Source organism: Micropterus salmoides, unplaced genomic scaffold (genome assembly GCF_014851395.1).
Source record: "Micropterus salmoides isolate LMB-PRFRI ecotype aquatic unplaced genomic scaffold, ASM1485139v1 Ms_hic_scaffold_13, whole genome shotgun sequence".
Lineage (NCBI taxonomy): Eukaryota > Metazoa > Chordata > Actinopteri > Centrarchiformes > Centrarchidae > Micropterus > Micropterus salmoides.
In genome coordinates, this window is record NW_024040374.1 from 5,339,394 (window position 1) to 5,401,613 (window position 62,220).

General features: G+C 42.1%; 2 protein-coding genes and 1 long non-coding RNA gene across 4 annotated transcripts; 2 read left to right on the top strand and 1 right to left on the bottom strand.

The window, feature by feature from the left end:
- Positions 1-10,653: 10,653 nt before the first annotated feature.
- On the bottom strand, positions 10,654-27,741 carry LOC119901338 (mucin-2-like). The gene is made up of 7 exons (XM_038716968.1): positions 27,634-27,741; positions 19,003-26,698; positions 15,665-15,886; positions 14,688-14,848; positions 13,136-13,345; positions 10,884-10,969; positions 10,654-10,767 (listed from the first exon to the last, which is right to left on the bottom strand). Exons 1-7 carry the CDS (start codon positions 27,695-27,697, stop codon positions 10,654-10,656), a joined length of 8,553 nt encoding a protein of 2,850 aa, XP_038572896.1. The 5' UTR covers positions 27,698-27,741.
- Positions 27,742-39,400: 11,659 nt separating this feature from the next.
- LOC119901405 lies at positions 39,401-39,942 on the top strand. Its single transcript, XR_005444189.1, has 2 exons — positions 39,401-39,617; positions 39,689-39,942. It is a non-coding gene; the product is annotated as an uncharacterized LOC119901405 (long non-coding RNA).
- Positions 39,943-40,333: 391 nt separating this feature from the next.
- ttc14 (tetratricopeptide repeat domain 14) lies at positions 40,334-53,716 on the top strand. 2 transcript variants are annotated; one of them, XM_038715169.1, is made up of 12 exons: positions 40,334-40,965; positions 41,402-41,532; positions 44,806-45,005; positions 46,137-46,221; positions 47,210-47,339; positions 47,486-47,641; positions 48,328-48,399; positions 48,708-48,827; positions 49,113-49,235; positions 49,744-49,861; positions 51,629-51,732; positions 51,866-53,716. In XM_038715169.1, the coding sequence occupies exons 1-12, from the start codon at positions 40,832-40,834 to the stop codon at positions 52,836-52,838; spliced, it is 2,346 nt and encodes a 781-aa protein (XP_038571097.1). In that variant the 5' UTR covers positions 40,334-40,831; the 3' UTR covers positions 52,839-53,716. The 2 variants fall into 2 exon arrangements, with proteins under 2 accessions (XP_038571097.1, XP_038571098.1); XM_038715170.1 differs by having other exon boundaries at positions 41,405-41,532.
- Positions 53,717-62,220: the final 8,504 nt, after the last annotated feature.

Genomic DNA, 62,220 nt, shown 5'->3' on the forward strand with positions numbered 1-62,220 from the left:
CCAAAAATGCCAAGATTTGCAACGATATGCAAATCTGTTTCAGGGAGAACCTCTGCAAGAAGGACTGAGAAGCCCGTGCTTGTCTCGGGCCAAATGTGGAGCAAGCCAGGAAGAGTGTCCTTAAAGCCTACCTTCAGGACAGCTAGAACACCCCTTTTTGCTTTAAGCCTCGGAAACGTTTGACTTGGCTAAAGCTTCTGTAATGTTATTAAAATGCTCTAACAACAGTAGAATATCTCTCAGCCACAGCTTTCCAATGAGATTCCCTCTTAAAAAGGGGTATTCGGCAGGTATGTCCAATTAATCCTCTTTTACATATATTAGCTGCAGAATTGATGGCGATACTATAAAAACTCTTCAGACATTCAGGGTATCAATTTGCTGACAATACAGCACTTAAAAAAGATTTCAAAAGCTATTGATAAAATTTGTCTTTTATCTAAAGCATCTGGTCTGACTTTAACCAACATCAAGGTCAAAGTTGAAGTAACCACTAAAAACAATTACACGCAGTAGGCCTACTGCCCTCACTAGTCCAGTTTACTACAACTTAGCCCAGAACTCAGGACACTGTTTTAAACGGAAATGTTTCGTTTTAAGGAAACAAAGAAAGAAAATACATTTTGTAAGCAAGTGAATAAGACATTTATCAGTACTCTACCCTTAATGATGAATTTAATTATCTCTGAATTTATAGCACCCTTGCATTTTAATGAAAACCAGATTTAATCAGATTTCTTGCGGTTAGAATTTCTGTCTTTTCCAGAAGTTAATTTTAGGTTATGCAATTTCAAGGAGTCTTGTGCTCGGTTTGTGACACATACAGGAAAGTGAACTTGAAATGTGTAAAGGTCATGGAGAAATTTTTCAAGATGACAATGTCATGTAATGGTTTGGTTGAAACCATTGCATGACATGCAGAAAGAGTCATAAAGCCTTAATCAAAAGTGACAGTGGCTGCAAACAAAATGCCACACTAAACTGTTGTTTTAAGTCCATTATACAACAGAACTATAAATACACGTTTTTAGTAGTAAGAAGAAATACGTACATTGCACGTGAAACAATAAAAAAGCATAGCTTTGCAGCTGAGAGAGGCAAGTTTACCAAATGTATAAGAGACTTAAAAATAAGGTAAGAACTTTATCCCAAGGGAAACTGTATAAAGGCGCTGAAATTTCTGTGTGCCTGCAGCTTTAAGACTCTTCTTCTGTGGTTTCAGTAGAGGAAGTGTGTAGCTAGTGTTGGCTATAATGGGAATGAAAATGTTTTTCAAGTCTTTTTATATACAGTCTATGGTTCAGGTTCAACAAGCATAGTGTAACCCACGTGTCTTTGATGATTAGCATCTTTAGTTCCTCCTGAATGATCTAGCTGTCGCCATTGCTCCTTATGTAAACCCCTTTTACTGCAGTCTGTGATGTAAAGTGGTTAGTTAGATATGTGAGGCTCCTTATATCTTTCCAAAGAGTAATATCCTCATCTATGGAATTGTAGATTTATGTTTAAAGGGGCATAGTAATGTTTTTATTGATATTTATATTTGATGATTTAATTGTATTATATGTGGATTTATCATTCACTTTGCATAGTTATTTAAGTACCTAATGGTGACTTATTTGTTTTTATCAGACTATAATGACTATTAAGAGACGTGAGAAGCACCCACTGACAAACAACCACTCACACTCACATTCACACCTAAGGACAATTTAGAGCCACCAATCAACCCAGTCCGTATATCTTTGGATGGTGGGAGGAAGCCGGAGCACCTGGAGAGAACCCACGCAGACACGGGGAGAACATGCAAACCCCACACCGAAAGGCCTGGGACGACCGAGGTTCGAACCCACGACCTTCTTGCTGTGAGGCAACAGTGCTAACCATCCCACCCATACCCAAAATCCAAAATCCAAAATCCAAAATATACAAATGATCAAATATCAACATGGTTATGGTAAGGACTATAAAATGCTCATATCTCAGTTGCTTATGGACATGGATGCAAAGTGGCATATAGTTATAGTATGTTTGTACAATATAAAATCTCAAGTGCAGGTGCAGCCTATAGTATATGGTAAATTCAAAATGTTCAATGATTATGATATTAGACGTATTGTCCCATTTTTGCACATTCTGCTCCATAATCCCTTGTAAACCTGAAAGTTATGGTAATGATTCTAACCTGTATTGTATTGTGTACAATGAAGCAGCTAAAAAAAAGTGCATTGACGCAAGTCGACTTGGGGTCTCGGATCATGACTTCTAGTGGGCAGCCCTATGAAAGCCACTGCCAAAGTGGCAAATATAAGTGGCTGCAAGAGACAATAATCCAGAGAGAAAGAGACTAAACAAAGTAGAACAGAGATGAAGTATCCTCCTCTCTCATACCATAACAAAGAATCAAGCGCCACCTGCTGGACAGAGCAAGCCTTTCTGGTGAGCTTGTTGATTCTATGACTACCCTCATCCTGCATGGAATCAGATTTGTGCCAATTAAGTCAAACAAAACTTCTTAAAAATCAAACAAAAAATTTTTAATTTGGAAGAGAATAAAGCTTCATCTCCTTTGACAAAAAACAAATTATTGGTCTGTGCTTTTTGGACAATAAGTCCTTTAGTTTACAGCTCCCTCTGCTGCTCTCTCACTGGTCAGACTTTTGCTCTCACTGTAAGCTTTGCGGTTAGGCTGCCAGCTCTCTCGATCAGGCTGTTTGACTTTTTGTTTGCAGTCTGACACAAAGGTCTCTCATGGGTGGAATTTTCAGGGGTGTGTCCCCATTAGCTAATGAGTGTTTGAGTGACAGCTCAGTGCCCTCACACGTTGTTCAGTACAGCGAGGTGTTTTGACCCTCCAAGCTCTGGAATCTTCACTGGAAACGGGATTGCTACAAGATGAATAAAGTGTAATTATTGATCATATATGTTACTTTTACCTAATTTATAACGTTAGCTAACTGGTTATCTGATTGTCAGCTAAGTAATGCCTGTATTCTGTGTGTTTGTGTGTGATAGCTTTTATTAAAAAACACTATAATTTGCCTTTTCTTTGTAGAACAAGGTAACACACTCAGATACTCAATGTTTTTGAAAAATATAATCAATAATCTACAATGCAGTCCCATAGAATAGAGCTGTGTGTGTGAGCATAAAAATCAAAGCACCCCCCCCCCACCAAATTAGTCATTTACATTTTTGAAAGTGAATGAAATGGGTTAGTATGTGCTTTACCAGTTTTACATGCTTAGCCCATTATTATTGGCACTGCCATGCTAGAAAGGGCTTTGCCCGGAGCACAGCGAACCCTTACCCTAAAATCATTATTACTGGGTCGGACTGTGACTTTACAATCACAGGTCCATGAGTAAACTGTCTTATCTGTTTGATTCATTATTTCGCCTTTAGTTACTGCTGCTGGAATTTTGTCTTCAGGACTAACCACAGCACTGAAACAGCTTTGAAGAACTCTTGTGATCTAAAGATCAACAGTGCTACATAAAACCTATCCTGGTATTTCATTTCTAGAGCTGACTGCAGCCTTTGACACCACCAACCACAGCATTTTAATCAGTAAACTAGAAAATTCAGTTGGCCTATGTGGCTATGTCTTTAACTCTGGCTCTCTTCCTATCTAACCTGAAGGACATTCTGGCTCTTTACAGCTTTAAAACTGGCAATTATAACATTTGCTGTGGGGTCCCACAAGGCTGCACTGGACAATTACTTCCTGGGTGTGAATGTGTATGTATATTTTTATAACTGTATAGGCCTAAAAACAATGTGTTACCCTTTCTTCTAACCTTTTATTGTACAATGGTAAATAAATTACCTTGATACCTTGTTGTAGGCGCTTCAGGGCATTCAAAATGCTGCAGCCAGAGTACGCACTGTGACAACAAAAACTGAACATGTTACTCCTATATTTAGGTCAGTTCACTGGCTTCTTGTCATGAGTTGTAGTTTTTGCCATTTGTTTCTGGTGTCCTTCTGTTTTCCTGTTCTTTTTGTTTCCTTGTCCTTAGTGTTTATGTCTTGTCTGGTGTTCTAGCTCGTAGTCCTGTGTTGTTTTGATATTGGTTTGGTAGTCTACTTGTTATATTGTTTCTTTGTCACTGCCTTACTCTTGTTCCTGCGTTTTAGTTCTTTGTCCTTGTTCCCAGTCCTGTACCTTAGTTCATGTTAAGTGTTCACTCTGGTCTGTTTTGTGTTCAGTAACCTGTGTTCCGTCTGTTCCCCCAGTTGTCACTCTGCCTGCATGTCAGTCTCTCTATTCACTGTCTCTCTCTGCCTACCTCGTTAATCTCATGTCCTTCACCTGTGTTGCTCCCGCCCTGCTCGTTAGTCCCTGTGTGTGTATATATACCTGGTGTTTCTGTCTTGTCTTTGTCGGGTCATTGCATGCTGTCTCCTGTTGTTTGTCGTGTCTCCCGGTTGTGTTACCCTGCTTCCTTTGGATATCTGTTTGGACTACCTTTGTTTTGGGACTCAGTCATCAGCTACTCTAAGTGTGCTCGCCTTTTGTTTGCTTATTAAAACCACTGAACCATACCTGCTCCGCTCTGTGTCCTGCGTTTGGGTCCTCCAACCTGCCTCACCCATTCCAAACCGTGACAGAATGACCTGACCAAATATGGACCCAGCAGACGCAAAAATGGAGAGGGAGAGGTTTTTGGACGTTTTGGCCAAACTATGGACAATCTGGCAGTTCGCGTCAAGCCGCAAATCCCAGCAAGCTGCCCTTGTTAAGGCTCACTGGGAGGTAGCCGCAAGGCCATGGCTGTTTCCTGGCCCGCTAGCGCTGCTAGCCCCCGGCCTGTTTCCTGGCCCGCTAGCGCTGCTAGCCCCCGGCCTGTTTCCTGGCCCGCTAGCGCTGCTAGCCCCCGGCCTGTTTCCTGGCCCGCTAGCGCTGCTAGCCCCCGGCCTGTTTCCTGGCCCGCTAGCGCTGCTAGCCCCCGGCCTGTTTCCTGGCCCGCTAGCGCTGCTAGCCCCCGGCCTGTTTCCTGGCCCGCTAGCGCTGCTAGCCCCCGGCCTGTTTCCTGGCCCGCTAGCGCTGCTAGCCCCCGGCCTGTTTCCTGGCCCGCTAGCGCTGCTAGCCCCCGGCCTGTTTCCTGGCCCGCTAGCGCTGCTAGCCCCCGGCCTGTTTTCTGGCCTGCAAGTGCTGCTAGCTGCCTGCCCGACCCCTGGCCTACCCCTGCTTCCAGGTTCCACTCGGTGGTCCCACCGACACCTGTTGCTGGTCCCTCATCAGAGGTCCGACCGACACCAGCTCCGTTGGTGGCCCAGCCGACTTCTGTTCCCTCGTCGGTGGTCCGACCAACACCAGCTTCGTTGGTGGCCCAGCCGACTCCAGCTCCTCGTGCTCTGCCGGTGGCCCAGCCGACTCCAGCTCCTCGTGCTCTGCCGGTGGCCCAGCCGACTCCAGCTCCTCGTGCTCTGCCGGTGGCCCAGCCGACTCCAGCTCCTCGTGCTCTGCCGGTGGCCCAGCCGACTCCAGCTCCTCGTGCTCTGCCGGTGGCCCAGCCGACTCCAGCTCCTCGTGCTCTGCCGGTGGCCCAGCCGACTCCAGCTCCTCGTGTCCGTTCCATGGTCCTCAGCCCAGCTGCTCAGTTCTCGGACCTCAGCCCAGCTGCAGCTCCAGAGCACCAGAGCTTTGGGTGCCAACCTCTGGAGAGGTCTTGCCGTCGGCCTCCCGCTTGGCCTCCAGTGGGTTTCCAGCCTCTTTGTTGGCCTTCCTGCCGTCCCCCTGAACAGTCCGGCCTCCAGGGCCGTACTCCGTGATGGCCACCTGAACTCTGTGGACCCTCTGGTCCTCCCGCCCAGTTGGGTCGTCCTCCCAGACGACCTCCTGAACGTTGTTGCCTCCCTGTTCTGCCCGGCCTGTTGGGTCGTCCTCCGGGACGGCCCCCTGAGCTGTTCTCCCCCTGATTTGCCCGGCCTCATGGGTCACCCTCCGGGACGACCCCCTGAACTCTGTTGCCCACCTGGTCCATTGGGTTATCCTCCAGGACGACCCCCTGAACTTTTGTTCCCCACTGGATGCCTCGGTCAGCCTCCTGAACTGCCTTGCCCTGCCTGTTTGACCTCCCCCCTGTTCTCTGGTCCCCTTCTGTCTGCTCCTTGGACTGTGGGTTTTTTCTTGCCCTCCTCCAGTCCTCCCTCCGCCCACCCGGGGGCTGCATGGACACTTTGTTTTGGGACTGTTTGGTTTGTACTTTGAAGGGACGTCTGGGATCTGTTCCTTGAGAGGGGGGGTACTGTCATGAGTTGTAGTTTTTGCCATTTGTTTCTGGTGTCCTTCTGTTTTCCTGTTCTTTTTGTTTCCTTGTCCTTAGTGTTTATGTCTTGTCTGGTGTTCTAGCTTGTAGTCCTGTGTTTTGATATTTGTTTGGTAGTCTACTTGTTATATTGTTTCTTAGTCACTGCCTTACTCTTGTTCCTGCGTTTTAGTTCTTTGTCCTTGTTCCTAGTTCATGTTAAGTGTTCACTCTAGTCTGTTTTGTGTTCAGTAACCAGTTGTCACTCTGCCTGCATGTCAGTCTCTGCCTGCCTCGTTAATCATGTCCTTCGCCTGTGTTGCTCCCACCCTGTGTGTGTGTGTGTGTGTGTGTGTGGGGTTTTTTTTTTTTTTGTTGTTTTTATAGCTATAGCACACGCGCGGTGTTTCTGTCTTTGTCGGGTCATTGCATGCTGTCTCCTGTTGTTTGTCGTGTCTCCCGGTTGTGTTACCCTGCTTCCTTTTGGATATCTGTTTGGACTACCTTTGTTTTGGGACTCAGTCATCAGCTACTCTAAGTGTGCTCGCCTTTGTTTGCTTATTAAAACCACTGAACCATACCTGCTCCGCTCTGTGTCCTGCGTTTGGGTCCTCCAACCTGCCTCACCCATACCAAACTGTGACACTTCTGGTAAAAAAACACAATTGATTTTAAAGTTTTGCTCACTGTTTACAAATCTCTTAGTGGTCTAGATCCCAAATGCATTTCCGACCTGCTCAAAAATCCTCCAGAAACCTTAGGGCATCAGACACTGTACTCGTGATTATTTATATATATATATTAATTAAAGGTGCACTCAGCTAGTTTACAAGGTAAATATAGATCATAAAGAAATTGTGCAAGATAAAATATAATACAAGTCAAAGTGTCAATATGTCTAAATTAGATCAAAGGTACTGAGTCTCGTGGATCCAGTGGTTACTGAATCAGGTCTAATTTCTAGCTTGTGGTGTGACCCAGTGGACTGGGACACTGCTGCGACATCGAGTTCATGTCCAGTTGAACATCTCTTTTTGCAGGGAGGAAGACAAGACAGTGGGGAAAAACAGTGGAGCTTGTGTTACTGCACTGACAGTCTAACCCTATATTATGTCCTTTTTAAACTAGACTGTATTGAGTAATGTCTGCGTCTTATACAAATTCAGTGTTGTGGAGCAAACATCCAAGACTTTCACTTGCCTTTAACTTGTGTATGCAGTGAAGTAAGTAGACTATAAAGTGACAATAAACGTGATTTGATTTTGTCATTCCCTGTGGACACACTGGGATACAACATTCAAAATGCAATGTTTCTTCAGATTTCAGTCATCCAATCCACCAAACAAGAGTCAACAGCAAAGAAAAGCTGTTTGTCATTGTCAGAGAAGATTTGGCAAATGCATGTTCTTTACAAATGTGGCACCATTTCCAAGGAACATAAACAGGCTTTCCCTTGGTCTAAAATTTATTGCCAAGAAGCATTGTTACAACAAAGAAATACTCTTACTTTTTTGTGTGTAGTTTGTGATGATCAGCATGAATATCAGATAAATGAATTTTCTGCCACCACAGCCTTCGCTTTGTATCATTACAGATGGCTAGTTTGTAGTAGTTTTAATATAAAACTATGAACAATAGTCTAAAAAGCACAACTTTAAACAATCAAATAACATTACCTCCACACAATACAATTCTGTCAACACATGATTCAGTTCCAAATTTTTAAGAAATACATGCAACATCAATATGGACAACACAATATTTGTAACATTATTAAATTTTTGTTGATTCACAGGAGTTTTGCTATAGAGCGTATGCACATGACGTCACAGAACGCAGTTATGCTCACTGAGGGGCAGAAAGACAAGCAATCCCAATTAATAGAGTTTAAATCCTGTATGAAATAATCAGCATTAGTATTTTTACAATTAAGTATTCTGATATATTTAGGAGGGAAATGTGGCATTTTGATTTTCCAGACACAATAAAGACAGAGTGATCACTAAAACAATCAGATAAAACATCAGATTTTAATATCCTTTCCGGATTAGAGACCAGTATCCAGTCAAGCAAAGATGAGGATCGGCTATCCACTCTAGTGGGTTCCTTAATAAGCTGTGTGAGATTGACACTACTAAAGTTTTTATCACCAGGGGAGGAACGATCAAGCCAGTTGAAATCGACAAGAAGAATCAATTCTTTATGCTTGGCTAATGAGTTAATTGTAGACAAAATGCACTTTGTGGAATCTGATGGGGCAGATGGAGGCCTATAAATCTTGCCAATAATAAAACGTTTATTTACATGAAAGATAATATTTATAAAAAGACTTTCAAAGTTAACTGGATCTACTTCAGGAATAATACATTCAAAGATAAGATTTGCGTCAACATATGTGAACACCCCACTTCCTCTCTATCGGCTCTGTGCAGTACATAATCATTGATTTCAATATCATAATCGGAAATTGTATTATTTAGCCAGGTGTCTGAGATAGTAATAATGTTAGGTTTGTACTGAGCAACCCAGGCTCTAAGACGATTGCTGAATTTTTGAAGCAAGACTCCTGATGTTAAAGTGAATGATCTTTTGACCTTTAACGGATTCCATTAAAAATGAGACAAAAAGAAGAACTTGTGCCATACTGAAATAAAATGGCTAATCTTTTTATTTTATTTTAATCATTAATCAATTCATAATAGTTTCACAGTGAAGGCATCAGATAAATTAATAACTAGACAAATTATGAGTGATGCATGTGACAGAGACTATTCTATTCTGGAGTCTCAAACTAAAGACTCACACTAGCTACTCATAAGGAACAAACCAGATCAGGCCTCAGACTAAGACAACCAACCAGCAGAACAGAGATGAAATTGGGGCTCCACAGTTTGCTCCACTTGCAGGACAGAGCCTGACTGCCTTGTGAGCTTGTTGATTCTATTGCTGTTGATGCCTTCATCCTGCTGCCCAGCACATGACAGCAAAGAAAATCGCAGCACTGGCTATGACAGATTGGTAGGATGTCCTCAGGATGGAACTGCAGACACTACATGATTAAAACCTGAGCAGAAAGTGAAGTTGGCTCTGGCCCTTTTGTTCTTTGTGTTCTGTGTTCTGTGTCTGTCTATGTCCAATGAATTGCTTGATAAATGATAAGCTTGATAAATCTTGATAATCTCTAATCTAAATAGATCAATAGACATTTCTGTACATTTTTTAAGTAATGCTCAACCTATTATATCAATGCCCTGATTCAGGGTACAACTGTCATAAACTTGTTATGAAGCACACTCTAAGGTTACTGTTGCCAGTGTTTTGTGTGAAGAGGGAACACTTTATTTGTTTCCTGGTTACCAGGCTTGCCAGTATGACAGCTGCTACTCCAGTTACAAAGCATGGGAATTATTGACTCCTCTTAAAAGTCTCTTTGACAGGTCGGATTGCTTTGTTTGATCTTCTCATTGTACTGCATAAACAATTTATCATTTGAGCCAAACGCACATCTCCACTCTTTGCATTCCTGGGAAATACAGCCAACAGTGTAGTAATGGAAATATTGTTTGGGGATTTAAGACCGTGGTCCTAATGTTGACTTGTAAAGAGTTTATTTTATTGTATTTGGCAAAATGATGACAAAGAGACATAAGAGGAGACTGAACCTAAAATCCTTTGAGTTTAATTAATGCGGCTTTTCTCACAGCTGGAGTTTGAAGATGTGGCTGAACAATTAATCAAAAGTTCATCAAATGGCCTACTGCAATTTTCAAGGCATATTTGTTGGAGGTGAATTGTTATGTCAAAATACCATTTTAAGATAAAAAATATTGTCATGCTGCAGAGATGTTCTGTCCTATACATCATATTCTAGAGAAAACATCTTTGATTGGTACAGATCCCTGCAAAATCACACCATAATACATTCTAATATGTTTTTCAATGAAAATAAATATAATGATGTATAAATGAGCATTCCCTCTAGTAAAGCAAATCACATCACAATTGCAATATCAGTCAACATAATCACAATTAGATATTCTAATAAAACTTCTGATGAGACTTGTGCTGAAATCGTTGAGGTGAACTGTGCCTTCACATTGTGTTAAAACTAGCACAACCTCAAAGTGCTCTCTTTATACATTCACTTTTGACTACTCTTGTCCACTTCAAGCTTCTATGGTGCAACCCTTTGAATGTTTGTCATGGTGACTGTGACAGCTGTTCCATTCAGGAGTTCTCTCAAAAACTGAACGGAGAGAAAACACAGACAATAAACATCTAAAGATCCATCTTATTCTCTTCGCCCACCCTTTATGTTTTGTATATGCATTATCATTGATAATATTAGCTGAAGATCATTAAACAGTTGTTTTACACATTCTGTTTTACATACCTGTTCTCAGCGAGTCATGTGGGCTTTGGTGGTTGGAACTGGAGTTGTGGGAGTTTCGGCTCTAATGTTTCTCACAGTGACATTGAAGGCTGTTCCATTCGGAAGTAATTCTCGAAAGAACTAAATTCAGAGAAAACACAGATATTTATATTGGGGTTTTTTTTGCATTATTATTTGATAATGTTAGCTGTACAGCTTTAACATATCTGTTGTTTTATACATTCTGTTTTACAAACCTGTTCAATAAGTTTAGTGGTGGTTCCATTGCTGACCTCTCCATAGGAAGCTATCTTCATCTGTAGAAATGTCAGTAATTCCAAGCCTGTAGGGATTAAAAGAAAACATTACATGTGGAAATAAATAAAAGACTATCATGTTTTTAAAATCCTGATAAATGCTACATGTCCTTGACAATACAATTATTGCAGTTCCACCACTAATGTTAAAGGTAACATAAGGACATTAACACTAATTAAAAGAGAAGAAATGGCTTTGAAAGAAGTCTTTACTGATCATGTATTTTCGTTAAAAGTCACAGTTTCCTGCAGCCACACACTCTCATCCACAGCCCTCTGCATTGTTCTCTCTATCTGTCCACGTCTCTAGCCCTGACTCCCCAGACCTGCCATCCTCAAGCATCCTCATAGACTATGTCTGTTTGTCTTACATTGAAGTTTGCTCTTGGTCTGTAAAATATGCCGCTCTGCTGCCAGTGGACTTGCATGCTCATGGCTGGGTTGGGAGACCTTGGGTTGACTTACTGAGTTGATAACCAGCTTTGTGTGACTGCTTATTGCGATTGTGATTGTTAGGGTTAGTTAGGCCAGATAACCAAAAGATATCCTGGGTATGCTGAAATTGCTTGATGGTACAGGGCCCTGGCCTACTCTGCCCACTCCTCATCTGCAGCTCATTCCCTCATCAGCTACTCAAAATATATACCAGTTCACTTGCCAGGTATTTTAGTTTCTCTGTGTTTCATGTCTTGGCCTCCAGTCTCTACTCCTGTATTGTGTTTATCTGTTTACCTGAGACCTGTATCTAGAATCTGTTCCTTCCTGCCTGACCTGTGCTTTTGACCTTTTGCCTTTTATTGGATTTCTTTGCCTGTGATTGGCTGATTCTGGTTTTAAATCATGCCTGCCTCACCATCCCATAAGCCTCCATAAGACATTAACCTAATTGCCCCACCCATCATCACACCTGTTCTCACTTCTCATCAGCCCTGCAGAAATGTGGCCCTGGCCTACTCTGCCCACTCCTCCCCTGATACACATTCCCTTGTTGTTTGATTGTTAGTTATGTTATGTTGTTTTTCATGCCTTGGCTCGCTAATCTCTGCACCTGTACTGTGTTTATCTGTTTACGTAAGACGTGTATCTGGAACCTGTTTTTGCCTCTCCTCACTTGCATCTCATTTCCTCATCAGCTCCTCACCATATTTACAGGTTAATTTATTTTGTTCCTTGCCAGATTGTAGTTATGTTACCAATCATGTCTTGGTTCTCTAGCCTCTGCACCAAAACGTCACGGGATTGTGTTTATCTGTGTATCTGAGACCTGTATTTGGAACCCGTTTTTGCCTGCCTGATCTATGTGTTTGACATTTGCCCTGTTATTGGACTTTGGATTCCAGCCTGTTCCTTATTGGATTACTTTGTCTGTGTTAGACTGCCTTCTGGCCCTTGCCTGCTTCCCCATCCCATAAGCCTTTGAAGCTGCCTTTTGTGTAGTTCAATAATTGAACTGCATCAAGTATTCCTGTTAGACTGTTAGATAGTTGCCAACTAATAAAATATATATTTTTTTTACTGTCCAATAGAATTCATCAAGATTTGCTTTTCTGTGACACTACAGCAGAATCACAATGTCATAGATAAATGTTTAAAATAAATTTTATAACATCTCCTACCTAGATAGATATGCATATGTAACCAGAATTGTATGCTTTTTAGTTTTTGTCTATTTCATGGGAATTACAGCTCTGATAATTGTGATATGTCAAGAATAGCTATCCTATTCATATAACAAAAACAACACCCTATTCAAAATGAAAAATTACACTTACACAATTCTATACAGACACATACAGCAAATTTCCATTAGTCAAGGTAATTAGTATGTGTAATTTGTTCATTCACTTTCTTTTTCTGTGGGGGTGGGGTGAAATGGACTCCCAGACAGGCTGCAAATGTTTACTTAAAGAGCCGACTCATACAGCCGACTCGTTCACGACCACCATATCATTAATTTCATAAACATGGAGGAAAATGTTTCACTTAAAAGTGTTGATTCAAATTATACCAATGACCAATGAAATGGGTAGAGCTATGCTGGGGGTCTTTACAGTTTATTTGTCAGGGTGAGATACACCCTTTTCCTAATGCTATTTAACTACGTATAGTTTATATATGTAGTTGACCAAACAAAATTCCTACATTATAGCCTAGAAAGTGGATGAGAAATGGAAAATCAGGTTGTCACATACCTGTTTGTATGGTTTGGGCTGGAGTTGCAGTGGTTGGAGCTGGAGTGGTGGCTGTAATTGTGGTCGTAGGAGCTGGAGTTGTGGTTGCTGCAGTGGTGGTTGTTGGAGCTGCAGTGGTGGTTGTTGGAGCTGCAGTGGTGGCTTCAGTTGTGGTGGTAGGGGCTGGAGTTGTGGTCGCTGCAGTTGTGGTGGTTGGAACTGCAGTGGTGGCTGCAGGTGTGGGGGTTAGAGCTGGAGTTGAGATGGCGGCAGTTGTGGTGGTTAGAGCCGGAGTTGTGGTGGCTGCAGTTGTAGTGGTTGGAGCTGGATTTGTGGTGGTTGTTGTAGGGAGAGTTGTTGTGGTAGGTGGGGTTGTTGTTGTAGGGGGAGTTGTTGCCGTAGGGAGGGTTGTTGTGGTAGGTGGAGAGGTTGTTGTAGAGGGAGTTGTGGTTGGTGGAGTTGTTGTGGTAGGTGGAGTTGTTGTAGAGGAAGTTGTTGTGGTAGGTGGAGTTGTTGTTACAGGTGGAGTTGTAGTGGGCGTTGTTGTGGTAGGTGGAGTTGTTGTTGTAGGAGATATTGTAGAGGGAGTTGTGGTTGGTGGAGTTGTTGTGGTAGGTGGAGTTGTTGTAGAGGAAGTTGTTGTGGTAGGTGAAGTTGTTGTTATAGATGGAGCTGTTGCTGTAGGGAGAGTTGTTGTGGTAGGTGGAGGACTTGTGGTAGTTGGAGTTGTTGCTGTTGTAGGTGGGGAGGTTGTTGTAGAGGGTGTTGTGGTAGGTGGAGTTGTTGTGGTAGGTGGAGTTGTTGTAGAGGAAGTTGTTGTGGTAGGTGGAGTTGTTGTTGTAGGGAGAGTTGTTGTGGTAGATGGAGTTGTTGTTACAGGTGGAGTTGTAGTGGGAGTTGTTGTGGTAGGTGGAGTTGTTGTTGTAGGAGATGTTGTAGAGGGAGTTGTGGTTGGTGAAGTTGTTGTGGTAGGTGGAGTTGTTGTAGAGGAAGTTGTTGTGGTAGGTGAAGTTGTTGTTATAGATGGAGCTGTTGCTGTAGGGAGAGCTGATGTGGTAGGTGGAGTTGTTGTTACAGGTGGAGTTGTAGGGAGGGTTGTTGTTGTAGGTGGAGATGTTGTAGAGGGAGATGTGGTGGTAGGTGGAGTTGTTGTGGTGGGTGGAGTTGTTGTTGTAGGTGGAGAGGTTGTTGTAGAGGGAATTGTGGTTGTTGGAGTTGTTGTGGTAGGTGGAGTTGTTGTAGAGGAAGTTGTTGTGGTAGGTGGAGTTGTTGTAGTGACCGTTGTAATAGGTGGAGATGTTGTAGGGAGAGTTGTTGTGGTAGGTGGAGTAGTTGTTGTTGTAGGTGGAGATGTTGTAGGGAGAGTTGTTGTGGTAGGTGGAGTAGTTGTTGTTGTAGGTGGAGATGTTGTAGAGGGAGATGTGGTGGTAGGTGGAGTTGTTGTGGTGGGTGGAGTTGTTGTTGTTGTAGGTGGAGAGGTTGTTGTAGAGGGAATTGTGGTTGGTGGAGTTGTTGTGGTAGGTGGAGTTGTTGTAGAGGAAGTTGTTGTGGTAGGTGGAGTTGTTGTAGTGACCGTTGTAATAAGTGGAGATGTTGCAGGGAGAGTTGTTGTGGTAGGTGGAGTTGTTGTTGTGATAGGTGGAGGACTTGTGGTAGTTGGAGTTGTTGTTGTAGGTGGAGAGGTTGTTGTAGAGGGAGTTGTGGTTGGTGGAGTTGTTGTGGTAGGTGGCGTTGCTGAAGAGGACATTGTTGTGGTAGGTGGAGTTGTTGTAGTGATCGTTGTAATAGGTGGAGATGTTGTAGGGAGAGTTGTTGTTGTAGGTGGAGATGTTGTAGAGGGAGTTGTGGTGGTAGTTGGAGTTGTTGTGGTAGGTGGAGTTGTTGTAGAGGAAGTTGTTGTGGTAGGTAGAGTTGTTGTGGTAGGTGGAGTTGTGGTAGAGGAAGTTGTTGTGGTAGGTGGAGTTGTTATAGTGACTGTTGTAATAGGTGGAGATGTTGTAGGGAGAGTCGTTGTGGTAGGTGGAGTGGTTGTTGTTGTAGGTGGAGAGGTTGTTGTAGAGGGAGTTGTGGTTGGTGGAGTTGTTGTTGTAGGTGGAGTTGTTGCAGAGGAAGTTGTTGTGGTAGGTGGAGTTGTTGTAGTGACCGTTGTAATAGGTGGAGATGTAGTAGGGAGAGTTGTTGTGGTAGGTGGAGTTGTTGTTGTTGTAGGTGGAGATGTTGTAGAGGGAGTTGTGGTGGTAGGTGGAGTTGTTGTGGTAGGTGGAGTTGTAGAGGAAGTTGTTGTGGTAGGTGGAGTTGTTGTAGGGAGAGATGTAGTAGGGGGAGTTGTGGTAAGTGGAGTTGTTGTTGTAGGAGATATTGTAGAGGGAGTTGTGGTTGGTGGAGTTGTTGTGGTAGGTGGAGTTGTTGTAGAAGAAGTTGTCGTGGTAGGTGAAGTTGTTGTTATAGATGGAGCTGTTGCTGTAGGGAGAGTTGTTGTGGTAGGGGGAGTTGTTGTAGGGAGAGTTGTTGTGGTAGGTGGAGTTGTGGTTGTTACAGGTGGAGTTGTACTGGGAGTTGTTGTGGTAGTTGGAGTTGTTGTTGTTGTAGGTGGAGATGTTATAGAGGGAGTTGTGGTGGTAGGTGGAGTGGTTGTAGAGGGAATTGTGGTGGTAGGTGGAGATGTTGTAGGGGGAGTTGTTGTGGTAGGTGGAGTTGTTGTTGTGATAGGTGGAGATGTTGTAGGGAGAGTTGTTGTGGTAGGTGGAGGACTTGTGGTAGTTGGAGTTGTTGCTGTTGTAGGTGGGGAGGTTGTTGTAGAGGGTGTTGTGGTAGGTAGAGTTGTTGTGGTAGGTGGAGTTGTTGTAGAGGAAGTTGTTGTGGTAGGTGGAGTTGTTGTTGTAGGGAGAGTTGTTGTGGTAGATGGAGTTGTTGTTGTAGGAGATGTTGTAGAGGGAGTTGTGGTTGGTGAAGTTGTTGTGGTAGGTGGAGTTGTTATTGTTATAGATGGAGCTGTTGCTGTAGGGAGAGTTGTTGTGGTAGGGGGAGTTGTTGTAGGGAGAGTTGTTGTGGTAGGTGGAGTTGTTGTTACAGGTGGAGATGTTGTAGAGAGAGTTGTGGTTGGTGGAGTTGTTGTGGTAGGTGGAGTTGTTGTTGTTATAGATGGAGCTGTTGCTGTAGGGAGAGTTGTTGTGGTAGGAGGAGTTGTTGCTGTAGGGAGAGTTGTTGTGGTAGGAGGAGTTGTTGTAGGGAGAGTTGTTGTGGTAGGTGGAGTTGTTGTTGTAGGAGATGTTGTAGAGGGAGTTGTGGTTGGTGGAGTTGTTGTGATAGGTGAAGTTGTGGTTATAGATGGAGCTGTTGCTGTAGGCAGAGTTGTTGTTGTTACAGGTGGAGTTGTAGTGGGAGTTGTTGTGGTAGGTGGAGTTGTTGTTGTAGGAGATGTTGTAGAGGGGGTTGTGGTTGGTGGAGTTGTTGTGGTAGGTGGAGTTGTAGAGGGAGTTGTGGTTGGTGGAGTTGTGGTTATAGATGGAGCTGTTGCTGTAGGGAGAGTTGTTGTGGTAGGGGAAGTTGTTGTTGTTACAGGTGGAGTTGTAGTGGGAGTTGTTGTGGTAGGTAGAGTTGTTGTTGTAGGAGATGTTGTAGAGGGAGTTGTGGTTGGTGGAGTTGTTGTGGTAGGTGGAGTTGTTGTAGAGGAAGTTGTTGTGGTAGGTGAAGTTGTTGTTATAGATGGAGCTGTTGCTGTAGGGAGAGTTGTTGTGGTAGGGAGAGTTGTTGTGGCAGGTGAAGTTGTTATAGTGACCGTTGTAATAGGTGGAGATGTTGTAGGGAGAGTTGTTGTGGTAGGTGGAGTTGTTGTTGTTGTAGGTGGAGAGGTTGTTGTAGAGGGAGTTGTGGTTGGTGAAATTGTTGTTGTAGAGGAAGTTGTTGTGGTAGGTGGAGTTGTTGTAGTGACCGTTGTAATAGGTGGAGAGGTTGTTGTAGAGGGAGTTGTGGTTGGTGGAGTTGTTGTGGTAGGTGGAGTTGTTGTAGAGGACGTTGTTGTGGTAGGGTGAGTTGTTATTACAGGTGGTGATGTTGTCGAGGGAGTTGTGGTTGGTGGAGTTGTTGTGGTAGGTGGAGTTGTTGTTGTTACAGGTGGAGTTGTAGTGGGAGTTGTTGTGGTAGGTGGAGTTGTTGTTGTTGTTACAGGTGGAGTTGTAGTGGGAGTTGTTGTGGTAGGTGGAGTTGTTGTTGTAGGAGATGTTGTAGAGGGAGTTGTGGTTGGTGGAGTTGTTGTGGTAGGTGGAGTTGTTGTAGTGACCGTTGTAATAGGTGGAGATGTTGTAGGGAGAGTTGTTGTAGAGGGAGTTGTGGATGGTGGAGTTGTTGTGGTAGGTGGAGTTGTTGTAGAGGAAGTTGTTGTGGTAGGGGGAGTTGTTGTAGGGAGAGTTGTTGTGGTAGGTGGAGTTGTTGTTGTTACAGGTGGAGTTGTAGTGGGAGCTGGAGTGGTGAATGTAGTTGTGGTGGTTGGAGCTTCAGTTGTGGCTGCAGTTGTGGTGGTTACATCTGCAATTCTGGTGGTTGGATCTGGAGTGGTGGCTTCAGTTGTGGTGGTTGGATCTGAAATTGTGGTGGTTGAATCTGGAGTGGTGGCTTCGGATGTGGTGGTTGGATCTGCAATTGTGGTGGTTGGAGCTGGAGTTGTGGCTGCAGTTGTTGTAGTTGGATCTGCAATTGTGGCGGTTGGAGCTGGAGTTGTGGCTGCAGTTGGGGTGGTTGGAGCTGGAGTTGTGGCTGCAGTTGTGGTGGTTACATCTGCAGTTGTGGTGGTTGGAGCTGGAGTTGTGGCTGCAGTTGTGGTGGTTACATCTGCAATTGTGGTCGTTGGATCTGGAGTGGTGAATGCAGTTGTGGTGGTTAGACCTTCAGTTGTTGTGGTTGGAGCTGCAGTTGTGGTGGTTGGAGCTGGAGTTGTGGCTGTAGTTGTGGTGGTTACATCTGCAATTGTGGTCGTTGGATCTGGAGTGGTGAATGCAGTTGTGGTGGTTGGACCTTCAGTTGTGGTGGTTGGAGCAGGAGTGGTGAATGTAGTTGTGGTGGTTGAAGCTGGAGTTGTGGCTGCAGTTGTGGTGGTTACATCTGCAATTGTGGTGGTTGGATCTGGAGTGGTGGCTGCAGTTGTGGTGGTTGGATCTGCTATTGTGGTGGTTGGAGCTGGAGTTGTGGCTGCAGTTGTGGTGGTTACATCTGCAGTTGTGGTGGTTGGAGCTGGAGTTGTGAATGCAGTTGTGGTGGTTGGACCTTCAGTTGTTGTGGTTGGAGCTGCAGTTGTGGTGGTTGGAGCTGGAGTTGTGGCTGCAGTTGTGGTGGTTACATCTGCAATTGTGGTGGTTGGAGCTGGAGTTGTGAATGCAGTTGTGGTGGTTGGACCTTCAGTTGTTGTGGTTGGAGCTGCAGTTGTGGTGGTTGGAGCTGGAGTTGTGGCTGCAGTTGTGGGGGTTACATCTGCAATTGTGGTCGTTGGATCTGGAGTGGTGAATGCAGTTGTGGTGGTTGGACCTTCAGTTGTGGTGGTTGGAGCAGGAGTGGTGAATGTAGTTGTGGTGGTTAAAGCTGGAGTTGTGGCTGCAGTTGTGGTGGTTACATCTGCAATTGTGGTGGTTGGATCTGGAGTGGTGGCTGCAGTTGTGGTGGTTGGATCTGCTATTGTGGTAGTTGGAGCTGGAGTTGTGGCTGCAGTTGTGGTGGTTACATCTGCAGTTGTGGTGGTTGGAGCTGGAGTTGTGAATGCAGTTGTGGTGGTTGGACCTTCAGTTGTTGTGGTTGGAGCTGCAGTTGTGGTGGTTGGAGCTGGAGTTGTGAATGCAGTTGTGGTGGTTGGACCTTCAGTTGTTGTGGTTGGAGCTGCAGTTGTGGTGGTTGGAGCTGGAGTTGTGGCTGCAGTTGTGGTGGTTACATCTGCAATTGTGGTGGTTGGAGCTGGAGTTGTGAATGCAGTTGTGGTGGTTGGACCTTCAGTTGTTGTGGTTGGAGCTGCAGTTGTGGTGGTTGGAGCTGGAGTTGTGGCTGCAGTTGTGGGGGTTACATCTGCAATTGTGGTGGTTGGATCTGGAGTGGTGAATGCAGTTGTGGTGGTTGGACCTTCAGTTGTGGTGGTTGGAGCAGGAGTGGTGAATGTAGTTGTGGTGGTTGAAGCTGGAGTTGTGGCTGCAGTTGTGGTGGTTACATCTGCAATTGTGTTGGTTGGATCTGGAGTGGTGGCTGCAGTTGTGGTGGTTGGATCTGCTATTGTGGTAGTTGGAGCTGGAGTTGTGGCTGCAGTTGTGGTGGTTACATCTGCAGTTGTGGTGGTTGGAGCTGGAGTTGTGAATGCAGTTGTGGTGGTTGGACCTTCAGTTGTTGTGGTTGGAGCTGCAGTTGTGGTGGTTGAAGCTGTAGTTGTGGCTGCAGTTGTGGTGGTTACATCTGCAGTTGTGGTGGTTGGAGCTGGAGTTGTGAATGCAGTTGTGGTGGTTGGACCTTCAGCTGTTGTGGTTGGAGCTGCAGTTGTGGTGGTTGGAGCTGGAATTGTGGCTGCAGTTGTGGTGGTTACATCTGCAATTGTGGTGGTTGGATCTGGAGTGGTGGCTGCAGTTGTGGTGGTTGGATCTGCTATTGTGTTGGTTGGAGCTGGAGTTGTGGCTGCAGTTGTGGTGGTTACATCTGCAGTTGTTGTGGTAGGGGGAGTTGTTGTAGGGAGAGTTGTTGTGGTAGGTGGAGTTGTTGTTGTTACAGGTGGAGTTGTAGTGGGAGCTGGAGTGGTGAATGTAGTTGTGGTGGTTGGAGCTGGAGTTGTGGCTGCAGTTGTGGTGGTTGGATCTGGAGTGGTGGCTTCAGTTGTGGTGGTTGGATCTGAAATTGTGTTGGTTGAATCTGGAGTGGTGGCTTCGGATGTGGTGGTTGGATCTGCAATTGTGGTGGTTGGAGCTGGAGTTGTGGCTGCAGTTGTTGTAGTTGGATCTGCAATTGTGGTGGTTGGAGCTGGAGTTGTGGCTGCAGTTGTGGTGGTTGGATCTGCTATTGTGGTGGTTGGAGCTGGAGTCGTGGCTGCAGTTGTGGTGGTTACATCTGCAATTGTGGTGGTTGGATCTGGAGTGGTGAATGCAGTTGTGGTGGTTGGACCTTCAGTTGTGGTGGTTGGAGCTGGAGTTGTGGTGGTTGGAGCTGGAGTTGTGGCTGCAGTTGTGGTGGTTACATCTGCAATTGTGGTGGTTGGATCTGGAGTGGTGAATGCAGTTGTGGTGGTTACATCTGCAATTGTGGTGGTTGGATCTGGAGTAGTGAATGCAGTTGTGGTGGTTGGACTCTCAGTTGTTGTGGTTGGAGCTGCCGTTGTGGTGGTTGGAGCTGGAGTTGTGGCTGCAGTTGTGGGGGTTAAATCTGCAATTGTGGTCATTGGAGCTGGAGTGGTGAATGCAGTTGTGGTGGTTGGACCTTCAGTTGTGGTGGTTGGAGCTGGAGTGGTGAATGTAGTTGTTGTGGTTGAAGCTGGAGTTGTGGCTGCAGTTGTGGTGGTTACATCTGCAATTGTGGTGGTTGGATCTGGAGTGGTGGCTGCAGTTGTGGTGGTTGGATCTGCTATTGTGGTGGTTGGAGCTGGAGTTGTGGCTGCAGTTGTGGTGGTTACATCTGCAGTTGTGGTGGTTGGAGCTGGAGTTGTGAATGCAGTTGTGGTGGTTGGACCTTCAGTTGTTGTGGTTGGAGCTGCAGTTGTGGCTGCAGTTGTGGTGGTTACATCTGCAATTGTGGTGGTTGGATCTGGAGTGGTGAATGCGTTTGTGGTGGTTGGACCTTCAGTTGTGGTGGTTGGAGCTGGAGTGGTGAATGTAGTTGTGGTGGTTGGAGCTGGAGTTGTGGCTGCAGTTGTGGTGGTTACATCTGCAATTGTGGTCGTTGGATCTGGAGTGGTGAATGCAGTTGTGGTGGTTACATCTGCAATTGTGGTGGTTGGATCTGGAGTGGTGAATGCAGTTGTGGTCGTTAGACCTTCAGTTGTTGTGGTTGGAGCTGCAGTTGTGGTGGTTGGAGCTGGAGTTGTGGCTGTAGTTGTGGTGGTTACATCTGCAATTGTGGTTGTTGGATCTGGAGTGGTGAATGCAGTTGTGGTGGTTGGACCTTCAGTTGTGGTGGTTGGAGCAGGAGTGGTGAATGTAGTTGTGGTGGTTGAAGCTGGAGTTGTGGCTGCAGTTGTGGTGGTTACATCTGCAATTGTGGTGGTTGGAGCTGGAGTGGTGAATGCAGTTGTGGTGGTTGGACCTTCAGTTGTGGTGGTTGGAGCAGGAGTGGTGAATGTAGTTGTGGTGGTTGAAGCTGGAGTTGTGGCTGCAGTTGTGGTGGTTACATCTGCAATTCTGGTGGTTGGAGCTGGAGTGGTGGCTGCAGTTGTGGTGGTTGGATCTGCTATTGTGGTGGTTGGAGCTGGAGTTGTGAATGCAGTTGTGGTGGTTGAACCTTCAGTTGTTGTGGTTGGAGCTGGAGTTGTGGCTGCAGTTGTGGTGGTTACATCTGCAATTGTGGTGGTTGGATCTGGAGTGGTGGCTGCAGTTGTGGTGGTTGGATCTGCTATTGTGGTGGTTGGAGCTGGAGTTGTGGCTGCAGTTGTGGTGGTTACATCTGCAGTTGTGGTGGTTGGAGCTGGAGTTGTGAATGCAGTTGTGGTGGTTGGACCTTCAGTTGTTGTGGTTGGAGCTGCAGTTGTGGCTGCAGTTGTGGTGGTTACATCTGCAATTGTGGTGGTTGGATCTGGAGTAGTGAATGCGTTTGTGGTGGTTGGACCTTCAGTTGTGGTGGTTGGAGCTGGAGTGGTGAATGTAGTTGTGGTGGTTGGAGCTGGAGTTGTGGCTGCAGTTGTGGTGGTTACATCTGCAATTGTGGTCGTTGGATCTGGAGTGGTGAATGCAGTTGTGGTGGTTACATCTGCAATTGTGGTGGTTGGATCTGGAGTGGTGAATGCAGTTGTGGTCGTTAGACCTTCAGTTGTTGTGGTTGGAGCTGCAGTTGTGGTGGTTGGAGCTGGAGTTGTGGCTGTAGTTGTGGTGGTTACATCTGCAATTGTGGTCGTTGGATCTGGAGTGGTGAATGCAGTTGTGGTGGTTGGACCTTCAGTTGTGGTGGTTGGAGCAGGAGTGGTGAATGTAGTTGTGGTGGTTGAAGCTGGAGTTGTGGCTGCAGTTGTGGTGGTTACATCTGCAATTGTGGTGGTTGGAGCTGGAGTGGTGAATGCGGTTGTGGTGGTTGGACCTTCAGTTGTGGTGGTTGGAGCAGGAGTGGTGAATGTAGTTGTGGTGGTTGGAGCTGGAGTTGTGGCTGCAGTTGTGGTGGTTACATCTGCAATTGTGGTGGTTGGATCTGGAGTGGTGGCTGCAGTTGTGGTGGTTGGATCTGCTATTGTGGTGGTTGGATCTGGAGTGGTGGCTGTAGTTGTGGTGGTTGGATCTGCTATTGTGGTGGTTGGAGCTGGAGTTGTGGCTGCAGTTGTGGTGGTTACATCTGCAGTTGTGGTGTTTGGAGCTGGAGTTGTGGCTGCAGTTGTGGTGGTTACATCTGCAATTGTGGTGGTTGGATCTGGAGTGGTGAATGCGGTTGTGGTGGTTGGACCTTCAGTTGTGGTGGTTGGAGCAGGAGTGGTGAATGTAGTTGTGGTGGTTGGATCTGGAGTGGTGGCTGCAGTTGTGGTGGTTACATCTGCAATTGTGGTGGTTGGATCTGGAGTGGTGGCTTCAGTTGTGGTGGTTGGATCTGCTATTGTGGTGGTTGGATCTGGAGTGGTGGCTGCAGTTGTGGTGGTTGGATCTGCTATTGTGGTGGTTGGAGCTGGAGTTGTGGCTGCAGTTGTGGTGGTTACATCTGTAGTTGTGGTGGTTGGATCTGTAGTTGTGGCTGCAGTTGTGGTGGTTACATCTGCAATTGTGGTCGTTGGATCTGGAGTGGTGAATGCAGTTGTGGTGGTTACATCTGCAATTGTGGTGGTTGGATCTGGAGTGGTGAATGCAGTTGTGGTCGTTAGACCTTCAGTTGTTGTGGTTGGAGCTGCAGTTGTGGTGGTTGGAGCTGGAGTTGTGGCTGTAGTTGTGGTGGTTACATCTGCAATTGTGGTCGTTGGATCTGGAGTGGTGAATGCAGTTGTGGTGGTTGGACCTTCAGTTGTGGTGGTTGGAGCAGGAGTGGTGAATGTAGTTGTGGTGGTTGAAGCTGGAGTTGTGGCTGCAGTTGTGGTGGTTACATCTGCAATTGTGGTGGTTGGAGCTGGAGTGGTGAATGCAGTTGTGGTGGTTGGACCTTCAGTTGTGGTGGTTGGAGCAGGAGTGGTGAATGTAGTTGTGGTGGTTGAAGCTGGAGTTGTGGCTGCAGTTGTGGTGGTTACATCTGCAATTGTGGTGGTTGGAGCTGGAGTGGTGGCTGCAGTTGTGGTGGTTGGATCTGCTATTGTGGTGGTTGGATCTGGAATGGTGGCTGCAGTTGTGGTGGTTGGATCTGCTATTGTGGTGGTTGGAGCTGGAGTCGTGGCTGCAGTTGTGGTGGTTACATCTTCAGTTGTGGTGGTTGGATCTGGAGTGGTGGCTGCAGTTGTGGTGGTTGGGTCTGGAGTTGTGGCTGCAGTTGTGGTGGTTACATCTGCAATTATGGTGGTTGGATGTGGAGTGGTGGCTTCAGTTGTGGTGGTTGGATCTGCAATTGTGGTGGTTGGAGCTGGAGTTGTGGCTGCAGTTGTGGTGGTTACATCTGCAATTGTGGTGGTTGGAGCTGGAGTGGTGAATGCGGTTGTGGTGGTTGGACCTTCAGTTGTGGTGGTTGGAGCAGGAGTGGTGAATGTAGTTGTGGTGGTTGGAGCTGGAGTTGTGGCTGCAGTTGTGGTGGTTACATCTGCAATTGTGGTGGTTGGATCTGGAGTGGTGGCTGCAGTTGTGGTGGTTGGATCTGCTATTGTGGTGGTTGGATCTGGAGTGGTGGCTGTAGTTGTGGTGGTTGGATCTGCTATTGTGGTGGTTGGAGCTGGAGTTGTGGCTGCAGTTGTGGTGGTTACATCTGCAGTTGTGGTGGTTGGAGCTGGAGTTGTGGTGGTTACATCTGCAATTGTGGTGGTTGGATCTGGAGTGGTGAATGCGGTTGTGGTGGTTGGACCTTCAGTTGTGGTGGTTGGAGCAGGAGTGGTGAATGTAGTTGTGGTGGTTGGATCTGGAGTGGTGGCTGCAGTTGTGGTGGTTACATCTGCAATTGTGGTGGTTGGATCTGGAGTGGTGGCTTCAGTTGTGGTGGTTGGATCTGCTATTGTGGTGGTTGGATCTGGAGTGGTGGCTGCAGTTGTGGTGGTTGGATCTGCTATTGTGGTGGTTGGAGCTGGAGTTGTGGCTGCAGTTGTGGTGGTTACATCTGCAGTTGTGGTGGTTGGATCTGGAGTTGTGGCTGCAGTTGTGGTGGTTACATCTGCAATTGTGGTCGTTGGATCTGGAGTGGTGAATGCAGTTGTGGTGGTTGGACCTTCAGTTGTGGTGGTTGGAGCTGGAGTTGTGGCTGCAGTTGTTGTGGTTGGAGCTGCAGTTGTGGTGGTTGGAGCTGGAGTTGTGTCTGCAGTTGTGGTGGTTGGATCTATAATTGTGGTGGTTGGAGCTTGAGTTGTGGCTTCAGTTGTGGTGGTTACATCTGCAATTGTGGTGGTTACATCTGCAGTTGTGGTGGGTGGATCTGGAGTGGTGGCTGCAGTTGTGGTGGTTGGATCTGCTATTGTGGTGGTTGGATCTGGAGTGGTGGCTGTAGTTGTGGTGGTTGGATCTGCAGTTGTGGTGGTTGGATCTGCAATTGTGGTGGTTGGAGCTGGAGTTGTGGCTGCAGTTGTTGTAGTTGGATCTGCTATTGTGGTGGTTGGAGCTGGAGTTGTGGCTTCAGTTGTGGTGGTTACAACTGCAATTGTGGTGGTTGGATCTGGAGTGGTGAATTCAGTTGCGGTGGTTACATCTGCATTTGTGGTGGTTGGATCTGGAGTGGTGAATGCAGTTGTGGTGGTTGGATCTGCAATTGTGGTGGTTGGAGCTGGAGTTGTGGCTGCAGTTGTGGTGGTTGGATCTGCTATTGTGGTGGTTTGAGCTGGATTTGTTGCAGCAGTTGTGGTGGTTACATCTGCAATTGTGGTGGTTGGAGCTTGAGTTGTGGCTGCAGTTGTGGTGGTTGGATCTGCTATTGTGGTGGTTGGAGCTGGAGTTGTGGCTGCAGTTGTGGTGGTTACATCTGCAATTGTGGTGGTTGGATCTGGAGTGGTGAATTCAGTTGCGGTGGTTACATCTGCATTTGTGGTGGTTGGATCTGGAGTGGTGAATGCAGTTGTGGTGGTTGGACCTTCAATTGTGGTGGTTGGACCTTCAGTTGTGGCTGCAGTTGTTGTGGTTGGAGCTGCAGTTGTGGTGGTTGGAGCTGGAGTGGTGAATGTAGTTGTTGTGGTTGGGTCTGGAGTTGTGGCTGCAGTTGTGGTGGTTACATCTGCAATTGTGGTGGTTGGATCTGGAGTGGTGGCTTCAGTTGTGGTGGTTGGATCTGCAATTGTTGTGGTTGGAGCTGGAGTTGTGGCTGCAGTTGTGGTGGTTACATCTGCAGTTGTGGTGGTTGGATCTGCTATTGTGGTGGTTGGAGCTGGAGTTGTGGCTTCAGTTGTGGTGGTTACATCTGCAATTGTGGTGGTTGGATCTGGAGTGGTGAATTCAGTTGCGGTGGTTACATCTGCATTTGTGGTGGTTGGATCTGGAGTGGTGAATGCAGTTGTGGTGGTTGGACCTTCAATTGTGGTGGTTGGACCTTCAGTTGTGGCTGCAGTTGTTGTGGTTGGAGCTGCAGTTGTGGTGGTTGGAGCTGGAGTGGTGAATGTAGTTGTCGTGGTTGGGTCTGGAGTGGTGGCTTCAGTTGTGGTGGTTGGATCTGCAATTGTGGTGGTTGGAGCTGGAGTTGTGGCTGCAGTTGTGGTGGTTACATCTGCAATTGTGGTGGTTGGATCTGGAGTGGTGGCTTCAGTTGTGGTGGTTGGATCTGCAATTGTGGTGGTTGGAGCTGGAGTTGTGGCTGCAGTTGTGGTGGTTGGATCTGCTATTGTGGTGGTTGGAGCTGGAGTTGTGGCTGCAGTTGTGGTGGTTGGATCTGCTATTGTGGTGGTTGGAGCTGGAGTTGTGGCTTCAGTTGTGGTGGTTGGATCTGCTATTGTGGTGGTTGGAGCTGGAGTTGTGGCTGCAGTTGTGGTGGTTACATCTGCAATTGTAGTGGTTGGAGCTTGAGTTGTGGCTGCAGTTGTGGTGGTTGGATCTGCTATTGTGGTGGTTGGAGCTGGAGTTGTGGCTGCAGTTGTGGTGGTTACATCTGCGATTGTGGTCGTTGGATCTGGAGTGGTGAATTCAGTTGCGATGGTTACATCTGCATTTGTGGTGGTTGGATCTGGAGTTGTGAATTCAGTTGTAGTGGTTACATCTCCAATTGTGGTGGTTGGATCTGGAGTGGTGAATTCAGTTGCGGTGGTTACATCTGCAATTGTGGTGGTTGGATCTGGAGTGGTGAATACAGTTGTTGTGGTTGGATCTGCAGTTGTGGCTGTAGGAGCTGGAGTTGTGGTGGCTGATGTTCAAGGAGTGAAAATAATATGATCTATTATCCGAGGTGGGTTAAAATCAAAGGCATTTGGACTTATACTTGATACTTGAAGACATTTCGCATTCCATCCAAGGGGCTTCTTAGTTCTGACTTTCCGTGCTGCCTATCCCTAATCCTCTATATACATTGTTGTCCTTGAAAATGTGTACTTATCCAACTATGTACATATTCTGCATAGGGTGGACAGATGGAGAGGGTCTGCAACTACTTATCCACCACTTACAATGCTGTCCTTTCATGCCTTCCCAGGAAACTTAACTTAACACTCACATTTGGCCTCATGTGACAGAACTAACAATGGCCATTCAGACTTAGCCTAAGGTGATTCTGATGACCATATGCAACTTAAATTTGGAATTAATGTTTTGGCATTTAGTATTAACCACAATCAGATATAATGTTTTGCAAATAAATTCTCAATGTTTAATAATGCTTTTTAACCGGTACGGTAAGTAAAATTAAAAACCTTTTAAACTTTTTGTCTTAGTTTTTTTTGTATCTTTTAAAAAAGTCCTTGACAGAACCATTCAGGCAGTAAATGCCATCTTGGAAATGAACCAAAGCAAAGTAATCAACTCTACTAACCCTAATATCATTACATATTTCATTAAATTAATTTTGATAATTTCATCTTAAAACAATTAAGGCAAACAGAATGGCCATTTTATAATCATTAGTCATTGTATTCTAATCCAAGTCCAATTTCTTTGTCCGATCTTGTTTGTGTCAAACTACTAAAGTTTATTTAATTAGACAAATATAATTTCTTTTATAAAGAAGAGATAAAAACAAGCAATAACTTGGCACAATCTTTTTTATGTTGTATATTTTGTTTGTCATATAAAACATATACTGAAATAATTTTAAAATCAAAGTATAAATATCCCTCCAGTAGTTACCTTGTCCAGATAATGTATGTAAATATCCAAGGAAAAATATCCACCAAGAGATTCTTATTTTCATGATGACTGGTGTTACTTCTTGCTACTCCAGGTACAGACAATTACTCTGTGATTGTATGTTGCACTTAGTTTAGAATTGCTCCTCCCTAAACTATGGAGGAAGTTACAAAGCGTTGGTCACAGAGCCTCCTTTCACTAAACCTGAAAAAACAGGTTAAGTTACAGACACATATGTCAACACAGAATGTGGTACTAGTAACAGAAGGTATTTTTTAAAACAACTTTAGCTGGTATCAAATAATTGGAATTTAAATAGGGGCAAAGTTCATCCCCATTGACATCAAGGTTGTCAAACAGGTTTCTTATTTGTGTAATGCAGTTCCTCTCCATCTGTTCTTTATGCTTTTTGGTATATTCAAACTCTACTGTTCTACATTATTAGCCTACACATTCACATCCTGTGAACAGTGGAAGTCTTGAAAACATTTTTGCAGTTTCTTTACAGCATATTTTAGCTGTTGGCTTTTTCTGATGCATTTCTCTGTGTTTCTGTGTTCACTGAACTGGAAAATCTTGTGCATGTGAAGGCCGTCTGTAGGACTAAAATGTGGTAAGATATTTTACTTCTTAATATTATCAACATAATTGCTGTAAGAGGAAGTAATATGGTTTATTGTAATGGATACATTTTTCCATTTGATTTAGAATTCAATTGAATTTTAATCTCTTTTATAACAACAGTGGATCAAATAACTACATGTGGAGGAGTGGCAAAGAACAGTTAATCAAATGCTTAAATCCATGTTACGCAAGTATGTTACGACACTGAAAAGGATGAAGGGGTGCCTTTTGTTCTTTTCGCCTGTCGTGAAGCCAAACAAAAGTCCCTCGGGTTCAGCCCCACTGAACTTGCGTTTGGGCATGGTATCCGTGGCCCTACGAAAGGGCTGAAAGAGCGGTTTATGTCTGATTGGTACTGAGGTACTATGACTAATGTGTTGGATTTTGTTTCTCAGTGCAAGGATTGGCTGCATTGTGCCTCAGAACAGTTTACTACATGTAATATGAAAGGAGTTGCTTTAGTGATGAACCCACATCATATAAGATGTATGGAAAACAAAGTCAACATAGTGTTTAAAACTTGTTGCACTGCCTCAAAGTTGACAAAATTATTAAAGCAGGTTTAACATAATTTTTTTAAAGATGGTTATATACTCACATATAATGTGGTATTATATCAGTGCTAGTAGATTCTTGTTCTATTGAGTCGGCTACAAAAAGAAAATCAAAAAATTTGTATTATGCTCTGGCGGAATCTCTTTAAAATTTATATGATTTGATTTGATGCACTCTGCTATGTGTCAGTATCGATAGCTAGTTTGCAGTGATTTTAAAATAAAAATAAAAATAATAGTCTGTATGGCACACCTCCACACAATAAAAGTATGTCATCACATGATCATCCAAAATGTTAATAATGTATGCAACGTCACTACAATTTTATTTTCAGTCCAAAGCAACTGTTGATGCGGAAAACATACCACGAGTTGTCGCAAAGTAAATATGGCGACATGAACAGTACAATTGTATGTGTTATTTCCACTGTATAAAATATTTTAATAAAAATACCAAAACAAAAACACTGTTAGTTTTTGCTTTGCATGCGTCACATGGCATTCATTATTTAATGATGGAATTTAATTATCTCTGAATTTATAGCACTGATTTATTTTATTGAAAACCATCTACCAGATATTTGTGGTTGGAATTTCTTGAAAATTCTAGAAAGTAATTTTAGGTTATACAATTTAAAAGATTTATGTTTTTTGTTCTCCTCCTGTACTCAGTTGTTGAAATATACAGGAAAGTGAACTTGAAAATGTTGTTGTTGTTTTTTAAGAAAATCTCCAATATAGGCCACTGTAAAAATTCTAAAGTCATGCAGCATTACCACACATACATTTCCAACACACATGCATTTTCAGCCTACCTCATCTTCACCTGGTTGAACACTTATTTTTATAATTCCTCATCTGGCATTGTGTCTGCTAATATTTATAACTTTATATATTGAGCTACATTTTTTTATTTATTGTTATACACAATAGCAACATTTTTGCTTGATATTATCTTTTCACATAATGTTTTAAGGCATATCACAATAAATAATGTATTTATAATATCCTCTTTGTTTTCAAATCAAATGTCAATCAAAGTTTATTTTAAAGGATTTATGAAAGAACACAAAAGGAACAAAAATAAACTTCACATATAAGTATGTCTCTTTATTAGCTTGTTAACAGTCCAGAGCCACGATCATAACAGGCACCTTCTGAGCAACAGGTTAACATATATAAATCTGTTGTCTTGGTTTTTTCTCTGAACAGGTATCAGCAGAAACAGTTTTCTTTTATCAGGGAGCAGCAGCAAGTGTTTCTGTTAGAGGGGTGTGAAGTGTCACGGTGGTGCTCCCCTCACGAACACGTCCGCCTAGATGTAGGCCTATCAGGTAAAGTTATGTAGCCTGTAATTTTAACTTAAGTCAAATAGGCTACAGCTATGTAGTGCACAGAAGCTGTTGCCCGTGGTTACTCTCCATAGAGTGCCTGCCGTTTATGGCGGGGCGCTTGGCTCCTGTTTACCTGTGAAGAGCAGAGCAACCCCGCGGGGCCAAGCAACTACGTTGTGATTTTAACAGTGTTCCTAAGACCGCCATCTTCCCCAATACTAATCAGCATGCATTGTTTAGCTATCCACTTCGCTATGGCATTTGAAATTTGTTGAAAATTGTTTGGGTGGGTGACTCCTGTGACCCATGGTTTGACTGTATGTGTTCAGAGCCAGTGAGCAACGGACTTTCAAAATAATAATAAAAATAAAAACTGCGTTAATGCATGATAAAATAATTGTTGTCCTTAATTAATGTGTGTCCAGCCCTAGTTATCATACATATAAATGTTGGTACAGATGTGAGCAAAATAGACATTTTAGTACAAAATAATTTTTAAAAATCAGTGTTTCTGAAAATAAATACATTCTGTCTGCAGGTGAAACAATTAAAAAACACTTTGCTGCATAGTCTTGCAGCACAAGATGGTGGTTGGACCCTGACAGGTGGTGGTTGGAGATGATGTGATTCAAACAGGGGACTGTGGTGGTTGGAGCCTAAGTATTGGAGGCGGACTCTGGGTGGTTAGCGCCAAATTTGTGAGGTGTGATGTGGTTGGAGCAAGAGTCTTAGGGGTGAGGGTGGTTGGAGTCATGGGGGCCGTGGTGGTAGGAGCCTGACTGGTGGTGGTTGGAGCTGGAATTGGGGAGCTGTTTTGGTTGGAACTGGAGCTATGGGAGTTTGAGCTCTAACCCTAATTTTTATCACGGTAACTTTGTAGGCTGTTCAGTTCAGGATTACCTTTCTAAAGAACTAACTTGAGAGAAAACAATAATAATGTTAGCTTTACAGCCTTAACAAAACTGCTATTTTACTTATATTCTTTTACATACCTGTTCAACAAGTTCAGTGATGGTTCCATTGCTGACCTCTCCATAGGAAGCTATCTGCATCTGTAAAAATGTCAGTGAGCCTGTAGGGATTAAAACAGAATATTATTATTATTATTATGTGGATACTAATAAAATACTAACGAATAATTTGGGAGTTATGTGTCAGGGTTTAAAAGATTCCAGGTAATTGCTACATGTCCTTGAACATACAAATACTGCAGGACATAATCACTAAATATAACAAAGAAATAGCTTTTAAGTACGTATTTAAAGCCACACACTCTCATTTCAAGCCCTCTGGATTATGCTCTCTATCTGTCCCTGTCTCTAGCTCCAACTCCCCAGATCCTCAAGCTGTCCATCAGATGCTCTCAGACTTTCCCTCATGTCCTGCAAATAATTCTCTCACCAGCTACTCACCATACCAGTTCACTTCCTTTGTTCCATGCCTTGCACACACACACACAGTTGTATTTTCATCACTATAGGTGACATTATTGACTTACATTCAATCCCCCGAGATTTACCCTAACCATAACCACTACTAACCCCTCCCCCCCACCGAAACTTGGGAGGGCAGATGAATCATCTCCAGACTTAAAAAAGAGTCACATACCCTATACCCAACGCAAAGTCAGCCATTTTGAATTTTTTAGGAATTCTTTCACCATTTACAGACTCTGTACTTTGACAAACTCCTCCTAGAGAATTAGTCCAATCGACTTAAAATGTGGGCAGAGCAATCTTAAGACCTTGGCAATGATAACTACATAGGTTTTAAGATTGTACCAAATGTGGGAGACAGATCTCTATGTATCTCTAGACTTAAAAAAAGTAATCTACACGACTATATGATCAAAAGACCTCATTCACTCACAAATTTTAATAACATAAAAGTTTACTATTGTGTTCAGTAGTAGATCATACTTCACTTTTTCAAGTAAGATCAGGTTTGTTTCATCACAATATCTGCTGGTAATCTGTTGTGTTTGTTTATTTTTTTAATTAATCCCAATTTAGTTATTTATTATTTATTTATTTATTTAGCTATAAATAAACACCCTCATTTAATGAGCAAGAAGTTGTCTGCTTTGAAGCAGAAGACACGGTCAATGTATTGAGATAATTTTATATATAATATATTATATATATATATAATATATAATATATATAATAACTTTTTTTATAAACTGGGTGGTGCCCCTATGACAACATTTTACCTTTTGTTTTCTGTCTTGGCTCTAGCCTCTGCACCTGTATTTTGTTCACCTGAAAAAAAATCTGGAACCTATTTATGCCTGCCTGACCTGTGTGTGTTTGACCCTTTACATGTTTTTTGGCTTCCTGCCTGCTCTATTTTGGATTTCTTTGTCTGTCCAGTTTTTTAAAATTGGATATATGGTAGTGGCAGTTTAGTAGAATTAATATTTAACATTTTCAGGAAAACAATTAAATCAAATTCCTCAGTTTTGAGAGACTGATTATTATTTTAATTTGCTTTAATTGTGTGTGTGTCCCCTCGTGGGTCTGTGCACATGGAAAGCTGTTTTCTCTACTCTGCTCTCTGCCACACTGTTACAGCGCATAACCATCGTCGCTGCCTCTCACAGCCGTGGGGTTTATGTTGTTTTCCAATTTCTACCTTGGTGAATTTGAGGTATTGTACTGTCTGTGCCATCTTTGCACATGTATTGTAATGCGCTTTTGCTTCACTTGGCTACAATCACCACTACCATGATCTGTCTGTCTGTCTGTTTACATTTTGTAACAACACAGTCTAGGTGTTAATAGACAAAATATTGATGATTTGTGGTGTTTAGCTATTTGTCTCCGTCAACTTAAACAAACAAAAGACCGGATAAAAATATCACGCCAATAATTACCTTGTCCAGAGGATGCATGTAAATATCCAAAGAAAAATATCCAACAAATGACTTTTCTTTCCATGTTGACTAATGTTACTTCTCACTACTCCAGGTACAGACTGTTTCTGTGATTGCATATTGTATTAGTTTGTAAATTACAATAGACAGTGTGACACTTTCATGTAGCTTGAAAAATCGGCAAAGTCACAGATACGCATATTATGCACAATTCTTTCTAGAATCTTTGTAATAAAAGGCAGTTTTGAAATTGGTCTAAAATTTTGATGGAGGGAGGGGATAGTCTCATGTTAACAATGATCACAACAATAAAATTTTAATGAAAAACATGTACATGTACATTTTGTTAATGTGCATGCTTTTTAGCTCACTTGGAACCTTGATGGAGGTGATTAGAAAAAAAGTACCAGGTAACAGGTACAGGTAAAACTTTTCCCCAATCGAAAACCAAAAAAGGCAAGTTGAGGCGAGTTGAGCTGGTACCATGCAGTGGAAAAGGGGCAGGATCCAAGATGGGAAATCCTTAGTCAAAATATATTATTTACAGTTTATAATTGAGTCAGGGTGTGTTTCATTTCCACAGAGATTAAAGATCACTAATACAGAATGTGTTAGGCTACTACTAGTAACAGATGGTTTTAGAACTACTTTAGCTGGTATCAAATTATTTTAAAATGAAAACTTCATCAAGGTTGTAAAACAGATTTCTTATTCACGTAGCCCAATACAATTCCTCTCTTCATCTGCGCTCTCTGCTTTTTGGTCATTTTAAACTCTACTACATTATTACTTTTATTTTTACTCACTTTAATCACTACTGTAGTAGCTCAGTCTAATACTGAGGGCTACTGAGGTGGTTTAGCCCAGGAGTGCCCTGGCCGACGCGCTTTGTTGTGTTGCTGATTAATAAGTTTATTTGTTTTACCGTGCAGAGTAAAATGTCCATTTAGCCTATCTAGTTTCAACGGCAAAACCATATACATGCAATGGACTGTCAAACAAAAGGCAAGGCAACAAGCAAGCAGGCCAAAACTAGCAGGTTAGCAAAAAGCAGGTTTGTCAGGAGACATACAGTAAATAACTCAACGATTTAGCAGGGACTGGATGTCAGACTCTGCCTTAATTACAGCAGGTTTGCATCAGGTGGGTGAATTTAAATCAGCAGGTGTGTCAAGGTGGCATACCTGGGAGCTGTGGCACAAACAACTCTGCTGCCAGGAAAGACAAGAGAGAGAGAAAGAAAAAGCAAGAGAGAACACAGACAGACAGACAAAAACCAAAAGGCAACAGGCATCCAGCTTTTCAAACAAACAAACAAACAAAATAAATTGTCAACATGGTGTTTAAAGCTTGTTGTACTACCCCAAAGTGGAAATAAATATGAATGCATGCTTAGCATATTTTTTTTGTAAGCATGGTTACATGTTTTACATACATTATAGACAGGTTTCTTCTTCTTAAACACTACTCGATGAGCGCGCAGCCAGGGGGCAAAAGCACTTTGGTAGCCGGTCAGAAGACTGTAGTCAACCACTGTAATCAGCGTAGATTACCCATTGTTTGTAAATTCTTGTAGACTGCCAGAGGCATTCTTTCCACAGTTATAAGTACTGCCATTTGGCCTAGCTGTGTCATACTCAGAGATGCAAAGAACATTGTTTTCCGTTGTACACTTTGTGCGACCAGCAAAAAGTTTACAACTGCAAACAATTTTGTATTGAAGCACAGCAATGTGAAACTTTGGCTGTAGAAAGAAATTCCGGCTGCTACTGCCAGTGATGCATCCTCTTGGCAGGGGAGAGTGACGTTAATCAACAAAAAAACAGATAAATAAAAAAACAGAAAATACTTCTCTTATAAATATATGTGCAAAACAGTAACGTTGGTCCTGAAGTTGAGACACTTGCTTGATTTTCTTTTTATCTCAGTGTCGTTAAAAAACGTAATGCTTCATAAAAGTCATACTCATTGATGCTGTTATGAATTTGCTTAAATGTTTGGGAGTAACCTGCTTTGTTTTTTATTATTTTTAAATAGCCTATATCCATAGCCTATATGATACAGCATCCTCTGGTCTGAGATTCTGCAGTGTTTTCATTTCAGCTGTTTGTTGACACCTCAGGTTAATTACTGTTCCAGTAAAGTGGATTCATATCTAAAATGCGCTGCTGAACAGGTTTCCTGTCACTTTTAAGTATGGGGTGCGGTGGTTGAAAGTAATTGTAACGTGACTATTTACTTTTAATACCCAGTAATAAGTAAAGTAATATTGTTACTTTTTAAATGAATAATATTAGTAAAAAGTAACTAATCACCATTACTGAGTAATTTGCCCAACACTGTAGCTAGATATGTGAGTGCTGCTCATCTCGTGATGATGTTGCACAGAAACCCATCTATATCAATGCTAGTTGATTCTAGTTCTATTGTGTTTGTGGTATAAAACGGAAATCATTTTGTACCAGACACACACACAATGTCACGATCGTGGTGTGGAGGCAGGTTGGAGAACCCAAACGCAGGACACAGAGCGGGGCAGGTATGGTACAACAAAGGGTTTTAATAAACAAACAAAAGCGAGCAGGTGAGTGGCTGAATAACTGAAATCCAAAAGTACCGGGAGACGAGACGAGACAAGACAAGCGAGGCTGGTTAGGCAGGCAGAGAGTACACGCACGACAGACTGGGGGGTAACATAAACAATGACCGGACAAGGACAAGACAGAAACACCAGGTATATATACACAGGGACTAATGAGCAGGGCGGGAGCAACACAGGTGACAGACATGAGACTAACGAGGCAGAGAGAGAGAGCAGAGGAAAACAGAGAGACTAGACATGACAAGCAGACTATATAACAGATACTGGACACTAGACAGGACAGAACCCAAAACTCAACATACCAAGGCAGATACCAAACTCAAAAGTAAACACAAAGGATGGACAACCGGCAGAGCGTGACACACAAACACAATAGAACTTTTGTAACATTTGTCATAATTGAATAAATGATAAAGACGATCAAGGACTGAATTACTGTAAAACACATCGTTTAAGCAGGTATCCAGCTCCTCATACTGCATACCAGGCTACAAAAAGCCGGATCTGGCGCATTTCTTCTTTCATATTCTGGTTGTTCAATTAATTGGACAGACACATTCTTAAGACTAATACATTTATTCTTGATGACACAAGAAAAACAGATTTATGATCAATAGACATTTCTGTGCATTCTGTGCATGTAAGTAATATGCAACAGACTGTTCAAAATCCTGATTCAGGGTACAATTGTCATAAACTTGTTATGAGGCACTTGCAAAGGTAACCATTGTTTTGTATGAGGAGTGTCCTTATTTACTTGCAATGTAGGGAGGAGTGAGCAGGAAACACTTCACTAGTTTCCTGGTTCCCAGGCTTTTAGCTTGACAGCTGCTTCTTCAGTTACAAAGCATGGGAATTATTGATACCTCTTAAATCCCTCTTTAATAGGTCAGATTGCTTGGTTTGAGCTTTTCATTGTACTGTGTAAATCATTTGACACTTGCACATCTCCACTCTTCACATTTCTGGGAAATACAGCCAACAGTGTGGTTATGAGTCATTTTGTTGACTTGTCAAGACTTTTCTAAAGATTTAATTTAACAAAATGATATTAGACATAAGAGGGGACTGAGCCTAAAATCCTCTGTGTTTAATAAAAAACACTTTTTCTCTCATCTGCAGTGCAATTTAGGTACTTTAGAGATTTTGAAGATCACAGCAGTACAGTGGAATACAATGTCATTTGATGTGTTGTGCTCAAACCACTGAAAGTTACAGCTGGGGATGTCGTGGCTGCAGATGTGATAGTTACAGCTGGAGTTGTGGCAGTTACAGCTGGAGTTGTGGCAGTTACAGCTGGAGTTGTGGTGGCTGCAGCTGTGGAAGTTACAGCTGGGGTTATCTTGGCTGCAGCTGTGGAAGTTACAGCTGGGGTTATCGTGGCTGCAGCTGTGGCAGTTACAGCTGGAGTTGTGGTAATTACAGCTAGAGTTGTGACTGATTGAAAATGCACAAGGCTGCACACTTTCTGTATGGTATATATCACTTTCACCAGTACAAAGTCATACATTGCAGGAGACAGAGCATGTCATTGTGATACAGAAAAGAAAAAGACAGCACTGCATGTCACAATGGTAAAAATTACAAAATTAGAAATGTAAGCATGGGGGATACTACCGAAGCCCTAAGCTGGATCCATTCAAATATTTATTTTACCACGTTTTCCCGTGATAATGGTATATCTATCTTGTGATCTTGAGATAATGAATATTGTTTCCCTTGATAACAGGATACCGTTTTGCTTGAGATAACAAACCATAGCTGAATACAATGGTCAGCAGGTGGGTTTCTTTAGGAGAATTTCAGTAAAATTTCTAGAGTCACTGGTTAGCTCAGTTGGTATAGCATAAAACTAGCAATCTAAGAATTGTAAGTTCAACACCTTCTCTTAGAGTTTTTTCCCCCTTCTTTTGTATTTTTTTTTATCATCCTCTTCAACAAAGTTGTTATAATAAAGAGATTCAGGGGAATCCAATCACACATTTCCCGATGGCTATTTCAAAGGTTCCAAAATAGCCCTCATAAAATGTGTAACGTTAAATGGATTCTTCTAAATGAGAAGCACAGGAATTTACTCTGCCTGCTAATGATGGGGAAATGAAAAGTCCATAGGTTGATGGATGTGGACCAATCTCCAGGATGCGCACAGTCCAGCATGCGCTTTATTGTGAGCATGTGAAACAGTCGCTTCAAAGAACTTTGTTGAAGAGGATTATAAAAAAACATGAAAAAGAAAGAAAATGTTCTTGAGTGAGGATTGAACACACATCCCTTTGACTGTGCAGCCCATGCTCTACCAACCCTTTTGAAATTATTATTAAGAAACGCTCCTGCCAAGATCTCGGGATAATTATCCTGTTATCACAGGAAAATGGAGTAAGCTAAATATTTGAATGGATGGCACTTAGGGCTTCGGTAGGATACAGCCCTTGGCTGACGTTCCTGTCTGTCATGTCACAGATTCTTTCCACATCACAACAGATATCTTCATCATTTCAAGGTCACATTTACAAAAAAAGTCAAATAGACATGTATAGAATCTCTCATAAATATCTATATCTATAAGTATATATTCATTTATTCGTTTTGTGATGACCCTGTGGTTGTCTGTGTTGTGTTGTGCTGGTTTGGTGTTTGTGTGTTCCAGGCTGTCTATAGGCGGAGCCAAGGCCAGGGTCATCAAGAGATGTGGCTCACCTGTTCAGCCTGGCTTAGATGTATTTAAGATGGCTGCCAACGCTGCCCACTCCCACGTCATCATGCACTACCCCTGGGACATGTCAGCTCTTCATTTTTGACTTCTTAAGTAGCTTTCCTTTCCAAGAGTGTTCTCTTCTTTCCTTTAGGCTTTGAAAGCTGTGGTGGAGGACAAAAATAAGGAATCCAAGGAGAAAGCCAAAGCCTTGGTGTTGAAGGTGTCTGCTGTTAGCTTAACATCAGATATGTGGACCTCTATCAACTCGCATGCATATCTAGCTGTGACGTGTCATATTATAGATGCAAGCACCTCTTTGCATTCTGTTGTTTTTGGGGTGCTGCATTTCCCTGAGGCACATACTGCTGAAAATAAAGTAAAAGCAGTGCTTATGTCACAGTGGGGTATTACACACGAAGTTATTTGCCTTGTGGCTGATGGTGCAGCAAATATGGGTGCTTGTGCCAAGGAGCTTAATTTGCGTCACACAAACTGTGTGGCGCATACTTTAAATTTACTTAAGGCTCTTGACCAAAACACTGTTGTCTGTCATCTGGGTAAACTCTAGGAAGACAGTGGGCTATTTCAGGAGCAGCACCACTGCAAAGGTGAAAACCTCATTGCAATATTCTAAATGACACTTTTGTTTAAGTTGCTGCTGCAGTGACACTTGCATTAATCACTTTTTGTTTGCGTATTTTATAGGAGAGGCTGACACAGGTGCAGGAGCAAATGGGCCAGCTGGCACTAATTCAAGAGGTGGATACACGCTGGAACAGCACATACCATATGCTCCAAAGTATTTATGACCTCAAGGAACCTGTAGGAGCAGCTTTGGCAGGCCTTCACACTGACGTTGCCCCGCTCTTATCAGAACAGTAAAACATTACTGCAAAATGTCTAAACGTCCCATTTAATAATGGTTCAGTTGAGCTGTCAGAGGAGAAGAGTGTGTGGATCAAAAGTCATTCCCCTTTTATCAATGCTACACCATGCACTGGAGGAGGAAATGGGAATCCTCCAAACTCCAGAGAGCAAAGCAATGGCTCCCTCAACGGTCTGAGGAGACCGTTGAGGGAGCCATTGCTTTATAGCCGAAGCTATACACACTGCAATCAATAAGCATCATGTCACTGGCAAAACTGCTTGATCCCAGGTTTAAAAAGATAGGGTTCTTTAGCCCCAATAAAGCAGCAGAGGCCGAGAAGAGACTCTCTGCTGAATGTGCTGCTGTTATTCAAAACAGCCCGTCTTCCTCGACGTCTTCACATATTAGAAGCTTCTCAGCCTTTGACTCAAGGTAATGGATACTGGATACATTTTAATTGTGTTATTGTATTTAGTCACTTACAGCCTGTTTGTCTGTCTTAGGTAGCAAACTATGGCATTGTTTGGACACCAGTCCTGCAGACGAGAACCAAAAATGCCACTGCAAATGCAACAGTGGAGGTCCAAATGTACCTGGGTGAACCAAACATCGGAAGATTGGAGAACCCCCTAGAGTATTGGGAAAGACAAAAAAATGTATATCCCCATGTATATTGTATCAACTTGCTGTTGCTTTTCTCTGTACCCCAGCTTGTATGCAAAGAACATGAATAAAGTTTGACTGTGTTTAACTTTGATTTTTGATAATGTGTTCAACCATTTTGCATGTACTGACTTATGCAATGAATTTATGCCTAGATGTTTTTGGGGATAAGACTATTCAACAGAGACTGGTATAATACATTGTGATCAGCATGACATAAGCAATTGATGATGTAGTGAAAAGTAGACAATTGCATCAGTGTGTAAAAGCATTTGCAATTGGTTCATAATAATGAGAAATTGCTATTATGGAGTACACAAGTGAATAGTTGATGTGGATTAGTTTTGAGAATTTAAATTCTGATCTGAGAAATGCACCAAAGCGACGGAGAAAAACTTATTCTCAAATCAGTCAACATTATAGTTCCTAGGTGGAACTTGTTTCTCCCGATACTTTCAGTGTAACACACTCTGCGCATGCTCATTAGCCCATGTTTATTGGCCATGCACGGAGGTTTGAGTAACGCAAGATGAGTTTGCTGCTGTACCTAAAGTTTGTGCAAGTAAAGCGATTGTTGTGGGTTGTGTTATAGGAATACAGAGAAAAGTTGCATGTGTGAAACAATTGGAAAATTGTTGACTTTTTACGAAGATAACAAACTTCAGATGTCAATGTACCGTAGTGCTAGCATGACTGACTAGCGTTTGTTTTGCTAGCTTAGCTGAACGACACAGAGCAACGTTGTTATCGTACTTACGTCCTTAAAACTGTATTTATTTGACATTTCGCGACTTGGCGCATGCATCTGATAAACTGAGGTTTAATGAATATTAAAAATTATATCTTTACAAATAAGACAAATATCGCATTGGCTACATTTTGTTAACAGCTAAATCGATTTAACCTTAGTTAGCCGACGGCACTCAACAGCTGCCGAGTTTGACCTGGACAATAATGTGACTGAACACCTGTAAAAACAAAGAATGGACAGGGAATTGTTGAAGCAGTGTCTGACTTATCACGGAGAATCATTGTTCAACAAACTGAAATGTGAGCAAACCGAAAACCCAGACTTCCAAGCTGTGGTGTCTGACCTGTGCAAGGCCACGTATGAAAGGTAGGTTAGGCAGTGCCTTTAATCTAAACATTGTTTTCTACTTTGAGGTTATGGATATATTTCCAATTTGGATACAGAGTTTGATATCCTATTTGAATTTCTATTGTAGCTTAAAAAAAAAAGCACATATCATGCATTGCCCGTCTAAACTGTCCTTACATTTCTGTTTTTCTCTTGTAACGTTATTCTATTAAAATTGTTGGCCTCATTTTGGGATTTGTCAACCCTTTTAATTAGTTTGGTGCCTTATTAAGGTCCATGAACAAAAAGTTATGCTTCTTATAAAGGCATTGCTAATAGTGTAGGAGAATTCAGCTGTTTCTTTTGCATGATTTTGTCTTCCTATGCACGTCCTGTTTACCAGGTGCATTACACAACACTTAGTGTGACAAAAGATTATTCACTAACATGTGAACATGTGTGTTTTTTTGTGTAGCAGGGGTGAAAAGCAGAACAGCCCCCTTGTGGAGCAGTTCATTGCCAGGAAGGCTGACATCCTATTCTGTCCAGCATGGAAGACTGCCACTCATCAAGAAGAGGAGCATGAGGAGGAAGAGGAGGCTGCAGGTGTGTGTTGGTTCGACCACATACTGTATCTCATTTGTCAAACAACAAAACTTTGCATCATAGCCAACATCTTGTAAGTTGTTGGCTATGATGCTGAGCTCTCAGCTTGTTAAACCTCTGTTCTGTCATCTCCTGGTTTCTGTGATCAGCTATACTGTTTCTGTGTCAGACAACAGAATACGTTCAAACATGTACATTAACAGAGAAGCAGCAGCTTCAGTGCTCTGACTTGTCTTCACAGGATGCTTTCAGGCACATTATTGAGTGCAGGTCACCTGCTTTTTGGATACATCCAACATTGTGTCCCTGAGCAAGACACTTAACCCCTAGTTTCTCCAGAGGTGTGCGACCTCTGATATACATCGCAATTGTAAGTAGAGCCCGACCGATATGGGATTTTTAAGTCCGATACCGATTTCGATATTTGAGGATTTTAAAATCTGATAGCCGATATATTGGCTGATATTCTGTTTCCCCCTTATTTTAAGAAACGCATAACATAAACAAAGATTATCCCTAATATATATATATATATATATATATATATATATATATATATAATATGTTGAGACCTCACCAAGATACTATGACATAATCCATCCATCGTCAACTGCTTATCCCGCGTACAGGGTTGCGGGGGGCTGGAGCCAATCCCAGCTGACATCGGGCAAAAGGCGGGGTACACCCTGGACAGGTCGCCAGTCCATTACAGGGACCATATAAACTTTTATTGTTAAAAATAGTACTTTGAACAAAAGTACAGCAAAATATTCCTCTCTAGCGTAGTTGCTAGCAAAGTCCAGTCCGACCATGGGTGTTTATTTGTCCAAAAGCTGCAGCGCTGCTCCCTGCTCCTCTCCCCCAAGTTTAGCAGCTCTCAGCTGGCCAGCAGATTTTCAATCCCCCGCTCTGCCTGGTCCTCTCCACACAACGCTCTGAAGCAGTCGGTGACGTACGGACAATCTCAACAATGATAGGTAGGGCTGAAACTAAGTGTTGTGTAATACACCTGGTAAAATGCTTCGACACAAATTCTTTGCATCGATGCTTCGTTTAATCCGTGTAACTTTACAGCATAGTGTTTTGCAGGGACATTTATTGCTGTCGCACATCGCGTTTACGAACACGACGTGATTATGATGGAGCTGCAAAATGGGGGAAGAGAGAGCAAACAGCGAGGGACAAAAAAGAAAGTGTCCAAAGTATGGGATTATTTCAAGCTAAAGTAAACAACAACTATGTAATGTTACCGGCTGTCCACCGTAAAATGAAACTTTTGTCGCCTTGGCAACAACACAACAGCGCCTGATCATGTAGCAGCATGTGTTCTGCCAGCGGACCACAGACAAGGTAACAGCAACTTTAGCAGTTAACTAAAATCATGACTGATTGTTGAGTTGAAGGCTAGCCAAAGTAAACTGCAGACCTCAGCTGAAAATGTGCACACGTGCTTTTGTTGTTCTCCTTTTTGGGCCGTGAGTTGTAACTTAACCTAACAGTCAAGAGTTAACTGGGTGTCTGAGAGCTGCACCTTTTAACTCTCCTGCAGTTCTCTGTGTAGCTCAGACAATCCCTGCTACCTGCGTGTACTAATCCAATCCTACTAACATATTCTTAATCTGTATAATTGCCATCTTTATAATAACAAACAACAGCTGTTTCGTGTGCTGGATCGCTCATTTCTCGTTTCACATTTCACGTGTGTTTTCTTGATAAAAGTGGTTTGGAAACCAGCGTCATGTGCCATAGCTGTTGTCATCTCCTGTAATGTGTGTTACCCCCTGTCACCGATCAGTCAAGTAGTGTGAACGCCACAACGACTTCAAGACTGCCGTCATATTACGGCAAGTTGTGTGAACGGCACGGCCATCTGTCAACGCTGAAAGTCGTGTAGTCTGCACGAGCCTTTAGTATAACTTGTATAGCACTCGGGTGATGTTTGTATTTGTAAAGCAGCTATCTGGTTGTTCGTCTGATGTTTGCTGTATGACACACTATGACTTTCCGAAAAGACTAATAAATATCTATCTCCTATAAACGTGCACAGCTGATCCCGTTACCGGGGGGGCGCCAAGCAAAAGTACTTCTTAAACGACGCATCAATGAATTGTTCAAATAATCTATAGAAGCTTTGAATACTAAAATCATCGTTATCTGCAGCCCTACTGATAGGCTATCGCGACTCAGCGTCATGCGACTTCTTCGCTTGAGTTGAAAATATTCAACTCAAATATTCGCTTTGTGCCGCCTTCCAGGAATTTTTTTTTTTTGGCATGAAAATAATGCCCACCTCCCTCTGCACGGTTTGGCACGCAGGTGAACTGTGTGCAAAGTTTAACCATCACAGTATGAGAAAAAGTTTTAATACCACTGTTACTTTTAAAGTAATAAATATATAACTTTACATTGCGATGCAGTGAAAAGACAGAGAAGACAGATGCATGTTGTGTTTAAGCGCAGTTAGTGGGTAAGGTGAGATCGACTGATTTAAAAGCAGTCACTTTTGAGTGTCATTCAGTGAAACCCCGTAGCTGTGACTTTGGGCATGTTCACACTGGTGTAACAGGGACACTGCTGTGCTTGTCATCATAGAAACAGATCATCAGGTTTTGATGTTTATTGCAGCTTCAGTAATAGTGTGTGTGTGTGTGTGTGTGTGTATGTATATATGTGTATATATATATATATACACACACACACTCACACACATATATATATATATATATATATATAAGCAAACCCTAGAGTCGGGGTTTGAGGGTGCAGCAACCCGGTCTAGATGTAGAAGGGAATGCGTTGCCTAAAAAGTTAGGTTGGGAACCGCTGATTTAAGTCATGTAATTGACATGCTCACCGGGAACACTGAGTGTGAGCGCTCCTCACCGTACCTCTGGCAGAGCCGATGTTTTGTTCTGTGGTGCTGCAGTGTTTTGAAGAGAGGAGCTACAGCATGCCCTCTAGTGGGCAAACTATGCAACACTCATTATATGAGGGAAAGATCCGACTCTCTGTTTCTCTTTTTTAATAATCATATTGGCTGTTATAAATGCTGATGCAGATATATCTGCAAGTAGCATTTATCGGCCAATAATATCTGCAAACAATAAATAAGTCGGGCTATAATTGTTAGTTGCTTTGAATGAAAGTGTCAGCTAAATGACTAATTATTAATCATTATACACCCTCAGTATATGCAGGGCCCATGTTTATATAGATAAATGCATTTTTTTAATACAATGTGTTTGATTCAGCTTTCTGCCTGTGATTTACTAGAGCCCTATGCCATCATGCCACCAGTGGAGTTATTCATGGAGGTTTCTTATGAGGAAAGAAGAGCCATGCTGTACAGAGACTTGGAAAGAGGAGACATTGTGGTGGGCAGGATCAACAACATCAGAGAATACGGCTTCTTTCTCACTCTGCTGTGCACGGCAGGAGGATTGAAGAGAGACATAGAAGACCTTGAGTTGTCGGTAAGTCAACAAGCTGAGTCAGTTTAATGTACTCGAGCCATGTCATAAACTTTGCAACATATTAAAACCAGTTAGTCAACCACTGTACATATAGAAGAATTGGATTGTCAGTTCGCCAGCTATACAGGAAATGCCAGTTGTGAATTCCTGAATGACTGGAAATAAGGGTAAACTATGTGCCACTTAGTACACCATGCAGGTTGAGAATTTTAGAAGATTGAGAAATATTGTTAGGGCTGCAGCAAACAGTTATTTTCATTATTGTTTAATCATCTAATAATTTCCTCAATAATTGTTTAGTTTACAAAATATCAGTGAAAAATGTCCAAGTTGGTATCTCCAGATCATTTTGTCTGACCAGCAGTCCAAAAGTTATTTACTTTAGTGTAATATATAACAGAGTGAAGCAGACACTCTTCACATTTGAGAAGCTGGAACCAGAGATTGTTTGGCATTGTGAGTAATCCATTATCAAAAAACTGGTCAAGTAATTTTCTGTCAATAGACTTATTATTGACAGTGTCATAAACTTTGCAACAGATTGAAATCAGTTAGTCAACCATTGTAGATACAGAAGATTGTCAGTTGGCCAGCTATACAGGAAATAACACTCTGTGGTTCCTGAATGATTGGCAGGGGGGTAAACAATGGGCCTCACCGACTGAGAACTTAGGTAAGCAAAGTCACATGCTGTTCACGGTACGTGCATCTCAGCAATGAATACCACATTATAAGTTTCATGTGATCCTGGGAATCTTTAGCTCTAAAAGTTCAGAAGGACCGGCACGACTGGCAGTCCTCCAGGAAATCACTGAACTATAGTTACTTTAGTAACCTCCTCGTTATTACGTTCTTGTCCAACCACACACCTGATGTAAGATCTGGAGGCATATCTGTTCTGTTATTGTTTAATGAAGGCTAAAATATGGAGGATATCTAAAATAGGCTAAGCTCACCATCCATCGTAAAAACTAATGCATGACTGAGACATAAGAAACAAACCCATGAGTTTATCTCCTTCTGGATAACTAGGAAACACAGTGCAGTTCCCCCACAAAACTTTTTTTCAGTCTTTGATTGTCTCCGGTAATTATTTGTTAATTATTTCTTTCTTTTCCTTTGTACCTTCAGGCGCTGTGTCACATCAGAGAAATTCCCTCCACTGGCAGCCATGATGATCCCCTGTCCTACTACCAGATTGGGGACTTCATAAGAGGTTAGTGTCTTAGTTGGTTCTGTCTTAAACACCAAGCTGTTTATAGACACCTAGATTGAAGGCTTGTTTTTTCTTAAGTTTATTACAAGGCTTTGATTCTCAACAAGCTGACTTTTGACTCACAAAGGTTTGGGTAAAAATAGACTTTGATATGAACGAGTGGAGGCCAATTATTTTGCGTTATGCAGTTTTCAGTAGGTGTTCATTTACAAAAAACAACCAATTTCTTGCCACTAGTCATCCCCTCTAGTATTAGAGAATTACATTAAAGGGTTATAATTCACCTTCGCTTTCTTCAGACCAACATCAGTTCCGTGTTAAAAAATGCAGCCCCCTCACGTCAATTAGACCACTGTGTTGGCACATTGGGGGTTGCAATGCAAAGGTCTCCAGCAAATGTTATATCATGTGACAGTACAGTAAATTAAATTCTGCAGTTTATCTTGTGATCATCAGGGCAGAGGATAAAATGATTGCCTGTGTGATAATGTTTCAGAATTGTGAAGTCCTTCCTAATACATAAGCCAATATGAGGTCTTTTGGCAGAGAGAGAGAGAGAGAGAGAGAGAGAGGGAAAATGGTCAACAATAAGCCTCAGTTTAGCGTCGGCTCGCAATCGCCGTGCACAAAAACACGATTCGACTATCAGTCGACTGTGGGCAGGACTTGACGATTCTGATTCGACATCAGTGAAAAATGCCCGAAGTGATGTCTCTAAATGCTTTGTTTTGTCTGACCAACAGTCCAAAATATTTTCAGTTTACTGTGATATGTAACAGAGGTTGTTTGGCATTTTGATTAATCAATTATGAAAAGAGTAATTCTGTCAATCAACTTTCATTGAAGCTCCACAAAATTTGTGCATAGCTTTCAGACTGGTACCAATCAGATTCCCTGCTAGAAAGTTTTTGCTGTTTTTATCACTCCACACCTCTGATAGGAAAATAGTAGAAACTTTTCCTAAGTTCTGCCCTTTTTTGTTCTGTAGCTGCAGTGAAAGATATTGACCGCTACCAGGAGAAAATCACAGTTTCCCTACACCAGGCCTCTCTTTCTCCCAGCTTGGAGCACATCAAACTGGGTGTCGTTCCCCGGGAGGAGCTGCCCATACACTATAGGTAACTACACAACATGAAAAAATACGACAAAATAATAATAATAATTATAATAAAAATAATGATGTGTTTTTGTTGTAGATCCCAGTTAGTGTTCAGTTCTAGCGTGGGACTTTGACTTGTCCTCTCGTCTCCTCTCTTCTGCTTAGTCGTAGCATTCGTGCAGCCGCTGATTCCAGTGACACGTACGAGTGTATACTGATGAGTTGCCATGGTTACCACAATCCCTCTGTAGTGGACTACCTGCTGGAGAAGGTGGGAGTTAGTGACACCCACCCACCATCAATGATGAGAGGACTTCAGAGGTATAATGTCGACTCGCTGACCCCTTGTTTTCCAAGACATTAAGTAAAGCACCTCCATATTCAGTTGAGGATTGTATTGTATTAGCCAGAGACTCATAATTTCAGAAAGTTAACTGGCAAGTGTTTTGGTTTCTCTGTCTTGTCAGAAAATGAGAACCCTAAGCAAAGGAGCAGTTAGGGTTGCACCGGGTGTTACATGATGATGTTAAATCAAACAAAGATGCGTAGCAAAGAAGAGCTCCACTCAGACTGAGAACGGGTGGGGCTTTGTAGCAGGGGAGCACTGGACCCAGGTGCAGGCACCGTTCAGAAAGTTCTTACAGTCTATAGTTATAGAGCATTTTTGGACCCACGCAAACTTGAGGAGGATGTGACGTTCAGTTGTTTTAGCTGATCAGATGTCTGTAGACACTGGAGATGTATATTAATACCTGGTGTAAATGTAATCAGGTTAAAATCATATCTAGATACAATCAGGATACGAAACACATTTTAATGCCAGGTGTAAAAGTGGTCTCTGAGTGTTTAAATGTCAGAAAACCTTCTTTCCAAGTTGAAAGGATTAGCTTTGTAGGTAGGCTGCTAAATAGTGGTACCCTGTAAGACGGTAACGGATGCCTAAAATGTCGAGAGAGGACTGCTTTGAATGTCACTAGAGTTCTTTCCTGTGCCTCTTTTCTCCGCAGTAAACTTTTCCAAGAGGAGGATTTTGCGACTGCAATCCGGAAGAAACAGTCTGCATCGTGGGCCTTGAAGTGGTAAAGTTAAACTCTGAACTTTGAGCACTGGAATATGTAGATGGACTAGTGCCATCCTTGCCCTTCTAAATAGTTTTAATATATATGTAAACTATATATATATATATATAGTTTCAATTACGCTTTAATTACTTGTTTAATGAAATGTATGGGGTTGATTGATGTAGTTTGTATGATGCTTTGGCAATATTGTTGTTACGCATTCATGCCAATAAAACTAATTTGAATTTATATAGTCTTTCTCCTTCGGGCTTCTTCTCACTTGACATTTAATTTAACCCATTTTCCATGTTCTTTTGTTCTTAAAGTGTCCGTGCAGGTGTGGACCACTTCAAACATGGTCGTCATGTGGAAGCCATGAATGAATACAACAAAGCGTTGGATATTGACACTAATAATGTAGAAGCGCTGGTGGCACGTGGAGCTCTGTGAGTTGCTTCTTTTGATGTTATAGCACTGTAATTCTTGAATTATTTGACATTCATGTATTGTGCAACCATACTTCACAAACCATCTACTTTGTGTGCGTCCTGGTGAATGTTAAAAAAGTTCTTAATAAGAAATGGTTGAAAATACAGTGAGCTATGAGAAAGCAAAGTATTTTATGAATTACATAACAGATAAATAATGCAGATAATTGCAGTAATGTTGTGTGATTTTCTTTTTAGGTGTTTTTGATCTTACTATGTTTTTCCTTCATTGGGTATTCACAGGTATGCAAACAAAGGCAGCATCATGAAAGCAATTTCAGACTTTGAATTGGCCCTGCAGAGCTGTCCAGATCACCGCAACGCAAAGAAGTATCTCTGCCAGACACTGGTGGAGAGAGGAAAACAGTAAGTTCCAGCTTTGCTTTGCAGTAATTCAGTATTGTGAGATCTGAATTCAATACTGTTATTATAAAATAAAAGGAAAATAATTCTTTACTTTAGCTGAGCTATTCAGGTGGTGCTTGCCCCCAGGCTGTACACAAAGCTCCACCAATTAAATGTATTATTTATGCTGAGTTTGTAGAAGGTCAAGTTCAGTGTCAGGGCTATGGTTCAGGTTTATTTTGGCAAATAATGAAAGTTTTGTTGCCTGAAACAAGGACCTGCCTGAGAGTCAAGCCCATGCCTCAAGGTACCCTGCTTGTTTTGTAATTCCAATAGTCTTACTAATCGGTCTTGTTAGATGCATTAGTGCTGCCTCTATTGTACAATTGAAAACATAGTTTGGAGACCGCAGAATCCAAAAAATGGGTTAGACATTCCCAAGCTTAGTCATCACATGCAGATATGGCTGTGGTAACAGGAGTAATACTTGTGACCTTAACTTAGAGGTTTTGTGTGTGTGTTTGTCTAGGCTTGAAGAACAGGAGAAACTGGTAACAGCGGAGGGATTGTACAGGAGAGCTCTGTCTCTTGATGACCTAAATCCTGAGGCGCAGCAGGCCCTGCACAAGATTACAGATGCTATACAGGTGAGCGGGCCACAACACACACACACACACACACAAACAAATAACGCTTTGTTAAGGCCAAATTTGAATGTACTGTTATGTATGACTTCAGAAAAACAAAACAAGTGAAGTAAATTAATGATAATCACTCAGTATTGTTATTGCCCGATCAATCAGTTTTGTACGTCCATGTTCACATCAGCACCTTCGAATTAGATATTGAGCAGCTGTTTTTTGCTGCAAAACATCTCACCCAGAAGGGACTGTTAAGACAACAGGCTATGGTGGGAGCATGTGACTGTTATAAAGCCAGATTAATTTGTCATAAAGACAATTAAGATGTCCCCTGATTGGCATTTCTGTCAGTGGCCCAAAACAGATGTAAAAATATCTGTTTGCATCTCCTTTGGCAAAGATTTGTGATCCAATCTCCTTATTAATTAGCACTATATAAATAGAATAGAATTGAATATTTTTACATTAAAAATAGGTGATGTGACTACTTGTGTGTGAGAGAGGTCACTCATTATGGATTAAACACAAAGAATTATCACCAACTTTGCAGTTCCCCTTAGATTTCTTTCAGCTCACTGTTTGGGGTTTCTGACCGGCAGTATTTCTGTTTTGATTCAGTGTCGTCAGTGCTGATTCAGCCGCAGCAGGCAGCAGTTACACTACTTGTCCAGCACCAAATGTTGAGTTGAGTTCATGAGTAGCTGGTGAACATAGTGAAGCAGTTAGGTTAGCCCCCAAAGAGCCAGCCATTTCCCTTAGAAGTTGGCCAAGTTTTAAGGAGAGTGTAAATTGGGCTTGCATTCGGCAGGTGTCCAGAAACATGACTCCAAATAAATAAAAATGTTTCTCTGTATCTGCTGGATCTAAAAATGGGCAATTCTTTACGTCAAGTTCACCATATCAACTTAAAAGGTGATGCCCAGTGTTCACAGCTTGTTTCCACTTCCCACAAATGGCCCAAAAATCAGTTGTAGCAGGTTTAAATTTAAATATTGCAGACAAGTATGAATCTTACATCTTCACACGTCTTCATTCATTCCTCACGCAAACAAGTGAACAACAACTGGAGCAGAGCACCATGAAGTGCGGTCCATGGTGCTGAATCACAGCATTCACAAGGATGTATATTCCATGTTGCTATGTCATCTTAAAACATCCTGGGTTTAATGCATTAATGCATACATGTCTCTGATGCTGGTTTGTAATTCTGATGAAGTGTTTTGGTGTGTATGTGTGTCTGTAACCCTGGGACTCTGCCCTTTTGATCCTTCAACTGCCACTGCCTTGTCACCTGCCTTGTGGGGGCGAAAAAAAATAAACTGCACAATGACAACGACTCCTCCACTGGACACCGGTGTGCGCCGTGTGCCTGGTCTAAATATGGTAACGTTGAAACCTTCTCTATTAATGGGGAACAAATGCTGTTTGCTTTCTTTGCACATTTCTGCCTGTATCTCTCTATTCATCCGTCTGCTTCTCTGTCAACTACCGTGCTCCTGGATCACACCATTTTTTCTGTGGTAAATAAATTACTCCGATTATTTCTCGACCATTCTGTTATCTATGGTTCATTATCGTGGTGTTCTTCTGTCCTTCTCAAATATTTGGCTTCCCTTTTCCTCCCCATACTTTTTTACTACAACATGAATGACTGAATAAATGAATGAATGTGTGAATGCCTCTGGTGCATGTCTTGGGTCATGGTATGTATGTGTTTGAATATACCTCTGTGGACTTTTGCCTGTCATGTCTTACCTTGCCGCGACCATAAAGAAATCAATTCGCCTGCGAGAAGAAGCGTTGGCTAAGGAGGAGGCGAAAGCTAAGAGCCAGACCAGCGCTGAGAAATTGCGTAAGCTCTTAAAAGAGGAGAAGAGGTGAGTTGGCTCTGATCTTTTAAAGGTATGACAGGTAAATATACTGTAGATAAAGGCATGTAGGTCATTTCATAACTTCAAAGCATCAGCTGTTTTATGAGAATGCAATTTTCAGTAAATGTCTTGTCCACAGGATGAAGAAAAAACGGAAGAGATCAGCCTCTTCCTCTTCGTCATCCTCCACTTATTCCAGGAACTCCTCTTCTCCCTCATCGTCTTCCTCCTCTCGCAGACGGTCCAAAAAGAAGAAGAAGAAGAGGAGGAGGTCTGAGCGGGAAAGTAAACGCCATTGCAGGATCTCCTCAAGGGAGAGCAGGAGGAGTGAGGAGGGTAAGAGCGAGAAAAACGGCAAGGAGGAAGAGAACGACGAGGTGGAGTGGTATCCCGCTCCACCCAACACCTCCGCCACCTTTCTCAACCAGAAGGGAGGCCCCGGGTTTGGAGAGAGGGATGAGGTAGAGGTAAAGGAGAAGGATGCTGAAGATAAAAGGATCTGTCAACTGTATTCTTTGTCGGCGGCTTCAGAGGAAGAAGAGTCTGACTCCTCACGCAGAGAAAGGAAGAGAAGGGGTAGGGAGGAGAGCAGGACAAGGAAAGGGAAAAACAATCTGAGTAGGAGCCCAGAAAGAGAGGAGAGGATGAGCAGGAGTAGAGAAAGGAGAGGTAAGAGCAGGGAGAGAGGGAAGGAGGACAACTGGAGAGACCGCGATTCCAAGAGGAGAAGTAGCTTAGATGAGAACAGCAAGCGAAAAGTATCCTGCTCGTCGGCTGAGTCTCAGTATTTGCGGAAATCCAATTTCAAATCTGAATATTTAGGGAATTCTGGTTCTGCGCCCAAACGCGTGGAGAGTAGGATGAGACATGACTCTTCCAAGAGGAACTCCTTTGATGGTGGTAGGTATGACAACAGAGGGCGGGAGGAGAATCTGGAGGGAGAAGAGACAAAAAGAGAGAAGGATGGTAGAAAAGTGACAGGGGAGGAACAACGGAGTGGTTTGACCCCAATGTCAGGAGGAGGGCCTAAAAAAGACCTCCCTTCTAATCTGTTAGATATTTTCAATCAGATTGCCCAGTTTGAGAAGGAGAAAGGAGTCAGGCCAAAATAAGAACTCAAAACCAAAAGTCCAGAATGTGCCCAATACTAGTGAGATGAGACTTTAAAATGTGTGTTTGTACCATGAATTAATTCATTTCTGGACAGTACATCAAGATTGTTATCTGAATGGCCAAATGTGTTGTTGATTGAATGTCCCCAGTTGTAAGTAACCTTCAGTGTTAGACGAAACTCCTGATTTAACTCCTGATTTGAAATGTCTAATTCTGTGTGGTAGAGTTAAGGCCTGTGAGCATCTGTAGTCATTGCTGAATAATAGCTGGTCAAAATGTATTAAAATGTTAATGTCATCATTGTAACTGGCGATTAATAGTGTATTTCTGGAGAAGAATATGTTCCACTTATATCTAAATAACTTAAATATGACAGTATCAATGACAGACGTTACATATTAAAGGATCATTTCAGTATTTTTGAACCTGGGCCCTATTTTGGTGTTGAAATGACTAGTAGGTACAAAAGGTTTTGGAATCCGTGCAGTAGATTGCTTCAACTAGCAAATGAATTCTAAATAAATTTATAAATGATGTTGTACTTTGGTAATTTACTCATTTAGAAGGTAATTTGTGTGTACATTTTGACAAGTTATTACATTATTGAGCAGGTCTGATGTTGCTACAGGCATTAATGTCTTGTTTTGTGTTAATCTTAAATTCACCTTTTTTCTGTTCAAAAAGATACTGCCTTATGTTTACTGCCTTGTGCCATTTTTGTGCATTTCATCTGTGGCTTGTTTCCCAAACAACCTGACTGTTAGTACTACAGTACTTTTTCAAGCTTTACACAATACAGATATTCCAATTGTATTCCAACACATTGTCTCCTGTAGGAAAACAATCTCAGTTAAATCAATAAAGTTACTTAAAACTACATGCTTTGTCATTTCAGTCCTTAATTAAGTTTTTCTTATTTGTTTTTGGTTTGATTGTCAGAGTTTGAGAGATGTAGCACAACTGTTGATTAGATACTAAATCAAATCTGCCTGTTTTGTTACCAGTCTACTTAATGCTAATAAACCATGTTTATTTCTTTAATTAAACAAACAGGAATTCTGTTATAGTAATATATCAGCTACAGAAAATATAATTAATTCTGAAGTGTCAAAGCAACAATAATAATAAATAGAATATTTTATTGCCTCTTTTCAAGTTTGTCACCAAGCCTTTTATTCATATATTTACGCACTTGTGCTTCTAATACTGTGTATAATATCAGATAATGACTAAATTAATATTACCCTCTTACAGTTAATAGTGCCGAGTAACTCCATGGAGCCCAACTTGTAACCACCGATAAATGTGAGACCTAAGTCATTTCCAAATCAGATGTAAAGAGACAACCTGCAGATAAATGAACAACTCTATGATGGAGGATAGCATAAGGATCCAAGGTCAAATAGTCATTGTACTGTCAAGAGTCAAAGCTTTTACTTGACGGAAGGCCACAGACCATGATGATGTAAATGCAGCAGTGCAGAAACCCTCCAGTAAAACTTGGTGGTGGAAATATTCAACTGTGGGGTCGTTTCAAGTGACTTGCACAGGATCAGCTACACACCTGCCAGAGAGGAATACCACTGTATTTTGCAGAGGCATGCTTCTGCTTCTGGCTCAGTAATATGCGTGGAAGAGGATTCATTTTCCAGCAGGGTATTGATCCTGAACATGCATGTAAGCTACTGTATAGCAGGCCTGTTTGATGTCCCAGGAAGAGAAAGCACTGCTGGCTTGTGAGGCTTTCCCACCACAGTCACCAGACCTAAGCTTAAGTGACAAAAGTTGGGGTAAAGTCCAAAAGTGTACAGCAACATCACACAACTCTGATCTTGGATACTTTGCAAGGGCTGGTTCATTCAAATGACAAAATTAATATATTCTCACTTTTTTCTTGTGGTATCCAGCTATGCAGGTAGTTTTGGTTTTATTTGACTTTGTAAGAGATATTCATCTCGAATTTGTGTCTCCACCCAAAAAAAATGGGAGGGAATGGAATTTTGTTTGTGGTGCTCACTATGATCAGCAACTCCTTTCATATGAAGTATTTCTTAGGTAGAATTTAGTTCCACCAAAAAAGTTGACTGTGTGTTGTGTGAAATATCCAGAATAACTGAACAGACTTGTTCTGTTGAGTTTATAGCCATGCCAGTGTTATGTCTCATTATGGTTTTGAAATTTGTGGTGCAGAGGATGATTTGAAAAAACTGTGATTCCCCGACTTTTTATCTAGCGCCTTCATCAGGCCTCTCTGTCCAAATATTAATACTTCTGCAAAACTAATTACATTATGTACTTTGTGTTTAGTTCTACTTAGAGAATGTAAACATGCGAACACACTTAATTTAGATGGTACATATTGTACCTGCTATGCATCAACTTGATAGCATTGTCTTTGTAAACATGTTGATGTTGATGTTGCTGATGCAAGTACAACCTCACAGAGCTGCTAGCATGGCTGTGGCCCTTTTACTATATAGTGGGCACAACAAATGAAAGTCCTTGCAATTTTACTGGTATTACATACAGTATATACATACAATATACATGAGAAAACAGAGCTTGACAGTTCATTTCTTCCCTTGCAGTTGACAAAGCAATCTCCACTCAAGGTCATATCCATGGTCTTTATGAGAAGATAAAGTTTGCTCAGTTGTCATAAAACTGAAGATGTTCAAACTTTCAATTATTTTCAGTGCGTTAAGAGGACCTTGAGAGGAGATTGTTTTGTGAAGTGGGTGAACCGAGCCTTTTAGAAGAGCTAGAATAATGTCGATGCTATGGTGAATGCAAACACCACACCACATAATGGGAAATGTTCACCTTTTGCAAATAGTAACATACTCGCTGAATTAATGTAGTTTTTCCATCTTATTTTTTGCTAAATGGTAAAAACACGGGGACCTGTCTGGAGCTGGCTGTATATTTCCATTATGAATAACTCATCATGTTATTCTGTAGATTCAACTTAGCAAATTAAACCCAACGTGGCATTATGGCTTATTGGTGCTTTAAGCTACTTGGTGTCACATACCAAATATTAAATACTGGACACACACACCAGTGGCTGCGCGACCAGCCGTGCGTCGCCCCGTGCCAAAGTAGCTTACTTCAGGCTTAGCTGCCAACCTCTCGCTCTCCTCCTCCGTCATTACTGGTTCCATCATCGGTGATGCAGTGGCTGCATGTCCCAGTCTATCTTGTTAGGGCAGATTAACCACTATTATACAGGCTGTAAAGAAGCCTCTGCATCTAATACTGTACACACAGACCCCTGATCCTGTCCTTTCTGTCTCAGACGCTTGACATCTTAATCTTTATAAATACTGACTACAGGAGACCCTGCAGTTATACCGCTGGTGCTTACTCTGTGGGTCATCATTAGTCTTAAAAAGAGGCACTGCAGGAGTTTTTGGTTCTGAGCGAGACTCCTCAGTGACCACATGGATTATCCTGGTGCCATTATGTGCGCTAAAAATGACTATTGTATAGATTGCAGTTGATTATTGCTTTAAACTATCAACTTATTATAGCGGGAGAGAAAGTCTGATGTTAATCATTTGTTAAGACTCCTATGAAGCCAGACCTGAGCAAAAATAAACTGTATGTACCACAAATTCAGCTTTAGTTATGCAAAAGTAAAACTTGCAGTAGTGAGGACAATATCACAAGTGGGAGGAAGGTCCATGAAGAGCTCCACAAATGATTTGTTATCTTGTACAAATTGCTGTTTTGACAAATAAGAACAGGTTTTTCAGCTAGGCTTTAGTTTTACTTTTCATCACTTCAACTATATTCAGAGCACCAACAAATGGTATTGGTAACTCACTGTTATCACTGACATTGTTACCAAACTGATTAAAGATGGCCTTTATATAGGTACAATTAGTGATATATGGTAATATAAAACAAATCTCAAGATATTCAGAGGCATTTTAAACTACTTTTACCATGCTGTATTCATCAGAGGGTCTTAGATGAGGCACCATATAGTATAATAGCTCTATATAATTTATCCATAGTATACATGTCCTTGAGAAAGACACTGACCATCACCTGCTTCTGGAAAATCAGCCTCCACTTAAATATTCCTTACCATGCTACAGATGTATCTGATCTGCAGTTCTGCACCTCTCCACTGGAGGGCAGTGGAACACTATGTCTGAGGACACCAGGAATGGATTTCAGGAAAAGGGAGCAAAACACAGTAAACTTCTCATCCAGCCATCTGCCTTTGTTTAATTTAGAAATTGCATTTTATATGAATTAATGTTTAGATCATCTGTGTGTGAATCTGAAACAGACACTCAGTTTGGAGGCTTTAATGAAGATTTAGCCTTTGTGGTTCTTATTATCAAGCTTAAAACAAAAAATCTGGGTCCTTGAATTCTATTTCACTTGGGACACTAAATCAGTAATAAAATATCTTAATAATAATAAAATATCTGTAATCCTTGATATATTCTCAGGGCCATGTCTAGCTCAGCAAGTTTTTACCTCCACTAAACTCATCACACCTATTCATAAGATTTGTTTTGGTAAGTTTTTGGTGCAACAAAAACTGTAAAATCAAGGGAAATAGTGTTTGTGATTTGGGTATTACTACCAAAACAATAACAAAAGAATTTTTGCAATGCTGAAATACATTTTATAAGGCACTACACAAACATCACAGCAAAAATCTGAAAATCAATTTAATTAGGAACATTAGGTAAGAACATGCTAGAAAGGGAAAAAAGAAACTCCTCTAAGACTGCAACTAAAGATGATTTTCTTTGTTTAATCAGTTAATTGTTTTGACAGTAAAATGTGAGTACTGTGGAAAAATGTCCCAAAGCCAAAGATGTCACATTCTCTATACTTGTTTTGTCCGACCAACAGTCAAAAACACAAAGATACTCAGTTTACTATCATATAAGCAGTAAATATTCACATTTGAGAGGTTAGAGACAGAAAATCCTTGGCATATGTGCATGAACAATTACTTAACAGAATATTTACATATATTTATAAGAACATTTCATCATTTTATCAGAATCAAATGGTGAAAATACACATTAACAGTTTTGCATCCCATATAATCTTAGCATGTATTCAGTTTATGCACATTTTAAGCATGAGTTAAGGACAAATGTGTTTCTTATATGTCATAACAATCAGTTATCAGTGTAAATTATGAGGCTATGACCATTTAAGGAAAAGCAAAATAATGCATTTCTGAAAACAGACCCAAATATTTAATTTATGTATTTTCTTTCCTTTTTTTTTTTGCCTCATGAGGGAGGACATGATTATCTTTGTGTTTACCCCTCCATCACTCGCCCTTTAAATAACAAATGAACTATTTTGGGGATGTGCATAACCACATGTTCATGTATGCTGTGTCTCAGGCAGACACCTCATCACTGTCCTTTTCTGCAGACCTGAAGGACTTTATTTCTCTGGGGGGGGGGGGGGGGGGGGTTAAGCCCTAACCCTGCAATAAGCTGAGAGTGAAAAAGTGGTAAAGAAAGAAAAAAAAAGAATGACAGGGAGGGAGAGCAATGTGACTGCTGGAGGAAAAAGAATAAGAAGATCTTTAGTCCACTGAAGGTGTGGGTCTCTCCAATAGTTCGGGAGGTCAGCAGCAGCAGCTGTCCTGCTTGACCGACTCTGATGAAGCTGCAGATTCTCACCTTCATGAATCATCCTACTCCATTCTCCGCCTCTGCTCCCACCTGGACTCCTTTTCACAAAGAGAGGGTATCCCTCCTCTTAGGCCTCTTTCTTCAGCGCTGAGGCAATCAGACTGTTGAACATGCAGAAGGAGATGAGACATTTTAAATTAGTGTTAGGAGAGGGAGAGAGAGAGAGAGAGAGAAAGGGAAAATGACATTTTTCATTTTCTACAATAAAAGGTACTACATTGAATTCTCGGAGCATGACAATACAGAGGAGTAAGTAATGGAATAGGAGCAGACGTGGTGTCTGTGTGTTAGTGGATAATGAGGAATTTAAAGATGTACGGTCCTCTGCTCTCCCTTCAATCAGACTCTCACCCTTTCGCTGTCACTGGCCCTCGTCTCAGTGCTGTCACAATACTGCACGGAGAGGCTCAAACTTCTTCCACGGGGAGACACATTTTTCAAATAATTTCTGCAGTCATCCAGAACTGGTCTTAAGGGGGTTTTGGGCATCAGCTAATCCAGTGGAAGAAGTATTCAGCTCCTTCACTTAAGAAAAAGTACTAACACTACGGTGTAAAAATACTCATGCATTGCAAATGTTACTTAAGTAAAAGTATACAAGTATAATGAGGAAAATGTATGTAAAGTATTAAAAGTTAAAGTATTCAATCCAGAAAAAGTTCACATGTGACTACTGTATATATATTAGATTATTATTACTCGTGCATTCATGTAAAAGCATGTTTTACTGCTGTAGATGGTTGAGGTGAAGCTTATTTTGTATCGGGCTGCAAGTAATGATTATTTTCACACTGGATTCATCAGCTAATTATTTTCGCCATTATTAATGGGACTGATTGTTTGGTTTGTAAAAATTCTGAAAATAGTGAGAAATGCCTTAACAATTTCCCAGAGCCCAGAGTGACATCTTCACTTCATCAGTACTTTTTTATGCAAAAAAATAGGACAATCCTGAAATTTATTAAAAATAAATGTAAATAATTAAAAAGGTTGTAATAAAATATGGTAATTAGCATATTTGCCCTAATATGAGACTCATGTATCCTGTTTTGGAGGAAATAAATTTCAAACAAAAGGGTCAAAATCATCTCCTGAAACAGACCAGGGACCGAATCATCAAGAAGCCAAGAATTACGTGTGTCGCGGATGATGAGGAATTTAAAAAGGCAAAATATAAGAAAAAGACAGTGGAACCTAGACAGGTAGAAACCCTAGAAAACTCTAACCCTACAAACTGGTGGACGCCCATTTCTTTACATAAGCTTTATGAGGTTTCCAGGAGACTTTACATGGTCTATAATTACATGTGGCTGTTGAGGTCCTTCTAAGGTACTTTGTGGGTTTAAACAACCTGATGAGGGGTTTTAATCTGCAAGACAAATGGCACATGGTGAGTCTTTAGGACTGCTTCATATACTTTTTAAAGGCCAAAAACATGAATTAAAATAAATGAATTTTCCCACTATTTCTCCAATAAAATTGCATTAATGACATTGTGTGGAAAGATAGTGGGGAAATTTTGATTTAGCATTTGGAAGATCTTGTAGGAAAAAGAACATTTGCTGCATAGTGTGGTGGTAGTTACAGAGGGGGACTGGCTGTGGCCCTGTAATTACTCTCAACAATTGGATTTCAACTAGGTCTATAGATATTTTGACATCATCATCCATTTCTCGAACCACAATAACCATAAATATGTTTTTCAGATAGATGACTGATGTAAAGTAAAACTTATTTGCACCAGCTGTTGCATTAAATCAGTAGGTTGCTACACAGTAATATACTGATCCTAACATACATACATATGCACATACAGAATATATGTTTATACCCCGATCAGCCATAACATTATGACCACTGACAGGTGAATAACACTGATTATCTCGTTACTATAGCAACTGTCAATGGGTGGGATATATTAGGCAACAAGTAAAGGTTTTGTTCTCAAAGTTGATGTGTTTGAAGCAGGAAAAAGCGGGCAAGCATAAGGATTTGAGCGTCTTTGATTATGGCAATTGTGATGGCTAGGTGACTGGGACAGAGCATCTCCAAAACTGCAACTGTTGATGGGTGTTCCTGGTCTGCAGTGGTCAGTACATCAAAAGAGGTCCAAGGAAGGAAAAGTGGTGAACCGGGCCATGGGTGGCCAAGGCTCATTGATGTACATGGGGAGCGAAGGCTGGCCTGTGTGGTCTAATCCAACAGATGAACTTCTTTAGGTCAAATTGTTGAAAATGTTTATGCTGGTTCTGATGGAAAGGTGTCACAGAAAGAACACATGGTGAATCACAGTTTGTTGCATATGGGGCTGTGCAGCTGCAGACCAGTCAGGGTGCACATGCTGACACCAGTCCACTGCTGAAAGCACCTACATTGGGCATGTGAATATCAGGACTCCATTGCTCCATGAAGCAAGAAGGTGGCCTGGTCTGATAAATCAGGTTTTCTTTTATATCACATGGATGGCTTGGTGTGTGTGCATTGCTTACCTGGGGAACACATGGCACCAGGATGCACTATGGGAAGAAGGCAAACCGGCGGAGGCAGTGTGATGCTTTGGGCAATGTTCTGCTGGGAAACCTTGGGTCCTGCCTTTCATGTGGATATTACTTTGCTACGTACCACCCTTAGCATTGTTGCAGACCATGTATACCCTTTCATGGTATTTCCTGATGGTAGTGGCCTCTTTCAGCAGGATAATGTATCCTGCCACAAAGCAGAAATGGTTCAGGAATGAGTTGAGGAACACAGAAACGAGTCCAAGGTGGTGATTTGGCCTCCAAATTCCCCAGATCTCAATTTAATTGAGCATTTGGGGTATGTGCTGGACAAACAAGTCCGGTCCGTGGAGGCCCCACCTCGCAACTAACAGGACTTAAAGGATCTGCTGCTAACATCTCGGTGCCAGATACCACAGCACACCTTCAGATGTCTTCAGAGTCCATGCTTCAACCGGTCAGGGTTGTTTTAAAAGGGGATCTACACAACATTAGGCATGTGTTCACAATGTTATAGCTGATTGCTGTACATACATAATTCCTTCTTAAAATATATGCTGCATGGGATGAATTGTTTCAACACAATAGTACGTTTTGTTGAGTCCACACACTCTATAATAGTAATAATAAGCATAGCATTTGTAAACTATAGTATATCATTTAGAAACATTATGTAGGGACATCATCGCAAAGCGGCATAGCAATTTCAACTTCAGCCCTCGGGCATAAAGAAAACATGTCAAGCACAGGAGAGCCAAATTCTACAGGAAAGAAATATTCTATCCTATAAGCACTGTTTTGACATAAATCCTGCCCTGAGAGTGCATAAAGTGGGGAGTGAACCCTTTATTTATTAGTCTTAACATCCCACAATGGCCGCTTTCCTCCCAGCGAGCAGTCATTAGAAAGCACACACACAGCAGGATGCCCCAAGTTGCAAACATCATTGTTCTGTGAATCCTCACAGTCTAATGGCATATGTGTCTTTTCTTTCTTTCATTTCATTTCGCAAGAGGCTTTCATTGTTCAACATTCGTTACTATGCATGTACTGTACTGACCCTTTTTTAATATAAAATGCGCAACGCTAAAAACATTGTTTTTGCCCCACAGTTTTGACAGCACTATTGTCAGTAGGTGAACACTCTCTTCTGCAAGCAGCCAGGCATTTTTTAATTTCACACAATGTCAGGATGT

Excerpts from the sequence above, each read along its gene's own strand:
- LOC119901338 (XM_038716968.1), bottom strand. The coding sequence starts at position 27,697 with ATGAAAATAAGAATCTCTTGGTGGATATTTTTCCTTGGATATTTACAT. Across the intron at positions 15,887-19,002 it reads ACCACAACTGCAGCCACAAC|CAACAACTCCAACTACCACA; the intron begins TCCAGCTCCAAC and ends CACCTACAACAG. Across the intron at positions 10,970-13,135 it reads AGCCCAAACCATACAAACAG|GCTTGGAATTACTGACATTT; the intron begins GTATGTGACAAC and ends TAATCCCTACAG.
- ttc14 (XM_038715169.1), top strand. The coding sequence starts at position 40,832 with ATGGACAGGGAATTGTTGAAGCAGTGTCTGACTTATCACGGAGAATCA. Across the intron at positions 46,222-47,209 it reads GATTGGGGACTTCATAAGAG|CTGCAGTGAAAGATATTGAC; the intron begins GTTAGTGTCTTA and ends TTTGTTCTGTAG. Across the intron at positions 48,400-48,707 it reads GCATCGTGGGCCTTGAAGTG|TGTCCGTGCAGGTGTGGACC; the intron begins GTAAAGTTAAAC and ends TTGTTCTTAAAG.